At 39.3% G+C, this 71,764-nt stretch overlaps 3 protein-coding genes across 11 annotated transcripts in view; all 3 read left to right on the top strand.

Moving 5' to 3' along the window:
• tln1 (talin 1) overlaps positions 1 to 26,090 on the top strand; it is a 107,238-nt gene extending 81,148 nt beyond the window's left edge. For both annotated transcript variants that reach the window (XM_063014782.1, XM_063014781.1), the window contains 23 exons: positions 2,654 to 2,797; positions 3,646 to 3,807; positions 4,075 to 4,215; positions 4,349 to 4,530; positions 5,650 to 5,782; positions 6,710 to 6,811; positions 6,897 to 7,067; positions 7,227 to 7,472; positions 7,574 to 7,693; positions 7,898 to 8,044; positions 10,880 to 11,046; positions 11,238 to 11,421; positions 12,293 to 12,418; positions 13,134 to 13,250; positions 13,434 to 13,619; positions 14,134 to 14,241; positions 16,693 to 16,798; positions 17,517 to 17,641; positions 18,157 to 18,282; positions 18,408 to 18,470; positions 19,771 to 19,953; positions 23,892 to 24,017; positions 24,710 to 26,090. In XM_063014782.1, the coding sequence (XP_062870852.1) occupies positions 2,654 to 2,797; positions 3,646 to 3,807; positions 4,075 to 4,215; positions 4,349 to 4,530; positions 5,650 to 5,782; positions 6,710 to 6,811; positions 6,897 to 7,067; positions 7,227 to 7,472; positions 7,574 to 7,693; positions 7,898 to 8,044; positions 10,880 to 11,046; positions 11,238 to 11,421; positions 12,293 to 12,418; positions 13,134 to 13,250; positions 13,434 to 13,619; positions 14,134 to 14,241; positions 16,693 to 16,798; positions 17,517 to 17,641; positions 18,157 to 18,282; positions 18,408 to 18,470; positions 19,771 to 19,953; positions 23,892 to 24,017; positions 24,710 to 24,844 (3,300 nt within the window). In that variant the 3' untranslated portion in view covers positions 24,845 to 26,090. The remainder of the gene's footprint in view (positions 1 to 2,653; positions 2,798 to 3,645; positions 3,808 to 4,074; positions 4,216 to 4,348; positions 4,531 to 5,649; positions 5,783 to 6,709; positions 6,812 to 6,896; positions 7,068 to 7,226; positions 7,473 to 7,573; positions 7,694 to 7,897; positions 8,045 to 10,879; positions 11,047 to 11,237; positions 11,422 to 12,292; positions 12,419 to 13,133; positions 13,251 to 13,433; positions 13,620 to 14,133; positions 14,242 to 16,692; positions 16,799 to 17,516; positions 17,642 to 18,156; positions 18,283 to 18,407; positions 18,471 to 19,770; positions 19,954 to 23,891; positions 24,018 to 24,709) is intronic.
• A 2,177-nt stretch (positions 26,091 to 28,267) lies between these two features.
• On the top strand, positions 28,268 to 57,053 carry tpm2 (tropomyosin 2 (beta)). Of its 8 annotated transcripts, none has more exons than XM_063014535.1 (9): positions 28,268 to 28,513; positions 31,677 to 31,802; positions 43,392 to 43,525; positions 44,315 to 44,432; positions 45,610 to 45,680; positions 49,556 to 49,631; positions 50,464 to 50,526; positions 50,612 to 50,681; positions 55,856 to 57,053. In XM_063014535.1, exons 1-9 carry the CDS (start codon positions 28,400 to 28,402, stop codon positions 55,936 to 55,938), a joined length of 855 nt encoding a protein of 284 aa, XP_062870605.1. In that variant the 5' UTR covers positions 28,268 to 28,399; the 3' UTR covers positions 55,939 to 57,053. The 8 variants fall into 8 exon arrangements, with proteins under 8 accessions (XP_062870605.1, XP_062870606.1, XP_062870604.1 ...); XM_063014536.1 differs by lacking the exon at positions 49,556 to 49,631 and adding an exon at positions 47,114 to 47,189; XM_063014534.1 differs by lacking the exon at positions 55,856 to 57,053 and adding an exon at positions 53,052 to 53,597.
• Positions 57,054 to 59,209: 2,156 nt separating this feature from the next.
• Positions 59,210 to 71,272, top strand: zgc:114200 (Gamma-secretase subunit Aph-1b-like). Its single transcript, XM_063013918.1, has 7 exons — positions 59,210 to 59,643; positions 61,347 to 61,517; positions 63,140 to 63,213; positions 63,907 to 64,029; positions 66,260 to 66,387; positions 69,550 to 69,673; positions 70,625 to 71,272. The coding sequence occupies exons 1-7, from the start codon at positions 59,531 to 59,533 to the stop codon at positions 70,651 to 70,653; spliced, it is 762 nt and encodes a 253-aa protein (XP_062869988.1). The 5' UTR covers positions 59,210 to 59,530; the 3' UTR covers positions 70,654 to 71,272.
• Positions 71,273 to 71,764: the final 492 nt, after the last annotated feature.

Below are 71,764 nucleotides of genomic sequence, written 5' to 3'. Positions count from 1 at the left end.
ATCTGGAGTTGAAGAAGCAGAGCTAATGTGCTCTCGCTTTTAAGGATTCTGCTTTTTTATTTTATTTTATTTTAATATAGTGTTTGTGGAAGGCTTGTACAGTTTGTGTCTGCATCAGTAAACAAATTATGGATTTAGAAAGGAACTATATAAATCATGCTGTCATGCTGCTCATACAATATCCTGTTTCTTCTTTTGTTTATTTGTTTAAAGCCTCCACTGTTCTCACCGTCGCATTTTGTAACAGCTCACAAACTTCTGGCTGTATTAGTTTTTGTCATTATTTATTTTTGTAAAGACAGTTTAGAGAACTCACAGAATGCAGTAGAATTATATGAGCTATTTAAACTACTCATATCCTCACTATGATAATATAGGCATTAAGACAGCAGATGAGATGATGATATGAAAATATTTAATACCCGGCTGGTTAGAAATTGAGGACACATTTTTACACTTGGTGTACTAAAGACCTGAGTTTATGCCCTGGCTCAAATCTAGATCGTTTGCCATCATCGTATCGAAACCTCGACTCTGCCATACGTTTGGGCTGGTCGGCTGCATTAACAACGATTGGCTGTTGTTAAAAAAACAAAAACAAACTTAGAACGTAGTGGCACTCGATTGGCGCAGCTGTAAAATATGCTAGCCCACCAGTTCTGAGATCTCGAGCTCTCAAGTTTGAATTTCAGCTCTGCTATCAGTCGGCCGGGTGCTGCATTTGTGGCCTATGCTGGCTGATCGACGGCGCCTGCACAAGAGACGGGGGATGATGGGGATCGGTGCATGACTCTCTGTGCGCGAAACGCATAGGAACTTCTATCGTGCAGGAGAGAAGAAATGGTCGGTACTGCACACGTGACATGACCCCTCAGTCTGGAGTGGTGGTCTGCAGAAGTAGAAACGTATTACCATTGGGTAGTTTGATACAACTTGAGTGGGTAAAAAAATGCATAAATAGGGGAAGAAAAACCCTGAATAGGCCTGTACATAGAGCTGGCGCATGCACACTGAGGGTGGGTGGCAGTGTGCTTCAAATTGGCAGTCTTACTCTGTACAGACTGTAGCTGTGCTCTCAACTGAAATCAAGCTTCAGCTGTTGGAAATGAATTAAAATGTCATTTTAATCACCAGCATTAATGGAACCGTGACTTTAGTCTGTTAATGATTAATCATCAACTTCCCTAAAACTGATAAATAAGCTGTTTTTGTATTGCTGTTTTCTGCTGTTTGTCTTGATTTGCACCCCCTCCCACCACCACCACCACCACTAACTCTCACAGTGAACATTCATAATGGGTTTGATGTCAGATGGTGAGTCATGATGAGATGCTCTCACGTTGTGCTTTGCAAAAGCTTTAGTTCTGTGACTCAGCTTCTCTTTCTCCTTAGAATGTGGATGGCTAGTGGAATAAAAAGAAAAAAGGTGGTTTTTAATGTGTGTTCTCGTTTGCTTTGCTTGTGTATTGAAGTTGTTGATAGGACAGATGGTGAGAGGAGTTAAAGAGGCTAACAGGACCCTTCTGGTGAGATCAGGTTAACAGTCTAACAGGTTTCTGTGCAAAGCCACCAACTTTGGCCATCTAAAAAATAGAACCTAGGCTAGATGTTCCATAACTTTCACTAGTAAGTGAGGAGTTAAGACTTTCAAGTACGTCAGTTGCAAGGCATGGATTTGCTCAGAAAGGTGTGAGGATAATTGAAATTAAGAGCAAAACATCATAGGAATACTGCAGAGGATAAAGATAGAACCTAGGAGCAAAAACACTGAGAAAGATCATTGGTACAAGATGGATGGATGGATGGATGGATGGATAAAATAATTGATCAATAGATGAATGCATGGATCAATAAATAGATGGATGGACAGATAGATGGATAGATAGATACATTGATGAAAGGATAGATGGATGACTACATAAATAAATGGATAGATGGATGGATGAATGGACAGATGGATGGACAGATGAATGGATAAGTGTAGAGATACTGTAGATTGATAGATTGGTATAGACAGATTAATAGATAGCTTAAAGAATGATCTAGTTAGGACATTTAACATTCTCTTACAATTTGTAATAGAGCAAATATGAAGGTTTCCTGCATTTAAATAGGTAGCCAAGTTTGACATGTTTGGCTAGCAATCTGAAGGTTGCTGGTTCAAGCCCCACCAACGGCAAGTTGCCAGTGTTGGGCCCCTGAGCATGGCTCTTAACTTTTGACGGCTTGCATTGTTGTTATGTCACAGTTGTTCGGGAAGCAGCAAAAATAGTAGTCTTGTCCTCCGTCCATGCTGAGGCTTTCTTTAGGTCTTTGGGAATCCAATACTGGCCCCTTTATCATCACTGTACAAATCATGAACATATATTTACATATTTTTCAGCAGGTGGGGCCATGCATTTAAAAAATCTATTGGTTAGTTATAGAGTGGATGTGTGCATGTCCATGTCTACACAAAGCTACATGGGTTTACCTTGATTAATGATTAAAAAAAAAAAAAACAGATGTGCATGTTGTACTGAAACAGAAACAGTTGAAACAATATCTGAACTTTCTGTGTCCATCATTTTAAGTTCTAGTTCTTGGTGACTGTACTTAATGCTACTGTTGTGACATGACTTAACTTCACTGAACCATTTTCCCTCATTTGCAGGGGGCGTATCTGGTGGGTGTCTCCGATCCAAACAGCCATGCAGGACAGAAGGGCCTGGTGGATCCAGCTCAGTTTGCCAAAGCCAAACAGTCCATCCAGATGGCCTGTCAGAACCTGGTGGACCCAGCCTGCACCCAGTCCCAGGTATTTACTGAATTTACCACTAGGATAGTTCACCTAGATCTTGTTCATGTTCATGCGGGACACCAGCAATGGCCGGGAAGGGCCACAGTCTAGCACAAGCCACAAGCCAACTGGTCCTCTTTTTACCAGACATGCCAGATCATTACAGTCACTGAAGTTCCACCAGTCTGGCTGGGCTCTTAATGCACAATTGGCCTGGCCTGAAATGATGAGGCCGGATTGAAATTTGCCTCCTTTCTGCTTCAATGAGTTCCACCAGTTTAGCTATTCGATTGGCTCCTGTTCAGGGATGGGAAAGCCGGACCAGGTTTCCTCATAACTGATGCAATTACGACCTCTGCTGGCTGATTGATGGCGCCTGCATAGAGTTGGGGAATAATGCTGATCAGGGTGTGTCTCTCCGTGCACAAAGCTGATCCACATATGAACTCGCCTCGTGCAGGTGAAAAGAGACAGTCGGTACTGCTCACGTGTCGGAGCTCCTCAGTCAGTGGTGGAGGGTTGTGTCGGTAGAGGTGAAGTGTAAGGCAACCAGGGTAATTGGATACGACTAGATTAGGGGAGAAAATTGGAGGGGAAATCTGAGAAAAACAGGGATAAAAATCATAAACTTCAGGTTTTAACTTAATGGTGATTTTTCTGAACTGTAGAACAGTTCTAGACTAAGCTTAAATACAGGGTGGTTAAGGTACTGAACTAGTGATAAAAAGGTTGCCATTTTTGGGCTCCTGAGCAAGGCCCTTAACTCTTAACTCTCTTCTAAATGCTGTAAACGCAAAGTTGTCATGTGTCATTGTATAACTCTTCAGACCTTTCAGATGTGTGGTGACTTTTCTGTCCTTCCCTAGGTCCTCTCTGCTGCCACAATCGTTGCCAAGCACACCTCCGCCCTATGCAACGCCTGCCGACTCGCCTCCTCCAAAACATCCAACCCTGTTGCTAAGCGACAGTTTGTCCAGAGTGCCAAGGAAGTTGCGAACAGCACAGCCAACCTTGTCAAGTCCATCAAAGTAAGTGCTTTCTCGCACAGTTTATCAATTAAAATTTCAAGCAGTAAAAATATCATGCTTGTACATGCTTTGGCAATGTCCAGTTAAACTGTGACAAATTAAATATGCAGACGAATGATCTAGCCGAAAGGAATCATCATCATCATCATCATTATATGTTTATTTAAAAAGACTTGTTCTTGATTTGTAGTTTGAATATGTATAAGAAGCGACTGCATTCACTGTGTGTGACTCAGAGTGTGGACTTTGCTGTCTTTGTGTGCTTAGGCTTTGGATGGAGCCTTCAACCCTGAGAACAGACAGAAGTGCAAAGCTGCCACAGGGCCGCTGATCGAGGCTGTGGATAATCTTACTGCCTTCGCCTCGAACCCAGAGTTTGCCAGCGTGCCTGCACAGATCAGCCCAGAGGTACAGTCAGTCCGTAGGCTTCAAACATTATCTACACTCTATATATGGCTGAAAAGTGTACGAAAAAAAGACTTTACTTTAGACAACAGGTATCGTAAAGTCATAATGCTGAATATTTTGTGTGCACGTACAGGGTCATGCTGCAATGGAGCCCATCGTGATTGCAGCTAAAACCATGCTGGAGAGCTCCACAGGTCTCATCCAGACTGCCCGCTCACTGGCTGTCAACCCCAAAGACCCGCCCAAGTGGTCAGTCCTAGCCGGCCACTCCAGGACCGTTTCCGACTCGATCAAGAAACTCATCACCAACATGAGGTGCTTATACAAGTTTGACTTGGTTTGGAGGACATTTAGGACCACTACAAGAACTAAACTAGACCATGCTAACGTATACTACCAGGGTAACACAAGCTGCTCTGGTTGTTTTAACACTAACTGACTCCAATTTCCCATACCCCATGAGATGTAGATGTATTGTAGTTGATTATCCATGTTTTTGTGTTTGTGTTTTTTGGTTTTCCCCTTGTTTAATGACTGTTCATGTAATGTTTAATATGTGAGATCATGTGGCGCAATGATAAGAACCATGCTTCTGGAAACAACTGGGGTCTTGAATCCCAAGCTGGGCTCACAAATACAAAAGGCGCGTGGCATAACATGAACCTAGCCGTGGGGTAGGGGGAACACATCTCTGTGCAGTTTCATCCTTAGTGCCGGTCCCAAGCCTCCCAATTAGGAGGGTTACATTAGGAAGGACATCTGGCGTAAAAACTGCCGAATCAAATATGCCGTCAAATGATCTGTTGTGAGGACCCCAAAGTGAAAAGTTAAAGCTCATAGTGGAGTTGTTTAACTTCAGTCTTTAGCCTCTTGAGACCCTGCGGTCAAATATGAGGCCATTACATTTTGGCTTTATGTTTTATACCTCGTTCTGCTTAACTTAGATAGTTAATAGATAAAGTAAAAACAGAATGAAAATTGCAATAATAAATCAGAGCTCAGGTCTTAAGAGATTAAGGTTTACTGACTTGCAAAACTTCCAAAACACCTGATACAGTTTATAAAGGGCTTGATTTCTAAATTAGCTCACAATTTAAATGAGGTATCCTGGGAGCACCAAAATGTTCTTTTTGCAGGTAAGTGGCCCTCCAGGACTGGAGCTAAGAAATTCTGTCTTAAACTATAAGCAGGTCTGCATGACATTACTTGACTAAATACAGCTTGAGGCCAATTAAAAAAAGTTATTACTTTTACTTTGTTAATTAGCCTTAGTCCAAAACTAAAGAAACAAGTGTCATTAACCAGCCATGTCTTGACTGATCGACCTGTAAATGAGATGTTTTGCTGAAGCGTTCCTTTAAAAATGAGGCATGTTTAGCTTCTTCCCTTAGTCAGTCTGGTACTGATACTTTAGTCTTTGTCAAATGTTCACAGAGATAAGGCTCCAGGCCAGAGGGAGTGTGACGAGGCCATCGAGGTTCTCAACAACTGCATCCGTGAAGTGGACCAGGCTTCTCTCGCTGCCATCAGCCAACAACTCGCACCCAGAGACGACATCTCCCATGAGGTAACCGTCAGCCCTCCAGCATATGTACAGACAAGCTAAAATACACAATACTGACTCGTGACCTTGAGGAATCCAGCCTGTTCTGAGGGCAAGTGTTAGTATGATGTTTCTGTTATATAAGCAGACAGTAACGTAGTAGCTATTATGCCATAAAATGACACATGTGTTAAGCATGGCATTAAAATCCAAACAAATAAACACATTTGGCAAGTAAATACAGAGTTTTTGGTAATACAGTATATAGATCATGAAGATTAGGATTCTGTGTAGGGTTTTACTAATTTTTCGGATGGCACAGCGGTCTAGTACGTTTTTTAATGAAAATAAAGTTCGACCATGGGTGTCCAAACATTTACATAATACTGTTATGGGTTGTGGCGGCACGGTGGCTCGCTAGGTAGCAAGAAGTTCCTGGGTTCGATCCCCAGGCGGGGCGGTCCGGGTGCTTTCTGTGTGGAGTTTGCATGTTCTCTCCGTGTCTGCGTGGGTTTCCTCCCACAGTCCAAAAACATGCAGTCAGGTTAATTAGAGACACTGAATTGCCCTATAGGTGAATGGGTGTGTGTGTGTGTGTGTATATGTGTCTGCCCTGTGATGGACTGGCGCCTCATCCAGGGTGTTACTGTGTGCCTTGCGCCCTTTGAAAAGCTCGGCTAGGCGCACACCACACCCGGCGACCCTAATTGGATAAGCGGTTGAGTGAGTGAGTGAGTGAGTGAGTGTTATGGGTTGGCACCCTGCCCCAAAATGAAATTAAATGTAACTCATAACATTAATGATGAAGCTGGATTTTCAATTAATCAGGATGGTTTCAATGGTTAAAATAACTGACACGTAACAATACCCATTGTATACCCATTATATAATGTGTGAAATCAACATTCATATTGTCTGTCCTTATTCACGTTCTTGTACTATGTGTTTTAGGCTCTACATGAGCAGATGGCAGCCTCAGTACAGGAGATCAGCAACCTGATTGATCCAGTGGCCATCGCAGCTCGTTCTGATGCCTCTCAGCTAGGACACAAGGTACCCCTGGGCTGCTGGTCTTTATTAGCCTTCCTGATAGTCTTTGTAGTACTATTAAACATGATCTGTATTGTCTGTCTTGCAGGTGTCTCAGATGGCAAGCTACTTCGAGCCACTTATTTTTGCAGCTATCGGCACTGCTTCGAAGATCCTGAATAGTCAACAGCAAATGAGTGTGCTGGACCAGACCAAGACTCTGGCGGAGTCTGCGTTACAGATGCTCTACACCGCTAAAGAAGCTGGCGGGAACCCCAAGGTTTTTTTCCCCACTGTTTTTAAAACACCTGAATATTATGCATCAGTCATAAAACTCTTGTTTTATTTTAACTGTTTTCTACATAAAGTGTTTAGTATTATTTTTTGCTAACATCAGTGTTGGCGTATAAGCTTCAACCCTTGACTCATTGTTCTTTAGGCTGCCCACACTCAGGAGGCCCTGGAGGAGTCTGTGCAGATGATGAAGGAGGCCGTGGATGACCTGGGTGGTACGATGGCCGAAGCAGCCAGTGCAGCAGGAGCTGTGGGCGGCATGGTGGACTCCATCAGCCAAGCTATTAACAAGATGGAAGATTCCGGTGTGGAGGCTGACGGAACCTTCGTGGACTACCAGACCACCATGGTGAAGACGGCCAAGGCCATCGCAGTCACCGTGCAGGAAATGGTACGTCCTGGTCTACCAGCTTGTTAGCTCACTAACCGCACATTGTTATGGTTGTATTCGTGCGAATGTCTAAACCCTGATATTCCTCGTCATGTCACCAGGTTACCAAATCAAACACCAACCCTGATGAGCTGGGAGGCCTGGCCAATCAGCTGACCAATGAGTTCGGTGACCTGGCTTCAGAAGCCAGAGGTGCTGCCATCACTGCAGAGAATGATGAGGTAACAAGCGTTGTCATTTTGTTCTTTGGTCTTTTGTTCAGCTGAAAAAGCCGTGGCATTTCTCTGCATTCGATTCTCACATGCGCACACGTTTTATTTGGGTTTCTTACAACATTTAGCTGATTTCAACTAGTTTAAAGCTATTGTATAAATGGTTCATATGTAATCTGTAAGGTCACTATTCTTTTTTCTGTCTTTTCGTAGATTGGCTCTCACATTAAGAAGCAGGTAACAGAGCTGGGCTATGGCTGCACCTCATTGGTCACCAAGGCCGGAGCCCTGCAGTGCAGTCCCAACGATTCCATCACCAAGAAGGAGCTGATAGATGCGGCCCGGAAAGTCTCTGAGAAGGTGTGTCTATCTGTCTGTCTGTCTATCTGTCTGTCTGTCTGTCTGTCTGTCTATCTATCTATCTGTCTATCTATCTGTCTGTCTGTCTGTCTGTCTATCTGTCTGTCTATCTATCTGTCTATCTATCTATCTATCTATCATCTCTCATCTCTCTAATCTATCTATCTATCTGTCTGTCTGTCTGTCTGTCTGTCTGTCTGTCTGTCTGTCTGTCTATCTATCTATCTATCTATCTATCTATCTATCTATCTATCTATCATCTCTCATCTCTCTAATCTATCTATCTATCTATCTATCTATCTGTCTGTCTGTCTGTCTGTCTGTCTATCTATCTATCTATCTATCTATCTATCTATCTACAGTGTATCACAAAAGTGAGTACACCCCTCACATTTCTGCAAATATTTCATTATATCTTTTCATGGGACAACACTATAGACATGAAACTTGGATATAACTTAGAGTAGTCAGTGTACAGCTTGTATAGCAGTGTAGATTTACTGTCTTCTGAAAATAACTCAACACACAGCCATTAATGTCTAAATAGCTGGCAACATAAGTGAGTACACCCCACAGTGAACATGTCCAAATCGTGCCCAAATGTGTCGTTGTCCCTCCCTGGTGTCATGTGTCAAGGTCCCAGGTGTAAATGGGGAGCAGGGCTGTTAAATTTGGTGTTTTGGGTACAATTCTCTCATACTGGCCACTGGATATTCAACATGGCACCTCATGGCAAAGAACTCTCTGAGGATGTGAGAAATAGAATTGTTGCTCTCCACAAAGATGGCCTGGGCTATAAGAAGATTGCTAACACCCTGAAACTGAGCTACAGCATGGTGGCCAAGGTCATACAACGGTTTTCCAGGACAGGTTCCACTCGGAACAGGCTTCGCCAGGGTCGACCAAAGAAGTCGAGTCCACGTGTTCGGCGTCATATCCAGAGGTTGGCTTTAAAAAATAGACACATGAGTGCTGCCAGCATTGCTGCAGAGGTTGAAGACGTGGGAGGTCAGCCTGTCAGTGCTCAGACCATACGCCGCACACTGCATCAACTCGGTCTGCATGGTCGTCATCCCAGAAGGAAGCTGACGCACAAGAAAGCCCGCAAACAGTTTGCTGAAGACAAGCAGTCCAAGAACATGGATTACTGGAATGCCCTGTGGTCTGACGAGACCAAGATAAACTTGTTTGGCTCAGATGGTGTCCAGCATGTGTGGCGGCGCCCTGGTGAGAAGTACCAAGACAACTGTATCTTGCCTACAGTCAAGCATGGTGGTGGTATTGGGCTGCATGAGTGTTGCTGGCACTGGGGAGCTGCAGTTCATTGAGGGAAACATGAATTCCAACATGTACTGTGACATTCTGAAACAGAGCATGATCCCCTCCCTTCGAAAACTGGGCCTCATGGCAGTTTTCCAACAGGATAACGACCCCAAACACAACCTCCAAGATGACAACTGCCTTGCTGAGGAAGCTGAAGGTAAAGGTGATGGACTAAACCCAATTGAGCACCTGTGGCGCATCCTCAAGTGGAAGGTGGAGGAGTTCAAGGTGTCTAACATCCACCAGCTCCGTGATGTCATCATGGAGGAGTGGAAGAGGATTCCAGTAGCAACCTGTGCAGCTCTGGTGAATTCCATGCCCAGGAGGGTTAAGGCAGTGCTGGATAATAATGGTGGTCACACAAAATATTGACACTTTGGGCACAATTTGGACATGTTCACTGTGGGGTGTACTCACTTATGTTGCAGCCATTTAGACATTAATGGCTGTGTGTTGTGTTATTTTCAGAAGACAGTAAATCTACACTGCTATACAAGTTGTACACTGACTACTCTAAGTTATATCCAAGTTTCATGTCTATAGTGTTGTCCCATGAAAAGATATAATGAAATATTTGCAGAAATGTGAGGGGTGTACTCACTTTTGTGATACACTGTATCTATCTATCTATCTATCTATCTATCTATCTATCTATCTATCTATCATCTCTCATATCTATCTATCTATCTATCTATCTATCTATCTATCTATCTATCTATCTATCTATCATCTCTCATCTCTCTAATCTATCTATCTATCTGTCTGTCTGTCTGTCTGTCTGTCTGTCTATCTGTCTGTCTCTATCTGTCTGTCTGTATCTATCTGTGTCTGTCTGTCTGTCTGTCTGTCTATCTCTGTCTGTGTCTGTCTGTCTGTCTGTCTATCTATCTATCTATCTGTCTGTCTATCTATCTCTGTCTGTGTCTGTCTGTCTATCTATCTATCTATCTATCTATCTGTCTGTCTGTCTGTCTATCTATCTATCTCTGTCTGTGTCTGTCTGTCTGTCTGTCTGTCTATCTGTCTATCTATCTATCTATCTATCTATCTATCTATCTATCTATCTATCTATCTATCTATCTATCTATCTATCTATCTATCATCTCTCTAATCTATCTATCATATGCTATCTTAAGTAATTGCCCGCTAGCCAGCGCACATCTCTCTGTTGAGAGAGTGTTAGGTTTAGTTTTGCCGGGGGGCTCGCTTTGTTCTCGCCTTTTTCTCTGTGTTTTATGCTTAATTTTTCCAAGTTCTAGTGCTTAGTTATGGCTTTCGAAATACAAGAGAAGTGGAAAGCGAAAGGAGGGTGTATCTAGGTATTGCTGTGGACCTCTAGGTAGTGCTGTAGCACTTCTGTGGACCTTAGTCCACCCCCTGGGAACCCCACTGTTTCGGACAATCGCATTTTACGGACCACCCCCCATAGCGTTCGTGTCATTATGTCAGAATTGTGTCATTTGAAACCAAACTTTAACTTTTATTATTTGCCTTTCTTGCTTGGTGTTTCAGGTGTCTCACGTGTTGGCAGCACTGCAGGCTGGGAACCGCGGCACTCAGGCTTGCATTACAGCTGCCAGTGCCGTGTCTGGAATCATCGCTGACCTCGACACAACGATCATGTTTGCTACAGCCGGTACACTGAATCGGGAGAATGCGGAGACCTTCGCCGATCACAGGTTTTTAACTGATTATGCTTTTCTGTGCTGAATGATGTCACTTAAAACGCATTTAGAGTGCTTCTTTACTTTACGCATCAACCATTTGGCCTTTTAGTCAAATCACAGGCTCACAAATGGAATTGGGTGTTTTTCGTGTTGTGATCAAAACCTCTTCCGGACTTCAAATGTACCATTCCCTGTCCTGTCAGAGAACACATCCTGAAGACTGCTAAAGTTCTGGTGGAGGACACCAAGCTGTTGGTGTCTGGTGCTGGAGCCAGTCAGGAGAAGCTGGCACAGGCTGCTCAGTCCTCCGTCAACACCATCACCAAACTGGCCGACGTGGTCAAGCTGGGGGCTGCCAGCCTGGGCTCAGAGGACCCAGAGACGCAGGTATGGCTGTTTCTAACATCCCTGTGTGATATTTTCATTTTTCTTCCCTGCATAAAGCATCATTTGTGTTTATTTAATATGGACACTGATGTTTTAATGCTTTTGTTAAATCAAGTTTGACTGTCACTAATATAAATCACTGTAGTTAAACTGTTGTTGCACTCAGTTCTCTTTTCTTTTCTTCTTTACATTCCTCTCCTCTTGACAAACATGACTCTGTTCCTCTTGTGGCTTTCTTCCTGGTCAGGATGTGGGTACTGTTTGTGTGTTTTCACTGTGTGTTGATCACTAGCGTGTGTTTATTGTCTGTCTCATGGGAAAGACACATTTTGACCAGGATGGTCCTCTCTACAGCCTTTTATAGAACATGGGCTCCACATTGCATATCTGCTTCATGTTCTGCCTGTAGCAACACATTTGATGTTACGTGTTACCTTAATTGGGCTGTAATGGAAGTGTAAACTCCATACAATCTAATATTAAGCTTTAATGTAATGAGAGTACCTTGGATGGCAAAGGAGCCAAACAAATGGATCCTTGACCAAATTAAACATAACCTCTTTATTTAACCATCACACTGACTCTGTGCTGTGATGTTCATGTTTTTACAGAGGTTATTTGCATGTATGAACAGAGGTTGAGCTGTTCTTCGCATGTGTTCACAGAAGCTACACCAACACCACCACTAATTAAGTCCTTTATTTATGTGTTTACTCATCATTTATCTTAAATCCTGCCTCTTTGATTGACTGACTGTGTGTTTTTGTGCATATCGGAATGGGTGTGGATAAATTTTTATGAAGTTACCAGATGTCAGTGTTGGACTGTGGTGATGCTTCTCTCAGTAACAGGGCTGTACTCTCTGTTCCAGGTGGTCCTGATCAATGCAGTCAAAGACGTGGCTAAAGCTCTGGGTGACCTCATTCGAACTACCAAGGCAGCAGCTGGCAAGCCTCACGATGACCCTGCCATGCTGCAGCTTAAGAGCTCTGCCAAGGTAGGCACTTGGGCTTTAGCAGGCTCATTAAAATTCTCACTGACCAGTATGGTCAGTACGTAGTGCCAGCCAGTGTTATTAGTGTAGATTGGTTGGTTGGCCGGCCAGGTTGGTTGATAGCACCACCCATCCTGAGCTCAGCATTGATTGGCTAGTGTAATAGACCGCTGCACCACCCAAGTTCTGTCTTATACTGTAATTATTACTAATATTTGTAATGTTTTTTTACTACATTAGTTAACTTGATCAATATGCTGGAATTATATTATCAGTGTTTTATATTATACTATAAATGTTTTTGAAAAATCATATTCAGCAATTTAAATACATTAAAAGATCTAAAACTGGCATTAACTCCAGGTTTATATTTAAAGTTTTTAAGTTTGTCCTGTAGGCAGTTGTAGCTCAGTAGTTAAGGTACAAGACTAGTAATCTGAAGGTTGTGGTTCAAGCCCTGTTGGGCCCATAACCCTTAATTGAAAGAATTGTTTTTGGTCACAATTGCAAGTTGCTTTGAATAAAACCCTTTGCCAAATGCCCTAAATGTAAATCTACTCAGCACACCTGGCCCCATCGTTTTGTCCAAACTAGGTTTAACATGACGTAAAAATATATGTGCACATTGTTTTTTCTCCATGCTACACCATAATCTGTAAAGCTTGTGTGATGCATTTTTCAAATCGTACTAACCTGCAGTGTTGGTTGCCATTGGTAGGTAATGGTTACGAATGTGACGTCCCTGCTGAAGACGGTTAAGGCTGTGGAGGATGAAGCCACCAAAGGCACACGTGCATTGGAGGCGACCATCGAGCACATCAAACAAGAACTGACTGTGAGGACGTCCTTCAGCTCTTATTCTTATTTAGGATTAAGCTAAATGCTTAAATGTTAATTTTAATAAGAAGTTTTAGCTCACTATGCAACAAAATAGTAAATGTTTCATAGAGTTAACTGGCATGTCATTTCTTAAAGCTTTTTTTGGCTGGTAGTAACCAAATGTGGTGTTGTCCCTTAGGTGTTCAGAAGTCCAGATCCTCCACCGAAGACAGCTACGCCCGAGGAGTTTATTCGCATGACCAAGGGCATCACGATGGCCACGGCCAAGGCGGTGGCTGCTGGAAACTCTTGTCGTCAAGAGGACATTATCGCCACAGCCAACCTGAGCAGGAGAGCCATTGCTGAAATGCTTCACTCTTGCAAGGTGACGCTCACACCCAGGCTTTCACTACAGTGGCAGCGAGGCTCCTAAAATATAATTAAGGGCTTATTTACTTACAAATAAGATTGTGTTTAACGATTTAACATTGTTCATTTGCATAGATTTAGTGCTTTACGTTTATTGGTTAATTTGCACTATGAGGCGGTCCTAGCAATCCTACGGCAGTTCAGTTAGCAGTCGGTTAAAGTCTGTGAGGTCTGTAAAGTTAGGCACATTTCCTGTGAATTTAGTATAATTATTGTCAGCAAGAGGTTTTAGTTCGAAATCAATGTGTCAGAAATGTCAGTGTCCCTTAAATAGATCAGCATTGAAGTTTTTATAATTTAACACATTAATAATGCAAGTTACTTCTTTGATCTTTTAAAGATGGGATATACTTCTTTAAGTGGTTATCAAGATACTGCCCGGCTTAACACTGTATTTTGCAGCACTTGTAAACTAAATCCAGTGTTATCTAAGCAAGACTACTAACATTCTCTTATTAATTTTCCTACAGCAAGCAGCCTACCATCCGGAGGTAAGCACAGAAGTGCGTGGACGTGCCCTGCGCTTCGGAACGGAGTGTGCCAGCGGCTACCTGGGTCTCCTGGAACACGTGCTTGTGGTAAGTTCACAGCTGCTACAGTTAGGGTGCTTCCTTTCCATAAAAACATACGCCCAGACAAATCCACAGAGAGTCTCCTTAGGAACGCTGGGGGGTGTCACAGGTCCAAACTGTGTATGGAAGGCTAGAAATGTCATTTGACCTTAGGCTATTTATCTCATCCAGGCGCTCAGGTAGCAGTGGGCAACCGGCTCAGCCTTCAGGGTGTCCCTACACTGCAGGCTGCGTATAATGAGTGGATTAACACTTGACTTAATGTAGCTTTAATATTACACATCTCGACCAATTAGAGAGATAGAGATAAGCAATGCTGACGCCATTAGAACATATAAACGCTGGCTGCATTTCACAAGCGTCATACAGGACAGTCATTAACTATACATTTGTAGTTATAATATTCTGAGTTTTAGAGCTGTGTCACCTTTATTTACTGATTAGGGTATAATGCTAATAGAAGTTTACTGCTATGCCTAGTGACTGGTACAACTTATACAAACTTTGTCATTATGGCCAAGTTAGGGCTAATAAATTTGATCCAAATAGTTCCCCATTAGTGGGGTCCTAGAGAGCATAACTGGCCCTGCTTTGGGTAGATCTGACTCCTTACACACATACACATATACACACAACCCTTTACAAAATCATCCACCTCTCTGGTTAATTTTGTTAATTCTAAACTCTGTGTAATTTTATTTTACCCACACAACACTGGGGTCATTGGGATACCTAGAGCAATGCAGTAAAGTCGATGTGAAGAGAACACAAGGGTTAATAGCATATTACCCAGCTTCAACTACAAATAATGTATAAAATTGAAATATAAAGCCTATGTGTTGTTTAGTCTCTGGGTTATGGGTTTATATTAATCTTACATTATATGTTTTTAAGGTTTATTATTTTCACCACTGACATGCTACAAATGCCCAGAACAGACCCCCTTCTTTATGTGGCAGCTATAAACATATATTGATTATTATTCTGACCCTTTTACTTTCCTTTTTCTTCGTTTCACCTCGTGTGTGTGTTCTGTTCACTGTGGTAGCCGGTGAGTAGGAGCTGATTGACCTGCATGTGTGTGTCCTCTGCATTGTGTGTGAGTTTTGAAAGATGAACAGCCTTTGACCAGAGTTATTATTATCTACTCTCTCATAGCTTAACAGAAGCTCTGGAGCTTTGCTATTTTAAAACAATGGGTGGAATTGTTATTGCTGAAGTTTGGATTTTTAACTTTTTAAAGATATGATATACATGTACAAGTAGGGAGTAGTGAGTGATTAAAATACTCTTTATAAATAAAATAAATCAGTAAGATAGAGAAAATTAGATACATGATGCTGAGTCTATCAGTCAGGAAATGCAGATTCAGTAGACTAATAAACATGACATTAATTGTTTGAAGTAACTGTTTTGGGTTGAGAATTTAATATGAATAAATAACAGGAAAAAGCAAATTGGTGTTAATAAAATTAGGTTCTCTTTTAAGCTTTTCAGCAGCCCATTTTCAGTGTAGTGCTTTAAACAATACGTTAAGCATGTTATTACTTAATTCTTTAATTAGTTCTAGGTCATTTTACATATGCGGTTGCACCCCAGTCCATATTTCAGTGTGCTTACCATTGTGTTTCTAGCGAAATAACAGTTTATCTAAACCCTGTGATCTCTGTATGTTAATGGTGTGTCTTGATACAACATTAGAAACTGCTGTCAAGCTTAAACAGCTGAACATGCATCATATTTGCACCCAAAATACATTGTTTATTTAAATGTATGGAGCTGGGAATTGAGTGTATTGTGTATGTACGTATATGCATGTGATAATACTTACATTTTATATTACAGAGAAGGACTCTGTATTCATTACATAACACTTAATTATGTTCTTAGTTAATTGTATATGTATAACAGTGTGTGTTCTCAAAGCTGTTATTCTTTGCATTGTGTGTGTTGCTGAGGCTTTTCTTAGCCTTTTATTTAAATGAGCCAAGAGAGGCATGTCAGACAACAGAGTGGCCACACAGATGACCAACACCTGTTATAGTCTTAACAGTGCGACTCAGAAGGACACTCTGAGGACATACGAACTAAGAATGGTCACTTCAGACTATTAATAAGTCCTTGTTTAGTGCCATCTGTTTGTTTTACTGTCTACAGTCGACACCTTCACCTTCATTCTTTCAGTTCTTAACTCAATTCCAGCCATTCCAGTTAAATGCAGGCCAATAAAGTAATCCTTTTGAAACTACTACTCACTGCATCAGTCAAAGTTAAAGGAATTGATGCTAGCTGAAACATAGTAATTAATAAACATTAATTTGCTTATGTAAATCCAGTCTGTGACTTTTTAGGCCAGTTTGTAATTCCCTGTAATCCCCTTTTTATTAACCATTATTCCTCACTCATGAAAGGCTCCAGTTGATGTCCTGTACTCACTGCATCTCTTTTCCTCACCAGATAATCCAAAAACCCAGTTCTGATCTGAAGCAGCAGCTGGCAAACTACTCCAAACGGGTGGCCGGATCTGTCACTGAGCTCATCCAGGCAGCCGAGGCCATGAAAGGTACATGAACGGTTCCACTGCAAACACAGAGTGACACTTTCCTTTATGTCCAGTATTATGAGATATACAGGGAAGCATACAGTAATTTAAGTGCCATACTTATGAACATAAAGCCACAAATACAATCAGATGCTCCTGGCAGAGCTAGAAGGAAGAATCTGCATGCCCACATCTACAAGTTTCATTCCATGCATTTATTTTAGCTTCAACCGGGTCAGAGTCACAGCGGGCCCTAGAAAACACTGGGTAGAAGGCAGGGCACCAATCCATCACAAGGCTTCAGCCAACCCCTTAGACATTGCAAATCATGTCTATGTATTTCTTTCCGAAACATGCTCAGGTGGCGCAGCACTTTATTATGCTAGCCTACCAACACTGGGATCAAGGTTTGATTTTTAGTGGTGCCATTGGCCTGCCGGGCTTCTACAAAGACATGATCGGCTATGGCTCAGGTACAGATGGTCGAGTCCCTGTGATAGATTGGCTCCCCAAATTTTCCTGATGAAACCGAAACTGCCGCAACACAGGCCAGGTTTATAGTGGTTAATAAAATTAAAAATTAAATTTTTTAAGAGAAGCCCAACAAATGGATCATTTATTCAGCGATCTACAACAAATACAACTTCTGTGTAAACACAATTGATTGGTATTTAAATCACCAGGCTACAATGCAACAAGCTTCACCTTTTTTTCCTCCAACTTGTTCTTTTCCTCACAGGCACTGAATGGGTGGACCCAGAAGACCCCACCGTTATCGCAGAAAACGAGCTGCTTGGTGCAGCGGCCGCTATCGAAGCCGCCGCCAAGAAGCTGGAGCAGCTGAAACCACGAGCCAAGCCCAAGGTGCGAAGAAGTTTCTTCACCATCTCAAGCTCTGTCACACCCTAGCCAACTATGTGCTAATGGCTTAGCTGTTTTGTTAGTTGTGTGTAATAATGGTCATACTGAAATAGTGATGATATCGTGATGATCAGAGTGAATGTGTGAACTACAGTCGGCTGTTATACAGTGTGACCTGTTAGCATTGTATGAAAGATGGCATGCTATGCAAAAAGCATTTATATTTTATTGTTGTTGATAGTTTAGGCTAAATAGATTATTCCAAGTTATTAAGAATCAAAATGTTCTCGCATTCTCTGCTTTAAACAGTTTGCACGTGGACGAAAGGTAAACCAGAAATCATATCTTCAGTCTTCTGGTTGTCATGACATTTCATCAGTTAGCAAGAATCACTGTCATAGCCAATGCCATTACATACCCACATGCCATTGTTCTGTTTTTGTCCAGTGTGAAAAAAATGAACACAATTCCTGCTATACAGCTGATAATAATTGTGATCTTGGTTTATGTTTGTACAGGAGGCTGATGAGAGCCTGAACTTCGAAGAGCAGATTTTGGAGGCAGCCAAGTCAATTGCCGCAGCCACTAGTGCACTGGTGAAGGCTGCATCTGCTGCACAAAGAGAACTGGTAGCCCAGGGCAAGGTGGGTGCCATTGTATCGGCTAGAAAAACGATTAATACGCTTTTTTACTGTAAACTGCTACATTTAAAGCCCAGTCTTGTGTAAAAAATTTCATATTTAAGGTCTGTTTATTTTCTTTTGCGCAGGTCGGCGCCATCCCAGCCAACGCAGTGGACGATGGACAGTGGTCTCAGGGTCTCATTTCAGCTGTAAGTTTTCTTTACACCAAGCTAATGTTCCCCACAAGCACTTAAATTGCTGTGAGAAGCAGATCTCTGAGCTGGTGTATAGTTAGTGTAAGAAAAACAGCTGGTACACTAAAATAGAAGCTTGAAACATAAAATTGAAAATAATGAGAGAATCTATGCTGCACTCACTATTAGTGTGCTGGCCTGTTTATTGATTTTCATGTTTTACCAATGCTTTATCCTGGTTGGAGTTGCGATTGGTCTGGCTTCTCCGGAATCACTAGGCACAATGCAGTAACACACACCAGACACAGGGCCTCCATTACAGTGTCTCTTGTGTATAAATTAGAATCATCTCTTATTCAGACCCTTTGTTGCGGTATCCAGATTGAGTAATGTTTGCTTTGATTATCCTTGAGATGTTTCCATCTGTCCACAATCGGCACACATGGGTTCTAGAAGGGTCTACAATTTACACTGCATTGTCAGGACAAAAACCAAAGCTTGGCCACAGGTTGATTGGCCAAGTAGAGAATCTGGCCAAGAAAGACCTTGCTGATGGTTATAAGAAAGAACCCAGTGGTCACTCTGAATGAGCTCCAAAAGTCCTGTGCCACAATGGCAAAACTTGTTGGGCGGACAACCATCTTTGCATCAAACCAAAGCATAGATGTTGTTGCACACATGGCATCTACAACGACCCCATAATTTACACTGCATTGTCAGAACAAAAAACAAAGTATAGCTTGACCAGTCAAACTGAGCATCTAGCCAAGAAAGACCTTGCTGATGGTTATAAGAAAGAACCCAATTGTCACTCTAAAAGAGCTCCAAATATCCTGTGCGGAAATGGCAAAACCTGTTTGATGAACAACCATCTCTGCAGCAAAGCTTGTAGCCAAGAAGACCGGCTACTGTATTTGGTCTGAATATTTTATGAATGGACTTCCTAAACCTAACAGATTAGGTTTGTATTGATCTTGATTGTTTTACTTAAATTTAGGGACAGTGGTAGCCTAGTGGGTAGAGCTTTGGGCTATCAGCCGGAATACTGGCATTTCAAATCCAGGCTCTGCTATGCAGCCACTGTTGGGTCCTTGAGCAAGGCCCTTAACCCTGTCTGCTCCAGGGCGCCGTACGATGGCTGACCCTGCGCTCTGACCCCAGCTTCCAAACAAGCTGGGATATGTGAAGAAAGAATTTCATTGTACTGTACACCTGTATATGTGACAAATAAAGTATACCTTCTCTCAGTCATATAAAACCAATTGAAATCTCTGCTTATATGTTTTGGTAAATATATGCTCGTTTTGTGTTGCAGGCTCGTATGGTCGCTGCAGCCACCAACAACCTGTGCGAGGCGGCTAACTCGGCAGTGCAGGGCCACGCTAGCGAGGAGAAGCTGATCTCCTCAGCTAAGCAGGTGGCTGCTTCCACTGCTCAGCTGCTTGTGGCCTGCAAGGTCAAGGCTGACCAGGACTCACAAACCATGAAGAGACTCCAGGTCAGTTGGGGGATCAATGGTGTGTGCTGTATGTGTTCTCTGGGAGATGTGAAAGCATTTAGATACTAGAAAACCATCCACTAGGAGGAGCACAACTTGGCTAGCTAGCTTGTTATATAGGAATTTTAGAACATGATTTCCTTTCTGAATTTCATGCTGTCATTTCCTTCCATGTGTGTCACAAATTTAAGCTAGAACTCATTGACGTCGACATCTGTTGTGCCGGGGAGGGAATGCTTATTGGTTGACTCCCGGCTTTTGTACCTCCATCAACACAACAATAACTTGTGTCGAGCTGGAGAAGTGGCTCTGTAGCCAGGGATAGACCTAGGTGTCATGCTCTAGGATTACATGGTATTCTCTCCCAGTCCAGCTGTCCTATTGAGCTTAGGTCATTCTATGTTTAGCTTTTATTATACTCATCCTGCTAGTATTGTTCAGTTGTTTTATAGAGTGCACATTATTAGGTTGATCCCATGTTTGTGTAGGAAAAGCAATAAGTAATCAATAAGTAATCTGGTTCCATTCCCACTTTTACTGATCTCAGTTTCATAATGTGTCTAGAAATAGCCTCGACCATGTAGGATTCAGGCCTTTCCATGGCATCTTTTGTTCTCCTGTTAAAGCAGCAGTGTCTAAGTTATTGTGGATCTGTGGCAGCAGCTGCACCATGGCTAAGGGTTTCCTATTTTATTTCTTATTTATTATTACTGTAGAGCTGGAAAACCATGAATGTGTGTCCTTTACTGAAATAATTTTATCTCAGGCATTTAGCGCTGTCTAAGCTATTTGTTTGAAGCATTTTTATGCTTAAAGGTGTGGTGATATAATATATATGCAGATAATGGTGGGTGTTTTATGTCACAGTACACAGTACACAGGACAAATGATCTGCTGTGGCAACCCCTAACAGGGATCATTTTTGCCATAGAGAGCCTGAGAAGACATACCATTAACTACAGAATTGCTACATTAGCTACAGGATGATGTTTAACACAAATTTTGACACATTCTTAATAGACAAGCAATGAAGTAGCATCAGTTTAATAATGGAATGTTCCAAAAAGCTCCTTTAAATGTACAGATCAGGAAAAGTCATTAAAATGCTGGAAAAGTATTCAAATTATATTACATTTAGTGAATATAATTGGTGAGTGCAGGTGCATGAGAACACAAGTTTTGTACAATTGTTCCAAGATGTAAGACTCCCCAAGTGCTCTGTCTGGCTAAAGATATGTGAACCCTTGACCATAAGCCTGTTGGGCAGCCTATTCCACAATCATGGGCATTATTACGAAGTTTATTCCCCCACCCCCCTTAATTTGCTGATTATTTCATCAAGTCAATGCATGCAGCTATTTCTTTCATTTTAAAAGATAATAGAGCTACAGTGTATCACAAAAGTGAGTACACCCCTCACATTTCTGCAGATATTTAAGTATATCTTTTCATGGGACAACACTGACAAAATCACACTTTGACACAATGAAAAGTAGTCTGTGTGCAGCTTATATAACAGTTTAAATGTATTCTTCCCTCAAAATAACTCAATATACAGCCATTAATGTCTAAACCACCGGCAACAAAAGTCAGTACACCCTAAGAGACTACACCCCTAAATGTCCAAATTGAGCACTGCTTGTCATTTTCCCTCCAAAATGTCATGTGATTTGTTAGTGTTACTAGGTCTCAGGTGTGCATAGGGAGCAGGTGTGTTCAATTTAGTAGTACAGCTCTCACACTCTCTCATGCTGGTCACTGAAAGTTCCAACATGGCACCTCATGGCAAAGAACTCTCTGAGGATCTTAAAAGACGAATTGTTGCGCTACATGAAGATGGCCAAGGCTACAAGAAGATTGCCAACACCCTGAAACTGAGCTGCAGCACAGTGGCCAAGATCATCCAGCGTTTTAAAAGAGCAGGGTCCACTCAGAACAGACCTCGCATTGGTCGTCCAAAGAAGCTGAGTGCACGTGCTCAGCGTCACATCCAACTGCTGTCTTTGAAAGATAGGCGCAGGAGTGCTGTCAGCATTGCTGCAGAGATTGAAAAGGTGGGGGGTCAGCCTGTCAGTGCTCAGACCATACGCCGCACACTACATCAAATTGGTCTGCATGGCTGTCACCCCAGAAGGAAGCCTCTTCTGAAGTCTCTACACAAGAAAGCCCGCAAGCAGTTTGCTGAAGACATGTCAACAAAGGACATGGATTACTGGAACCATGTCCTATGGTCTGATGAGACCAAGATTAATTTGTTTGGTTCAGATGTTCTCAAGCATGTGTGGCGGCAATCAGGTGAGGAGTACAAAGATAAGTGTGTCATGCCTACAGTCAAGCATGGTGGTGGGAATGCCATGGTCTGGGGCTGCATGAGTGCAGCAGGTGTTGGGGAGTTACATTTCATTGAGGGACGCATGAACTCCAATATGTACTGTGAAATACTGAAGCAGAGCATGATCCCCTCCCTCCGGAAACTGGGTCGCAGGGGAGTGTTCCAGCATGATAATGACCCCAAACACACCTCTAAGATGACCACTGCTTTATTGAAGAGGCTGAGCGTAAAGGTGATGGACTGGCCAAGCATGTCTCCAGACCTAAACCCAATAGAACATCTTTGGGGCATCCTCAAGCGGAAGGTGGAGGAGCGCAAAGTCTCGAATATCCGCCAGCTCCGTGATGTCGTCATGGAGGAGTTGAAAAGCTTTCCAGTGGCAACCTGTGAAGCTCTGGTAAACTCCATGCCCAGGAGAGTTAAGGCAGTTCTGGGAAATAATGGTGGCCACACAAAATATTGACACTTCAGGAACTTTCACTAAGGGGTGTACTCACTTTTGTTGCCGGTGGTTTAGACATTAATGGCTGTATATTGAGTTATTTTGAGGGAAGAATAAATTTACACTGTTATATAAGCTGCACACAGACTACTTTTCATTGTGTCAAAGTGTCATTTTGTCAGTTGTCCCATGAAAAGATATACTGAAATATCTGCAGAAATGTGAGGGGTGTACTCACTTTTGTGATACACTGTATGTATACCCTTGCTTTTTCCATTTTTGTAATGATTAAACATACTCACAGCTGGCTGGTTTGGTTGAAAGTTTTAAACTAAAATGTACTTTAATTTTATGCCTTTAGTCAGTACTCTGCTCTCTTGTGTCATAAGACTTGGGGAGGCCTTAAAAAAACTAAAGAAACTCAAGTCTATTAAACTGTTTTCTCTATCAGAGCTCATTTAGATGCTCAGATCATATGGTTCCATCTGAAGTGATACATATCTGTCCAAATGTAAACGTCCATGACTTGTTTCCCAACAGCACTGTGTGTTATGGCTCATATCTGGGCCAGTCCTTTACCTAACCTCTGTCTTGATGGAAATGCAAACTGAGCTTTAAATCACTCTCAGCAGTAAGCTCTCCTCTGTTATCACTACCTCAAAAGGCAAAACAAGAAAAAAATGTTTAAGATACGACTGCCAGAGGAGTCAGTTAGATGTGCGTTTTGTTTTGGATGAATCATGGCTCTGCTTCTCTCACATTTTCCTCTCTCAGATTGCATTGCCTTTTAAAGTAATCACCGGAGTCCACACAGAAGCAGTGTTATGGTTTAGCGTGGACTTTTTAGAAGGACCGTCATCCTCTCTTGTACTGCGTTGTGGCGTAAAGTGTCTGGATTGTGTTTCGTTTAAACAACAGATGTATGGTTTCAAAATGGTTTTGATTCCAAACCACTCAATGTTGATAGGTCTTTGTTATTTATATCTATCTGCGATACTGTCATCAGCATTGTAACATTATGTGACAGCAGTTCTGTTTAAATCTTTCATAAAGATGGAATAGATTTATAAATGACCTGACAGTATTCAGCCAGATCCAAAAAAAAAAAAAAAAAACATTCTGGAAGGTTTGTGTCTCAACAGTCTCACTGTGTTTCTCCTTCAGGCTGCTGGTAATGCAGTAAAGAAAGCTTCAGACAATCTAGTAAAGGCAGCACAAAAGGCTGCTTTCGATGCCCCAGATGATCCCGGTGTAACGGTGAACAAAAGGATGGTGGGCGGCATCGCTCAGGTGAGAAAACGTACACCACAGTCTGTTTTTTTAAGAACTGTCCCGTTACGTCTTTATCTGACATTTTAATAAACCCTAAAACCCCGTGTATGATAACATTTTTGTACAGTTCCTGATTATATGATTGTTTGTAATGTTTGGGGTTAATTATTTTAATGGGTTTAATCACCTTTCAGTGTAAAAACTGCTATAGAAATAAAACATATGGAATATCTTGACGTTAGGGCACCCTTGGCCAAATAACATAACAAGAATAAACACAACTTTGTTGCAAACTATTCCAAAAAGTCAAAGGGGCGCCCATGTGGCGCAGCGGGATATTCCACTAGCACACCAGTGGCAAGATTCTGAACTCCTCGGTTCGAAACTCGATGTTGCCACCGGACGGCTGGGCACCATCTAGTGGGCATTATTGGCAGTGCCTGCAGCAGACACTTATTGGCCACCGTGTCTGCTAGGGCGGGATAATGGTGCCATATACCACAGCACACCTTCAGGGGTCTAGTGGAGTCCATGCCTCAACAGGTCAGGGCTACACAATATTAGGAAGGTGGTCATAATGATATGCCTATATCCACCAAAAAAAACAAACAAGAAGTGCTTGAAATTGTAAACATTGGTACATTCAGTTCGAACCCTGTTACACAGTCTGTCCCAGACTGACTCTGATGTCTGTGTGTGTTCATGTACAGATCATCGCTGCTCAGGAGGAGATGTTAAGGAAGGAGAGGGAGCTGGATGAAGCCAGGAGGAAGCTGGCACAGATCCGACAGCAGCAGTATAAGTTCTTGCCCTCCGAGCTGAGGGAGGACGGTCCTGAGCAGTGAGGAGCATCCTGGGGCCACAAACCTGCTGCATAGAGCCGCCAGCCCTGAGCGCTTCATCTATTCAAGCATTTCTTGCAGGAACAACATTCAGGCTAAATAATTAACGCGATGCAATGGGTGAAAAGTAAACAAATGTATCAGGATGTCTATTTGTTATGAGTTGTCCATTTTCTTTATCGTTCCTGTAATGAGCATCACGGTTCACCACAAGATTATTCGGTTTTTTTGCTTTTTTCTTTGTTTTTTGCACATTGTATGCAAGTAACTGCGCTTTTAATAGAACAAAATGATTAAGTTAGCGGTAGATTATTTAGAATTAGTTTGACTTCTCTAGAAAAAGCATGGGTCCTGTTTGCAGCTAGTTGTTTTAATGTCCTGTATTCATTTCACACACTTTTGACGGTGTTAAACAAAAGTATTTCGCTGGCGCCGAGTGATCATGTGAACAGTTGTAGAGTGTATTGGTCACTGGTTGCTAGCTGGAGGGTTTGTGGATATGTATTGACGTCTGCCAGACTAACCAAAGTGAGGGTAAGAGATACTCTACAGTAAATAATGGGGTGTTTGTATTTTTATCTATCTTTGCTTGTTATCGGCTTCCAAAGAAAGTGCGGTTTGTTGGCAGGCCACGTTCAGGTTGTTAAAACCACACACAGTTGAATTTATATTTGTGGCAGTCGGACCAGCAGTGCAATGATGAACTTTGCGTAAAACAATTCAGAGAGAAAACATATCATTTAAAAAAAACTTCAGAATAATAAAGCTATAAAAATGTTACAAATGCTATCTTCTATTAAATGTATGTTTATACACATTTGTCAGTGTTTGTTGTGTATGTAAACATTTAGGCCTCATGGCAGTCCTTTCAAATGTCTGTCTCACAATGTCTTGAGTATAAAAGCCATATTTTTTGTTATTTTTGTTTCAAACCATGAATTATTATGCAATACGGTGCTACATAACGGATTCCCTTTTTTACAGTGACATTAAAAAGGTGAACAAATATGAGTTAACACAGATAACCATGTCACCCACGTGATTGAAAACGATTTCAAAGTATTAAGTGCTTGTATTAAGAATGTCACTGAATTAGCCAGGTTTGATCCTGTTATGTTGCATTTACTGCATTTCAAAGTGCCTGTATGTTTTTATAAGCGTGTACTGTTAACATTTCTCCCATTTTATGTGCACTTCATTCTTCGTCTAACTTAACAAAATCATATAAAATCACTCTTTTTCAAAGACACCTTGTTGCCTTTGCTGTTTTTTTTTTTTTTTCTTAAATTAAATGCCTTATTATTAACGAGAAATCCTGTGTGAATGGTGGGTACAAGCTGGTAGTGTTTAATATCTGCTACTGCACTATAAATGAATCAGCACCAGCGTTATTATTACATTATTTATTCAGGTGGTGCAGTGGGATATTCCGCTAGCACACCAGCGCCGAGTTTCTGAACTCCACGGTTTGAAACTCTGCTATGCCACCGTTCGGCTGGGCGCCATCTAGCAGGCAGAATTGGCAGTTCCTGCAGCAGACACGGATCTGCTAGGGCGGGATGACCGGACTATGTGGGTGGGGTCTTCAAACGCTGTGTAAGGACCCTGATTAGCAGATAGAGAGGCGCCTGTGCAGAGCGCGTAGGTAAAAAGGGTTCTGCAAAGGGCTGCACGCGGCTCGGAGGAGGCGTGAGCAGCCGTATATCCAACTCGACTGCAATCAGGGATCCCCCAGCAGAGGAACACAAATTGATTATGCTAAATTGGGAGAAAATGCATAAATAAAATAGAAAAAATTATGAATAAAGGAAGTTCAGATGTATTGCTAACAAGTACATGAAATCAATTATATTGAACTGCAACAATTAGTAGCTTTACTTTTCAAACGATTCAAAAGTATAAATAAAAAGATTGTTTTTTGTAATTTAGTCTATTAAATAAAGGTTCAAGTAAATCGCATTTTTAGAGAGTGCCCCAGCTTTTCTGAAAATGGGATGTGTATTTAATCACTCTCTCTGCAATAATGTCGCCTTAGCAAGAAGGTCTTGGGTTTGATTCCCAGGTGGAGTGGTTTGGGTCTTTTCTGTGTGGAGTTTGCATGTCCATGTAGGTTTTCTCTGGGAGCTCTGGTTTCCTACCACAGTCTAAAGACTGCATGCAGTCAGGTTAATAGGAGCAACTAAAAAATTATCCTCTGTGTGTATGTGTGTGTGTGCCTTGTGATGGACCTGTCTGGGGTCTTTCCTACTACATAAATAGCACCCACTGTGACCCTGAATAGGATAAACGGTGGAAAAACAGACAATTAATGAATTAAATCCATATCCAAAACCATGTCCCAGTCACTGGCACTTTTGCGTTTAGTATTCTTTTACCATAAACATACCGTTTGTGCCAGTTGGCAAAGGTGTTATTTTGTTTTTTTTGGCTAATGTAAAAAAAATACAAAGTGTAATTAGTATCTAGCATATATCAGGTGCGTAGGTTTGTAAGTAGATAACACTGTCTAGATTTGGAGAATCTGTAATACTACTTATCTGCAAATGTACAACCATAATCATTGGGGAAAATTAGTAAAATGATATTTTATGGTGCAAATATAACAAGATACACCAGCACGTCACACTATCCCTTCTGTAAATGAAGTCGGCTGGATCAGATTATAAAATACCTTGCACCAACAGGACCTGGCAATCTACTCAGGATTTATGGGAGCTTTATAGTGCACAGTATATCAAAAAAAAAGAGAAAATACTGACCTGCTCTGCTTTAATGGACACCCTAAACTGGAAAGGGCATTTACGAATGTTGAGGCAAATCACACTGACAAAGCAACACTGTATTTTACAATGAAAAAAAATTAATCCAAACCCCACTAAACATCTGTAGTAGGACCTAAAACATTTGTACATTTGTGTTCTGCAACTTGGCAAAGCTAAGAAGAATTTTGTAAAGATGTATGTGCCCCAGTTGCCCCATGTTGTGTATAACTTTACTATATAGACCACTGCCCATAAGAACTGCCAAATACTCAACCAGTGTCAGTAAAAACAACTCAAATGAACAAAATCACAAAATAGATGCAAATCCCAGGATGTGGAAATATATATTTGTGTTTATATAAAGACAAGAAAACTGCTTTTTGAAAACCATCTGTTACAAAATGTGATAAATACAGCAGCAGAAGTTTCCACATGAATTTTGAACAGTACAGCCCAGTTCATTCCTCACTGAGCCTGGTGCATTAAAAGCCTCCCAAAGAAGGACAAAAGCTCTCAGTCAATCTAAACCAATTCCTGAGCGGAGCTGGATCAGATCGTGCTCCCTCACTTCTCCTCCCCCTTCCTCTCCTCCCAGTTACTTCAACAAGCTTTCCAAAAAAAGTGCTGCTCTCATTTTGGAGAGGATTCCTGCCTTCCCACCTACACCGTCCAATTGGGCTCAGCTGCTTCAGCTTTACTCTGCTGGCTTAGTCAAAGCTGGTCACTTCTCATCTGCCCTCGGCGCCTGCTCCCAGCTCTCTCAGCCCTCAGGAGAAACTACTCACCAGCTGCCACCATGGAGGCCATCAAGAAGAAAATGCAGATGCTTAAATTGGACAAGGAAAATGCCATTGACCGCGCAGAGCAAGCTGAAATAGACAAGAAGGGAGCTGAGGATAAGTGCAAACTGGTAATGGAGTTAAATGAGCTGGATGAGTGGGGGTATATGTGAGAGATAGTGGGATTCACCTGTACTAAACCTAAAGGACAATATGTCTTGTGTACACCTGTAATTAATTGTTTGTTGTTTTTGAAATATTAGTGTTGGGATATAGGGTACATAAAACCTAATTGATGAGCACAGCATCAAACTAAAAAATATTTAATTAGAAATAGGTACAAATGGAAGTCAGAAGGGGGTAAGTAAAAGCCTGAGCGAAGAAGGGCCAAGGAATACTCTGGGAACTAGAAGTGTCTAAGAGAACAAAGATCTACTTGGCAGGCCAAATGGATGCTAATGGATGGGCGACATGTAAAAAAACACCAAATAATTTTGTATGATAATGTTTTAATGATATACGTGATACATTTTACAATATTCCTTAAACTTTTTGCTTTTAATTTGGTGGCACCATATTAATACCAATAGTTTTCTTAAATATTTAATGGAAAAACAAAGCGACTTGTGAGTCAAGAAATGACTGGCATCCAATGATACCCATCATTCCTAATAAAAGAGTATTACAATCATTTTACTGGCACCTGAGTCATAAATATATAGTCATATCTCATATCCCTAATATAATGGTTTTTAAATGGAAACAAAGTGAAAAATTATATTTTAATCTTTGATGTTTTTATTTAAAAGCCTAATTAAATAAATAATAATTTTGTAGTTGTACAAAAATTCTTCAAATAAGTGAAGCTGTACTTATTCAGTAAAGAGCTTATTATAACAAGATCCTAAATCTTGTAAGATTTACATTTTAGACTATATAACTGTTTGCTAACAGTATCTCTATATTATCATGTTTATTATAGCAAATACTGTATTTATTTACTATAATTTAGCTATATAATAATTATATAATTAAAATTTGTATTCATAACTACTGTGATTTAGCATACTAGCACATGCTAGCTGACATTTTTTTTATGTAGTTCTGTTTCCATCATAAAATTGCAGTTATTTGCGGTTGGTATATATTCACTATTATTAAACTGCTGGAAATGAGAAAACACATTAAACAAATTAAGACGCTAGAAATACGGTGCCACCATGACCTACATATTTTAGTAAAGGCTTAATAGCATTAGCTAAACGGCCTGCTAACACTAATATTTGTATTTAAAAGTATTAGTATAGAGTTGTTCATTTTAAGCCTTGGCAGAAAAATATATTAAACAGTGTATTATTGTAACTGTATTATCTGGTTGCTGTCTCAGAGAACTGATTCATACTCAGGTCATTTCTAAAGACAACCTTGTGATCATGTTCTATTTGGTGTTATTTTACCTTGACATTGTTTCTGTCCACAAAGGGATCAAGGCTGTATGGTGGGTCAGAGGTTGCCCAACCACAGCAGACTTAGGCTACACATGACATCCAAATTGCAATGCTTCACATAACTGAAGCTCAGACACAGGCAGAGTTTGGTTTTAATCATGATTAACATCAATCATGACCACATTGTGCTCACACCAGCAGCTCTGTCACTCACAACTGCTTTTTATAGTCCCTTTATTTTAGGCTTATGTTCCTTTGTGTCTCTCTTTACTGTGGAGAGAGGAGCAGCTGTGCCTATCACTTAAAAAAGCCATTGTAATGACACAGATCGAACTCAGACCTGTACTAGTTTGTACCAGTTTTACAGTCAGTCAGCCCGAGAATCTGCCCACAGACATTTTCTTGTTCTTATAATATGAACACCACAGACAGACAATGTCCTTGGTTTTGGCACATTTTTGAAACTGAACTTAGCCTACAAGCTTTAATTATGGTTGCCCATTGACTGGGTCTATTTTCATAGCAGAACTTGTGGTTTCCACTGATATATACAGTAGCAGGCTGTTTCTAAGGAACAAAAGAAAACAATATACAAAAGCCAGGTTTAAGGGAGCTAGATATGGGACATATTGGCTCACCTGGCTTCTGGCTAGTTTTAGTGTCTGTTTCATGCAGGTGTAATTTCATGCATGTTAAATGAGCATTAATTATTGTTCCCAAGTCCAGTAAAAAATCATGGAGCTGATGTTGCTTTCAAAGGCAATTTAGAATTTGGATGTTACAAACATGTACAGATCATTTTTACATGTTACATCTCTCAGCAGTCCTTCTCTGAGCTTGTGTTAACTGCTCAGTGGTTGAACATTTGTTCCACTTTAGTTGAGCAAGGATATTTATCCCACTAATTAGAATGGGTGTAGGGCCACTCAGGTGGCATAGCGGTAAAACACGCTAGCACACCAGAGCTGAAATTTGGAACTCATCGGTTCGAAACTCAGCTCTGCCATCCACGATTGGCTTGTTGTTCATACAGGGATGGGAAGCCGGAGAGGGGCCGCAAAACTGATGCAATTACAACCTCTGCTGGCTGATTGATGGCGCCTGCACAGAGTCAAGGAATAATGTGGACAGGGTGTGGCTCTTCATGCACAACGCTGATCCACATATAAACTCGCCTCATGCAGGTGAAAAGATGCAGTCGGCTATTGCACAAGTGTTGGAGTGGGCGTGTGTCAGTCTCGCTCACCTCAATCAGCAGTGGGGATCAGCATCAGTAGATAGAAAGCGAAATGCAATCGAGTAATTGGATACGACTAAAAGGAAGGAAAATTGGGAAAAATTAAAAAAATAAAAGAAGGGGTGTAGAAATGTTTTTATTTTATAAAAGATATATACAGTGTATATACATTTTAAAGCTATACATAATTATGTAGCTGCCCAGCCCTATATATATATAGATAAATATATATATATATATATATATACAGTATGTATATATATATATATATATATATATATATATATATATATATATGTAGATAGGGATATACGTATATGCTGGATTATATAAGGATTTATATATTATATACTTTTTTATATAATATATATGTTCATGAAGTCTCAGTGTATCATGTGTATCAACTTATTTGTGGTGTTTGTGTATGTGGGGGGTGTGTTATATATTATATTTCTTTGGGATTATATAAGGATTTATATATTATATACTTGTTATATAGTATTATATATCATAAAGCCTCAGTGTATCATGATATCTAATACCACCATATTGTTCAGTCCTACCAACAAACTTATTGTGTGTGTGTGTGTGTGTGTGTGTGTGTTTCAGCTGGAAGAGGAGCTGCTGGGGCTGCAAAAGAAGCTGAAGGGTGTGGAGGATGAGTTGGATAAGTACTCAGAGTCACTGAAGGATGCACAGGAGAAGCTGGAACAGGCCGAGAAAAAAGCTACAGACGTGAGTGACACAAATTCACTGACATTTTTCATTTTTACACTGTGAGTGTCCATAACCTTTAAAATTCATTGGAAACGAGATGCATTACAGAAGATGATCACTACAAAAATTGTGTTAATGGTATTTAAAGTAGTTTTGACCAGTAGGTGGCACTGTAGACCCATGTAAAATAAACTGAGTTCCAATAGTCAGACATGATCTCTCAAGGACGCCCCACTTAACAAGCCTGTAAAGAGAAAGGGGCATAATATTCGTGCAGTGTTCAATTCCACCACATAGTGGAGCTATTTATTAAAATACAGCTTATAAATAGCTCTGACATTAAAATGCTAAGCAGTGTTCAGCCTGGTTAATATTCTGTTGGGACACTGCCTGGCAATACCAGGTGTTGTTAACTCTGGAGTGCAGCAGTAGCTCAGTGGTTGATGTACTGGTCTTGTAATCAAATATCACAATTTCACAAATTACAATGGTGCATTGTAATTGGCTACAACTGAGTGTTGCTTTGGATGAATAAATGTGGTACAATAGGTGTATAATTAACCATCAGGTATATTCAACCATACTAGGTTGTTGCAGGTTATTTTACAGTTAAATATCACCACTTTGTTCCTGTCAGTCATTCTGTCATGACTCTTTTCTCTATTCATTTCCATGCCATTAATCCTTGGCATGAACAACTGAGCAATAATCTCTGTGTTGACAGCCACACTTGAGAAATTGCCAACCACTTCTCACTTCAGCAGTTACTGCAAATACTCATTCAGTCGGCACAAGGCATGGATTTTAATATTTCAGATAGCAAAAGTATTACCCATACAGAATATCTCTTCTTAACTATCCTATAGTGAAGTTCTAATAGCTATACATGGGCCAGATGTGTGTAATTAAGTCTGTTTAGCAGCATTTAGCACTAATTTGAATCAACCTACAGTCAGTGTAACACATAGACATGTGGCCCTGACTTCTATATGCTATACTTGTTGTTTTTAAACATTAATGTATGTGTGTGCGGCCCGTGAGACCAATGTTGCAGCCTGGTGTGACCCAAAGACCACTGATTTAAACATTGTCATGTTACAAAAAAGAGATTACTATTTAGAGTGTATCTATGTTAACAGTGTAAACAATGCATTACATAAACCTACAAACACTTGTCTTCATTATCAGTTACAAATACAATTACCATACATTTATTTCACTTCAATATCCACTTTACTTGAATTGGTGTTGTGAAGAATCCAGAGTCAATCCTTGAAACACTGGGTACAAGGTGGTAAAACACCATGGCCTGGGTGCCAATCCATCACAGCACATTCACAACACTCAAGTTTCAGCCATTACCTTGGTATGTCTGGCAGATATCTCTTGGGTGTCAATTTAAGCTTAAGCCTAATCCAAGCAAGACAAAGCTGATATATACTGTATATTCCTGGAGATACGATGCTATGCCAAAGTCTTGTCATCCCCCGTAATGACACTTAGATTAATGGACATAGCCATGAATTGAACCTTGGGGAAGGGTGGGGGACAATTCTATTGGGATTGAAGGGCATTCTATGTAAGACATTCCTACCATTTTAACAACTGGTGGAAACACTAAGAGATCCTAACGATACACAAAGCTGTAATAGTGGAATATGGAATATGCTGATATATAATTTATAATTACATCAGTATATTGGGGGGGCATTTTGAGTATATTGGGGGGCCATTTTGAGTATATCTGAGTATTGGGGGGGCATACCCATTATATGTATATTGTGATTACAGCCTTGCTTAGATTACACCATCCATTACCATATGAAATGCTGGTGTTGTTCTCAATAGACAGCTATCCTTTCACTACAACATCTAGAGAATTTGGCTTTTTTCTCTCTGTTTAAGGCACTCAGATTTTTATCCTGTCTATTGTTATTTTAAGGCTGGATTCCCAAAACTCCCTCCCTGGCAGGTCTCACCATGTTAACTATCAGACCTTTGCAGCTGATTCAAAAGGCCACATTATGCCACTGCTGCACTCTTTGTTGCTGCTCGCATAGAATTTAAAACAATGATACTTGCTTCCAAAGCTAAAAGTGGACCAGCCAACTTTAGAACACTTTTCAAACAATGTCCTGTACCACGTACTTTTTGAGTAACAATGTCCTTAACCTTGAAGGAAGACAGATGTCGAGGCTTTTCTCTGTACAGATGGTGGAACGAACTTTTACTTCTGGGGCAATTCAGAGTATTAAGTCCACAAATGTCTTTGGAAAGTAAAAAGAAAACTGCAGAACATAAAAAAACCCGAAAAACATGTGGATACTTCTGTATAACTACATGACACTGTTATTAAAATGTAAATACTGGTAGACTGCATATGTATATGATATAATTAGTGATATGGCTTTAAAGTAGACTAATCTGTGTTTAAAAACGATTTTTATTGCAACAAGCATGATCACTTATCAATACCACTGTAATCTTCCATTATGTACTTTCAAAGAGAAGCTAGTTTTTTATTTTTAATAAGAACGATCTTGTTGAGTTTTTGGTTTCCTGCAATTGATTAGTGCTCATTCTGGGAAGAGTTTCTGCCTTTTCCATAGTGACTTTCCCGTGACAGCCCTTATAAGGGTTAAGCCATTACTAAAAATGTAGGCTAGACAAGCTTGCATCCACTAATCACTAATAATATCATATACATTACTTGTGCATTTGAGAAGTAACTTAGAATGGGTTAAGTGAAGACATAAGCAGGCTGTCAGCATTTCCTCCCTTTCCTGTTAATGTTTCATGATAACAATCTTCCCATTACACTTTTCACCCAGTTTGTAGTCCTGATTCTGTGTCCCAGCAGTTTCCTGCTGTTAATGTCAGCTGATGACATGCACCTGTAACAATAGTGCTCATCAAACTATATATTTGGACAGCCTTTCCTTTTTCACCCATGTAAAAGTACAACAGGTCAAACTTTTCTCTTAATAATCACATTAAATCTTATATACAAGCATCAATTGCAGATAACAGTACGTGAAAAGCAGTGATTTGTAAATTCATTAAAACTGTATTGAATGAGTACGTGAGTAAGTGAGTATGTGGTGCCCTGTAATAGACAGTTGTCCACATCCGCCTGCAAAAAGACATGTAATTTTATTAACCTTATTAAATACTATACCATCTCATTAAAAAAAAAAAAAGCCTAATTAGAGTAATCATTAAATAGCTATCTAAATATTTCATTGACCTCTTGAAATCATGAATGTGTTGCATTTATTAGTCTAAAAACCCTGCAAACACTCTCCTATTTTTCATTTCAGTTCTAAAATTAAGACAAAAATCACTGTTGCCTAAAAATATAACACTGATCAGATTATAAGTGTTCTAACAGATGACATCTTATAATGACAAATGAGAAGAATTTAAAGCTAGTAATAGTATACTTTGTTTCCAGGGTTTGTAAATATGATGGATCTCCTCCAATAGCCTTTGCATTCTTATGTGACCAAAAAAGAAAAAGAATGAAAGGAATATATGCATTGTTTATAGTGAACTGAGTAAAGCTTTACTCACCATATCACAACTAGTGCACCATTAAGACAGCAGAGTGATACAGCATATAAAATAAAGAAGAAATTAATTCCTGCTCACTAAATTTGTGTGAAATATTTAATAGACTGATCCGTACATTAAATGCAGAGATCATTTTTATTAGTTTTGTTCTAGTAAAGTAGTAAGCCATTTATTCTTGAGACTATTACAGCACTTACAGCACAGATTGTTTAAAACCTTCCACCAATATAGAACATTTTGCCTAAAATGCTTAAAACTGTAATATTTTAACATTTTTGCATACTAAAAAATTAAGATAACACAGTATAAGTATAAAGTGTTTTACTAAACAGCAGATATTGAGACGTTTTGAAAAACATAATAAAAAAAGAATTTGTGATTGGATTGCACCATCAGCTATAAGTGAAACCCAGAAAGTTTCTATTTAAAATTCAGGTAATATAAAAAAGAAGAATCCCTCTATTGTGCAATCTGCATACACACAGGTTAAGCAGAGGAGTTTCTTTCCTTTATGTATCCCAAATTTTTGGATATCAGAGTTGGAGTAAGCCATAGGTCTTCCCTGGAGCAGGGAGGGTTAAGGGCCTTGTTCAAGGACCCAATAGTAGCAGCTTGGCACTTAACTTTCCTATCAAAAGCCCAGAATTTTAAGCATTAAGCCACCACTATTACTTTATAGGATGTAAAGTCAATCTCAATCCTTCAGAGTTAACTCCATATAGTAAAACAGTTTTTCACATTTGCTCAGTAAGTAAAAAAAAAAGAGAAATACATTCAAATAAAGTACTAGTTTTTGAAGCCTGAGATTAAAAATGATAGATGGGTCCTGCCATGTTCTTATGGGTTTCCTTTGGGTATTTTGGTTTTCTCCCAGCTCATTAACACCCCACCTTGCATATTGTTTCCCACCGTGACCAGCAGTCCCCAACCTTTTTTTTTTTTTTTTTACCACAGACCGGTTTCATATAAGATATAATTTCATTGACCGGCGGGAAAGGGAGAATTTAAAATAGAGTAACTATAGAATGGAAAATCAGTGTGAATCCTAAGCTTTTTTTTTTGTTGCTTAAATGAGACGCTGCTCCCACCTAGTGGTGATAGGTCATAGTAACACTGATCGCTTGTAGCGATCTCTAATTATTTATTCTTTCTGTGCGGCCCGGCAATAAATGACCAACGGACCGATAGAGGAGCTACTGAAGATAAAGAAAACAAAAAATAAATGAATTAAACTGACCGATTGGCCTAAATTTGTCATAAATTTGTGATAACATAGCATGGTGTGTACCAAATTTATATTGTCTAACTTAATTTAAACGCTGAATCGACTCAATCGATTCCAGTTCTTTACACAATGGAACAGGTGGTTAGCACTGTCGCCTCACAGCAAGAGGGTCCTGGGTTCGATCCCCAGGTGGGGCGGTCCGGGTCCTTTCTGTGCGGAGTTTGCATGTTCTCCCCGTGTCCGCGTGGGTTTCCTCTGGGTGCTCCGGTTTCCTCCCACAGTCCAAAGACATGCAAGTGAGGTGCAGTGTGTAATGAGTAACTACCGTTCCTGTCATGAATGTAACCAAAGTGTAAAACATGACGTTACAATCGTAATAAACAAACAAACAAACAAACAAACAAACACAATGACACATGGACAGAGGAATCGACTCTGACTCTGAATCGACTCTTTGATGTACGGTATCGAACAGAACGGCTCCACCGTGAGCTGATCAGCCGTTGTTTAAAGGCAGGCGACGTGGTGACGTCATGTAGATAAGAGAGGGCGGGGTGAGAGTGACGCAGCGGAGTTTGTAAGTTTTGTACAGAGCTGCTTCAGTCTGAGCCGAATACAGACTAATGTCACTACACTAAACACTAAACCCCTTATTATTCCCAGTTTAATTCCAGTTAGGGCTTTCCCAGGGTGCCAGAGTGGCCAAGTGCTACCTTCTAATCCAGTTTACAAGTGTGTGGCTGTAGCTAGAGGCGATAAGGTAAGGGACAAAGAGCGAGCCGGACCTGGGATAAGACTGGGACTTTAATGGCCGGAATGTCATCTATAGAAGCAGTAAAGAGAAAGATCCAGAGTCTGCAGCAGCAGGCAGACGATGCTGAGGAGCGAGCAGAAATCCTCCAGAGAGAGGTGGATTCAGAGAGACATGCTAGAGAGAGGGTAAGACTTTATACTGTAGTGAAACCTGGATGAAACCTGATACGAGTTTGTTTTAGCAGCAGAAAATGAACCTGTTGCTCATTTGCTGGACAGTGTAATGCTGAGTAAGTGCAGAACAGACACAGTGATACTATAGTACTTTATACTTACATTATAATGATAAATAAACCTAACTCGTACTGTTATTTAGTTTTGTTTTATATGTATGCACTGATCAGCCATAACATCTACACTCACTGTCCGTTTTATCAGCATACAATTACTGACTGTAGTCCATCTGTTTCTCTACATACTTTCTTAACCTCCTTTTACTCTGTTCTTCAATGGTCAGGTTCCTCCACAGGACCAACACAGAGCAGGTATTATTTAGGTGGTGGATCATTCTCAGCACTGCAGTGACAATGACATGGTGGTGGTGTGAGTTTTTAAATACCGTGTCCACTCACTGTCCACTCTATTAGACACTCCTACGTGGTTGGTCCACCTTGTAGATGTAAAGTCAGAGACGCAGAGACGATCGCTCATCTATTGCTGCTGTTTGATTTGAGTTGGTCATCTTCTAGACCTTCATCAGTGGTCACAGGACGCTGCCCACGGGGCGCTGTTGGCTGGATATTTTTGGTTGGTGGGCTATTCTCAGTCCAGCAGTGACAGTGAGGTGTTTAAAAACTCCAGCAACGCTGCTGTGTCTGATCCACTCATACCAGCAGTGCTGAGAATGATCCACCACCCAAGTAATACCTACTCTGTAGTGGTCCTGTGGGGGAGTAAAATGAGGTTAAAAAAAGTATGTAGAGAAACAGATGGACTACAGTCAGTAATTGTAGAACTACAAAGTGCTTTTATATGGTAAGTGAAGCTGATAAAATTAACAGTAGTGTAAAAACAAGGAGGTGGTTTTAATGTTATGGCTGATCGGTGTATATACACTTCAAAAATCAATAATAGAATAGAAATTGGTGAACTTCTTGTAGGCAAGGACTTAATTCATAAGCTGTGAAGTCCTTTTATGAGTAGTTCGATTGACTATAAAAATATAATAAGAACATAATAGAACAAACAGAAACAATATAAATGTAATTCATAAGCCACAACGTCATAAGTCCGTTCTCTTTATGTCATATGTAACTGTAGTAACACAAAGATTACTTCAAACATCTTTTAGCATGGTATTTAACCTAATAACAGATTAACTAAACTTGTAAAATGTTTAGGCTTACTGTCTTGTGTAATATTTGTTAATATAATTTAATATATTTAATATAAATAACTTTGCTAATATATCAACTTGCATATGAAGAAAGAAAAGCAAGCTTTCATTAATGCAGTGCTCCTTTTTGGACTCCCTATTGGTCATGCAAATAGAGTTTATTTCTTTTCAGAAAAATAAATATAATAACTTGAGCATTTTACCATGTTTTAAAATATCCCAATAACTCATAGGATAGGATTTTGACTGTATTGCCCACTCATTTGGAAACAGATCAAACAGCTGACTTTAACAGCCATACTAATTTAGTGTGAGTTGTAATATAGTTGACTGGTGTCATAAAAATCTTTTATATCCTCACAGTGTATCTGAGACCATTCTTTTAACCTGCGACACCTAAAAATTAATCATACTTTTCAAGGCTGTGCAGTCTATAAACTTTGCTCTTGCTGTAAGAGTGACTGTAACGGTTTGTCCCATCTAGACTGTTTAGCGAATCTGCACCCACTTCCTGTATCTCCTCCCAGTCTTCTTTTTTACTTGCTTGAGTAAACCTGGCCTCAATCCCAGAGAGCATGAGGTTAATCATTTCCTGTGCTCTCCTTGGTGTGTGAGCCAAAAAGTCTTTGGGAATGTCCAAGCTTCTCATATATCAGATAGCTCGTATTTCCATTTGCTACAAAGAAATATCAGGCATATGTGACTGGTAGGTTAACTTGAACAAAAACAGCTTTTGTATATTGCTTAGTTAAGGATTTAACTCTTTAAAGGCAGATTTGTCTCAAAACGTTCTGTAAGTGTACAGGTTTGAAGGAAGACCTAATTCAAAAGGTTAAATAAAAAATACAAACCAGTCTTTTTGCCATTACAGCCTATTTTTCCTCCATATGAAACGTTCCCAGTACTTTCAACAAAAAACCTTTCATACAGAAGGGGACATACGTAACTGTACAACTTCAGAGTTACATCACAATTAAAGCTTTGCATATACCAGTTAGTTATATACCTTTCCATCTGCCATTCTGTTAGCTATGTCTAAATGTTGCTTGTTGATATGCTGTTTCGTACAGTAAAATGCACAGCAAAAATCATGTAGGTTATGGTTTATTTCAAGCACTTACACTTTGATTACGTTCATGACCGGACAGATAGTATCTCCAATCTTAGTATCTCCAAGATTTTAGTATCTCCAATCCATCCGACCCACATAACATGTCTTTGGGCTATGGGAGGAAACCAGACCACCTGGAGGAAACCCATGCATTTATGGGGGGAACATGCAAACTCCACACAGTAAAGGCCCGAACCAGTCCAACGTAGAATCAAACCCAGGACCTTCCTGCTATGAGGTGACAGCACTACCCACAGAGCTACCTTGATGCTCAAGACTAATATATGAATATCCCTGTCCTGTCTACTGATGGCAAATGCAAGCTAACATAGCTAGTAACAGTTGGCTATGCGAGCTGCTTTATGCCATGGCTGGAGGACTTTACCAGATATGTTAGCAAGTATTAATAGATAGTGGTTCCGGCGCCCAGGTGGCGCAGTGGGATATTCCGCTTACACACTAGCAGGTGTTGCCTCCGGTCGGCTGGGCGCCATCTAGCGGGCATAATTGGCAGTGCCTGCAGCAGAAACTAATTTGCCACCGTATCTGCAGGGTGGGGGCCGGACTATGTGTGGGTGGGTGGGTGGGTAGGTGTTCATACGCTGTGTAAGCACCCTGATTGGCGGAAGAGACGCCTGTGCAGAAAGCAGGGGCGAGAAAAGGAGGGCAGTGCACGTGTTGGAAGAGGCGTGTACAGCGACGTGCTCTCCTCGGATGCAATCTGGTATCTCTGGTAGCAGCGGAAGACAAAATTGAGTGTGCTAAATCGGGAGGAAAATGGGGAGAAAATGCATTAAAACAAATAGATAGTGGTTCCTTTTTTCTTTGCAGTATGTGAACTTCAAGAAATGTAAGGTTTTGGCATCATTATTTTCTTGCAAACAACTTCTGTGCAGTGTAGGTCATTTTGATAGCTGCAAGCGTTTTCTGAACTCTCTTTTACTAAAACAGTTAAGTAGCACCTAGGGGTGCTACGACCCATGATGTTTAAGTCCAAACTCCTATGTCAAATTCTACCCAACAGACTATGAATGAATCTTCTTGTTTCTGAGGCAAGACAGTGCATGCTGTATTTTTTGTACAAAAATTGCATACTGTAAGTGTTATGAGAGTAAAGATATATAAGTATAGATGTTCTTAGGCCTATTAAACAGGTTCTGATTTTACAAAGAATGATTTAACCATTTAAAAAGACATAAAAGTGCTTTTACAAATACAAATACAATTAGACAAATACAAGCAGAGCAGAGCCAGTCCAGGCAGTTTGCCAAACCAGGCTAATTTTTCTTTGTGGCCTTAGGGGCTGGTTTAATTTGTATTTTCTCTACTTAGTTAGCTTTTACTAGTGAAAAGGTTTACATTTAATATGAAGAATTAATTATACCCATAGGGATTATATAGGAAAGTAATTTGTGACATTACACAGCTGCCCTGCCGAAGCTCACTGGAATCGAATCAGACTGCAAGGGTTTGATTAAATGTCTCCTGCTGTGTACTAGGAGAGGAACACTAGCTCTTTTGTACTACTCTGTCTTCAGTGTGAAATGTGGAATGGTGGAATGTGAATGCCACAGTCTAATCATCTCAGTCAACTTCATCTTATTCTGGATCTGCGGCTTGATCATGTCATCAATAGAAAGGAATGAGGGGTTTTATCTATAGCAAATGTTTACACAGATGCACTAGGTTTTGCCAGTACGGGGCTTAAAGATCAATACAATGATTAGGGGAACTAAAACAGACTGGACATTTAACTCTTCATCTAGCCTCCTGATCACGAGTCACATTGTACGGTTATTTGAAATGAAAATGAATTTCACAGAGCACACAAAAGAATGTATTTTTCTAAGTATTATGTTTTAGTATTATGCTAGACACACAGTGTTTGTCTTTGTGGAACATGCAGTCTAAAGGTAAACAGAAAGAAGTGGACACAACTGAACAATAAAACTGGGGCTTGGTTTTGAAGACAAAAGAATACTTTGCTTTTTCCATTCCTGAGAAACCAGCAATCATTTTTCATGTGGCTCACTAGGCTGAATTGCATAAAGTTTCTCTTTCTCTCTCTCTCTCTTTCTCTCTTTGTGTGTGTGTGTTTACTCCTAAGCTGTAAGTGTGACCCTATCACAGGCTTTATGAACTGGATTTAGCTTTAGTCGGTTGACTGGTGGGTGGCACTGTGGCTCGGTGGGTAGCACTGTCGCCTCACAGCAGAAAGGTCCTGGGTTTGGATCCTTTCTGTTTGGAGTTTGCATGTTCTCCCCGTGTCTGCGTGGGTTTCCTCCGGAAGCTCCGGTTTCCTCCCACAGACCAAAGACATGCAGTCAGGTTAATTGGAGACACTGAATGTGTGTGTGTGTGCCCTGCGATGGACTGGCGTCCCGTTCAGGGTGTTACTGTGTGTTATGTGTTCTGAGATGCTTTTCTGCTCCAGTATGGTTGTATCAACAAGGTGGTTTTACCAAAAAACTGCACCTTACTGGATGTTTTTAGCATACTGGAACCAGCTCGACCTGCACCAACAACCATGGCTGAATGTTTTAAACTTTGGTTACATTTATGACAGGACAGGTAGTTACAGGTAACACATGATTCATCAGTTCAGATTCAGTGTCTCAGTTCAAACACCATCATTGGCAATTTAGTATCTTCAGTTCACCTAACTTGCATGTCTTTGGACAGTTGGAGGAAACTGAAGCTTCCGAAGGAAACCCACACAGATATGGGGAGAGCATGCAAATTCCACACAGAAATGACCCAAATCATTCCACCTGGGACCTTCCTGGTATACCCACAGAGCCACTGTGTTGTCCGTGAGGCTCTTGATTCGTCTCTTTGTAATTCTGTGTACCATGATGCTGCCACATGTCTGACTGTTCAGAAAATTACATGAATAAGCACTATACAGGTGTTTCTAAAAAAAAAGTTCTGAATGGCTGGTAAATGTGTTTAAAGAAGCACCATGCATTTTTATGCTGTGACATTATAGCAAAAGCCAGCTTTGGAATCGTGGAACCCCCCCCACAGACACAAGTCTCCCATAGTATTATCATCCACATTACTTTCAGCTTCAAACTAATAGTTTGGCTAATAGTGTAAATTAGATTTCTCCGCTCCTGTAGACTGTGGAATCTAAGCAAAACGGCATTTATTGATTTAGTGTGATCATTTTATTCTTCCTGGGGTAAATAAACTTACCATTTCAGTGCTAATCTGAAAAGCAAATAGAAGCCGCAAAGATAATCCTCACTGTCTCGTAAAAGAAAGTCTACATGTATACAAGCGCTGATTCCCATGACCATGTCTATTATTGATTGCTTTAGTAACATGGCCAGGGGTCACAGTGCTCTGGGTGAAACAGCTTTAAAAAAAAACTGTTACATACTTTGATTTATAACAGTAGACTAGCTAGAAAGCGAGTGCTTGCTGCATAGCTTAAACATGCTTATGTTCCAGGCTATAGATGGATGTGTTCTACAAACATCACCACTGTTTAAGCTCGGTTGTGATTTGTGCGTGTGTTTTTAATTGTAGTATTTGTTCTTGTAGGCAGAGGCTGAGGTGGCCTCCCTGAACAGACGTATCCAGCTGGTTGAGGAAGAGTTGGACAGGGCCCAGGAAAGACTGGCCACAGCACTGCAGAAACTCGAGGAAGCAGAAAAGGCTGCAGATGAGAGCGAGAGGTGACTTCAAAATCAGCATTCTAGGACTAATATATTATCCTAATACAGAATATCATAACTGCTTATATGTATTTTAATAAGCTTACACAAGCAGAGCACATGAGCCTCCAAGCAGGAATGGCCTGGGTTCAATTCCCTGAGTGAACGGCCAGTTGCTAACAGGTGTAATAAATTAATTATATGCTTCCAACATTAAGGAAAGTGTTCCTGTTCCTGTTTCAGCATGACTGTGCCCCTCAGCCCCACTGGACAGCTTTGGAATGAACTGAAACATCTAAATAGGCACAAATTCCCACAGACATAGTTCACATAGAGCTGACTCTATTTAAATACCATTTGTTTTTTAAATGGGATGTCCAACAAGCTCATGGTCAGCTGTCCAAATACATTTGGCCATATAGTGTGTATAGTATAATTTTGTATGCATACTGTTAAGAAAATATGTTACCATTGAGGACATGATGATGATCTAAGGTTGTTGGAAAGGGCTATGCTAGAGAGGTTTAACTGGCTTGCCATGATTATGCCCACTTATCTAAATAAAAATCTAAATAATCTCCCTATTGTCATTTGAGCTTTAAACTGTTCTCTCATCAGTGTCTGTTTTTGAGTTACAAAGCTTACAGTGCTGTAGAAATTCGTGTTGAAACATAACATAACATAACATAACATAACATAACATAACATAACATAACATAACATAACATAACATAATAACGAGTGTTCATTATAGATCTAAATTGCACATGATTGCAAGTTTGCTGTATTTCTTTTCTTTTTGGCCCACAGAGGAATGAAGGTCATTGAGAACAGAGCAACAAAGGATGAGGAGAAGATGGAACTTCAGGAGATGCAGCTGAAGGAGGCCAAACACATTGCTGAGGAGGCTGACCGCAAATATGAGGAGGTGTGGAATTCAGGGCTAAAAAGAAGCTTTAATTGAAGAAAGTCATACACTGAATGGGGCAGTGGTAGCCTAGTGGGTAGAGGTTTGGGTTACCAACTAAAAGGCTGTGGGTTCTAATCCAGGCTGTGCCATACAGCCGCTGTTGGGCCTTGAGCCAGAGGGGCTACGCAATGGCTGCCCCTGTGCTCAGACCTTCCAATAAAGCTGGGATGTGCAAATAAAGAATATATATATGATGAATAAAGGCATTCCATCAGCCCTAGATTATCTTTATCCTTATAAAACCCCTACCCATGTCTAGAGATGCCAAATTAGTACAGCATGGAGCCTAGTTTGAGTCATGTAAGTGTCACTTAGGGGTCGTCATAGCGGATCATTTGACCGCATGTTGGATTTGGCAGTTTTCACGCCCAAGGCCCTCCTTGACGCAACACTCTTATTTATCTGGGCTTGTGATTGGCACTAAGGGTCCACTGATATGTTTCCCCCCATTGGCTAGGTTCACTTAATGCTTTGCACATTCTGTATTTGTTAGCCCAGCCCCAGATTCTAACCCCTAAGACTACAACCCTAAGATGAACCCCCCTAAGATTACAAGCACTGGGTAACTTATATATTCTTATGGATAGTTACACTTACACTTACGGCTTTTGTAGCATGCTCTTGGATTGTATTAATATGGGCCCTCTTAAGAGAAACCATACACTACAACCAGATTATGCTGACATTATAAGAACATAACTACTGTCATTGAGTGTGTGTAGACTTTAACCACTTTACCATCTGCAGTGTCTATACCTGCAAAGAGTTTAATATGTGACTTAACTCCTGATCTCTCTAAACTCATTGTAGACTTATCACAGCAACCTTTGGAATAGAAAACTTTACATTCAGCAGTTTAGATGTATTGCTTTTAAAGCTATTTTACTCACTATCCAATACTGTAAGGTTTATAGCATTTAGGAGTAAAACTAGATAAGTGGTAGAATATGGTCATTCATCTTATTAAATAAGAACGACAGCTCTATTCGAATTCTTCTTTATCAAGCCATATAAGTTGTAGTATCAGTGTATTAGTGTTGTTATACATATATTCTCTTAGGCGATCCAGAAACTTGCTGTAAATAATGTTGTTGTGCCGTGTGTACATAACAGGCTGTTTGTTGTTTATCTGCAGGTGGCCCGTAAGCTGGTCATTCTTGAAGGTGATCTTGAGCGTTCTGAAGAGCGTGCTGAGGTGGCTGAGGCGTAAGTACTAATTACTCTTTATGCACCAATGTATGCGCTTTGTTGTTATTAGTTATTGTGTTATTATTAGTATTCCTGTGACTTTATACTTTTCTGTATGAGTACAATCCAAAAGAGGATTTTCAAATCTGGACTTTTGTTAATTGCTTAAATGTTACCAGCCTATAACAAGCATCAACCCTAGACATTGTAATAGTTGTGTGAATGTCAATAGGAATGCACTGATCCTTGTTTTTTATTCATACAATACGATGAGATGGGGTGGGTAGCACTGAAGGTCCTGGGTTTGATGTGATGTATATATATTTATGGTTATTTTTATATTCAGTGTTGGTTTTACTTTGCATGAACATTTGCTTATTATGATGCATGTCTCTGGTGACTAAAAGATTTTCCAAAGCAACAGACAGTTCAAAAGATCTTATTACGTTATAATCTATTTAAGATTCCATTACTTAAAATACAACCCCAAATCAGAAAAAGTTGGGACAGCATGAAAAATGCAAACAGAGTTTCTTACATTTACTTAGACTTTTATTTCATTGCAGACAGGATGAACCTGAGTATGAACCAACTTCATTTTTTTTTATTAATAAACATCCATTCCTGCATTTCAGGCCTGATACACATTCCAAAAAAAGTTGGGACAGTAAAGCATTTACCACTTTGTAATGTTGCCATCTCTTTTCACCACACTTAAAAGATGTTTTGGCATCGAGGATACCAAGTGATTTAGTGTTTCAGCTTTTATTTTGTCCCATTCTTCCTGCAAACACGTCTTAAGATGTACAACAGTACGGGGTCGTCGTTGTCGCATTTTTCGTTTAGAAATTCTCCACACATTCTCTATTGGGGACAGGTCAGGACTGCAGGCAGGCCAGTCCAGTACCCGTACCCTCTTCTTCATTAATGTTGCAATCACAGAAGTGTAAATGACCTTTGCCAAGGGCACTGACACATCCCCATACCATGACAGACTCTGGCTTTTGGACTTGTTGCTGATAACAGTCTGGATGGTACTTTTCAGCTTTTGGTTTCCAAAAAAAAAAAAGACCTGGAATACTGATTCATCTGGCCTGGTACACCAAGTGAAGCAGACAAAACATGAAGTATCTCGGGTTCAAACTGTCCGCAATCAAATAAAAGTCAAAGCAGATGTAAGGAACACTGCATTTTTATTTTATTCGCATTTTCCTTACGGTCCCAACTTGCTTTACTTGCTGTCTGGGGTCTTTTAGTCACTACTCTGTGTTAATAAAGTAAAGTGTTTAACAAGCAATGCTTTTGGGGTGCACTAAACACAGTGAGGGTCCTGATCCCCTTTCTCCCTTTGTTTCCCAAATGCATGCACCAATGCTCCTCACCCTGGGACACACCACATTTGTGGCTCCTCCCTCTCTCTCCCATTCCCTGTCCATGCTGGACTAACCCAGTCGAGTCAGGCAGCTGGAGGAGGAACTTAGACTCATGGATCAGAATTTGAAGTCCATGATGTGCGGGGAGGAAGAGGTACAGCAGAGTTAATGTTGCTTGAGAACTCTTAACGCTGGCTCTTTCTCTCCTGATTTCCTGCTGGAACTTGCTAACCAACTTTGTGCTTGCGCTTTTAAACGCTTTCAGTTTCTCAGCTTTGACAAACCATCTCCTCTTTGGAAAGGTGGCCCCTGCTGCAGCCTTAGGAAAAAGACTTCCTCTTGTAACTTGTATCAAGTCTAGTAAAAATCACTATTACTAATTGGATTGTTTAATTTGTATTATAACCTGTCATGCAATAGATGCACCAAGTAAATAGCACTCTATATGACATTATTTCACAGAAGGCGTCTTATACTCACACTTTTATAACATTGTTTCAGCAATTCTCTTTTATTGCGTCCTTCAGATAAATACCTTTTTTACTATAGTAAATACAACTTAATGCTGAACGTTGCACCTTTAATTACTGAAATAATTATTTACGTTGGATTTACTACTTGTATAACCTCAGCAGCCTTGTGTACCAGAATTGCTGCATTAAGTCTTTGGCACTGAACTTATTTCACAAAACATAATCAGTGTTTTAATCAATTAGTATCAGAATCACAAATTGTAAGCTTGAGTGGCATATTGGTAAGTTCCCAGGTTTACAAATATAGAAGGTGCATGGCGTTTCGTGAACCTAGCCATTAGAGGGACATGTCAAGACACCCTTAGTGCTGGTCCCAGGTCCAGATAATTGGAAGGTTTGCGTCAGGAATGGCATTTGGTGTAAAAACTGTGCCAATTCAAATATGCAGACAAACGATCCGCATTGGCAGTCCCTAATGGGAGCAGCCAGGAGGAATTGTTCATTAACTGTTAGAAAGACAAATAGACGCCGCTCAGGTGGCGCAGCGGTAAAAAGAGACGCGCTGCAACCAGGGCTGGATTCTGAGAACGTGGTATCGAATCCAGCCTTGCTTTACCGGTTCGAAGCTGAGTGGCTATATGAGCAACGATTGGCCGGTTGCTCATATGGGGGGTGGGACAAAGAACCGGATGTGGGTCTCTCTCTGTCAGAATGCGATTGCGTTCTCTGCCGGCTGATTGGAGGCGCTTACACAGAGATGAGAGAGGGTGCCCTTAGGGTGTGTCTCTGCGCATGCAACGCTGGGTGGCGCCAAACTCGTCAATGTGTGGGTGGCAAAGATGCATCTGGCTGCTGCTCGTGTTTCGGAGGGGATACGGGTTAGCTTCAATCACCTCCGTCAGGGCAGGGTTCGGCATAGACAGAGAGGAAGCACAATGCTAATTGAACAATTGGATGCACTAAAAAAGGGGAGAAAAAGGTGTAAAATTTAAATAAAAAAAAAAATAAAAAAAAAAGGAAAGAGAAATAGACCATGAGCGCTGGCTTTTGTCCAATAAATAACCAAAATGCAGACTTATCTCTACAAAACGTAAAAAATAATATTAGATGTTTTCAGATACATGTAGCTGCAACATTACATTCTAATCTATTGATTACAAATAAGCTTTTTCAAAATAATTGCCTGTTTTTATTAATGATACATTCTGATCCAGTATTATAGAACTGCCACAAAAAACATCTTTCGCTGACTTAAAACCACAGAGTGAAACTGGCAAAACAGCTCATCCGGCTCTTTTCACAGTGATCCTGACCTGGATAGAGCAGTCATTAAATGTGAATGAATGAAAAACTAGGTCTGGCAAATCTTCATCGCTATTAAAACTCAGTAATTCGAAAACAGAAAGCAAGGTGGTGTACTAGGTATAGCTGTACTGTGTAAACACGGGTTCATTTCTCTTTGTCTTTGTAAAGTTTAGTATTTTTTCCCCCTTATCTGTGTGAGTAGGGGAAAAATTCTAGTTTCCTCTGAACCCTATAACATGTCAGTTGTGAGTAAGTCAGAGTGGATTAGGAGCAGAGCCCTATTCAGGGTGTATTCCCTAAAGGTGTAGAAATGTGAAATGTATTTATATTTAATTTAGGAAAGTAGTGTTTATCAGTATGATTCGTGTTCATGATATCGTTTCATTACTTCCCTACTTCTACAAGTTACCTATTTTAAAAAAGGAACCACGCTACCACCTCACTACTGGACAATGAAAGTTATTTAACAGTACTTTTATTTGTATTTACATTTAGCACATGAAGTCTTTTTCCTAATGCGTTTAAGTTTTACACTTTGCCACACAGGTATTAATTTATGCCACATTTTGTTCACACTCTGTGTTGGTTTTACTTGAAAATACTCAAACATCATTCTTCAGGTCGGGGTCTCCTTAGCTTTTACTGCTACTCTCTTTGTCGTCTTAAAGTGCTCTTTCTTTCTCTCCTTTTTCTTTTCTTGTTTTCCTGTCTGTTTTCTCCCACCTCTTCTGCTATGGCACAGCAAATCTGGTGACCTTGAGGAAGAGTTGAAAAATGTCACCAACAACTTGAAGTCATTGGAAGCACAGGCAGAGAAGGTAGGAGTTTCTGTAAAAAGTGCTGCTGAAGTACTGCTAAGCTCAGACAAACTCTCGGGTGTTCGGTAACTATAGGGATGGTTACTAAAGCAGCAAGAGGGACAGGGCAAACATAGTAATATACCTTATAAATAAGTAAAGCCTATTGTTTATTCCAAAAATAAATAGTTTGGAATGCAGTACTAGCTTTTAACACATCCCTGCATAGCATATTGTACTTATGGTTGAGTTGTACTTATATATGACTGAATATAATGAATTAGAGTTAAATCAAGGCCATAATCACAACATATATAAAGTGGAAACCCCCTTATTTTGATATATTTTTGAAATGTCCCCTCTAATTTACTGATGTAAAATCATAAATACCCATAATTTACTTAATAACTTTGTGTGAAGTTAGAATCCATGAATTTAACCACAATCCCCCAACCCCATTACATTTGCCCCCTCCTTATCCAAGCTCATGCAAAAGATTGTTTTGTTGATTTTCAAACTTAAATAATAATAATAGGTTTACTTCTGTCATTTTATTATTTTCCTGGGCATTAAACATTTAAAAATAAAATTAAATATTATATCATAAATATTGGAAAATAATATATAACATTATTTTACACAGCTTACTTCACTAGCTTTACATTACCAACAAATTTTGCTTTAATAAATTATAATTTATTTACTGTATTTTATTATAATGCATTCCACCTTCTGTGCTAAAAACGGCTCTGCAATCTTTCTGTATTTTTACTTTTTTTCATATGCAAGTTAATTATTTTGTGATTTTTTTTATGACTTATGGTTGATGTTGTGACGATTGTTAATTCTTTAGTACTCCACAAAAGAAGACAAATATGAAGAGGAAATCAAAGTGCTTACTGAAAAACTAAAGGAGGTGAGTGGTCAATGTTATTGTTATTATTTTCTAATAATGTTAAATAAGGTGGTGGAATATTAGTTTAAAAATAATTGTTTTCTAGGCTGAGACTCGTGCTGAGTTTGCAGAGAGGTCTGTGGCTAAACTTGAGAAGACCATTGATGATCTGGAAGGTATGTTTATGATTTACCCAACACAACGACTGAGTATGATGAATGTTTTAATAAAACTTCCTGTTAGCTTCTACTATTTAACATTCCCTATTGATTTCATTTTTTATTTTTAATCTCTAACTGAATGTAATAGCATGTTTGTTTTTACTTACACTTCTAGAAATGTTTTGGTGTGTTTAACAGTATTGTAGCATGCACAGTAGGATAATTTAACTGTATGTGTCCTGTGGAACAGATTATTGTGAGATTCCTTGCATTGAATTGGCACCCTGTTAGGATGATCTAATCTATCTATCTATCTATCTATCTATCTATCTATCTATCTATCTATCTATCTATCTATCTATCCATCCATCCATCCATCCATCCATCCATCCATCCATCCATCCATCCATCCATCCATCCATCCATCCATCCATCCATCCATCCATCCATCCATCTATCCATCCATCTATCCAGCCATCCAGTAGTGCCCCGTAACTCAGTTAATGACCCAATTTGATTTAATGCTGTTTGTATTAATCATTATCCAACTGCCTTTAAACTTTCCCCTTGTTGCTGTTGAGCATGTATAGTAACCTAAGTAAAATGGAGTAGGCAATCTGAGGTTTTGTGTGGAAATGGTGTCAGTTGGCATGTTCTTTGGTTGTCCATGTGGATTTATTCTAAAAGCTTGGCGTTGACTAAATGTGAATGAACAGGTGTATTTTTGAATTACTGTGATGTATCATTGTCAGTGTTTCTGGCTCTGCACCCACTATGGAAATGTTCTTCAAGTTAACAATATTGCATGTTTAGTGACAGTGAACTTGACAATGTTAGTTTGAATGTTTGCGTTGAATTGACAGGCTTGAGGTTGCATGAACTTGGAAATGTTAATTAACTGGGCTGATTATTAAATCTTTTAAGTTTTGGACACACAAACTGTGAATACAGTTCAAGTCAAAAGTTTATATGCAATTGTGCATCAAATTGTGTGATGAAATGATTGGAAAACAAGCTAAACTACAAAGTTATTTCATAAGATTATGAGGCATGTTTTTACTTTTTGGCTTTAAAATGTGACTTGTGCCTCTTTAAATAGGGCCAGTTTAATTGCACGCATTAAAAGTACCTAAAGCAGTGGTCTCATGCCAAGGTTGAGCTGCAAAACCAAACTATGCTCTTATACTAAGAAGAAATTCTAAACACTGAGATATAAAATTTGAAAGTTTACTTCTGAGACATGTAACAGAACTGAAAAAGAACAATTGTGTAAATAATTGAGGCCCTGCGAGGAATTGGTGTCTTCTCCAGGGTGTGTTACTGCATTGTGCCCTGACCGGGATAAAGCGGTGGCAAAACATAAAAATGAAATGACTGTGCACAAAGAGAGGTCGCATTTAAGTTCAACTCTTATTGAAAATTTGAGCCAGGACTTCTTACCCAATGTCACTGCCTGACACTGGGGCATCAATTCCCATAGACACACTTAAAAAAGCCTTTTCAAAACACTGGAGGCTATTATAGTCACAATAGAGGAGTGCTCATGGTTTTGGAATGGGATGTCCAACAAACATATGACTAGGTGTCCATGTAATAAGGTGTTTCACCTACTCATAGCTAATAAGTGTTTGTAAACTTTTGACTTTCACTGTACATGTGAGGTTTATAGTAGAACCATGGAGTTTGATGATATTTAAGGTTCATACATTTCTATCAGATGTACTGCTTAATAGGTACTAAAATCGGGTGCCTAGGTGGCACAGTGGGATATTCCACACACCAGCACTGGAATTCTGAACTTTCTGAGCTCGAATCTCAGCTCTGCTACCGGTCGGCTGGACGCCCCCTAGCAGACACATTTGGCAGTCCTTGCAACAGACAAAATTGACCACTAGTTCGCTGGGTGGGGAAGACAGGACTAAAAAGGGGGTACAGTCTTCGTTGCTGTGTAAGGACCCAGGTTAGTAGCCTGAAGTACCTGTACAGTGGAGAAATGCGAAGATCAGCGCATGACTCTCCAGTCAGGTGCGAATCCACAGAAGTATGGGCGAATAAGAAGGGGTTGTGGACTGTACACGCATATACAGTATACCCTCTTTGGACACGATTGGGGTCCCCAGCAGTGGAAGACTAATTGGCTTTGTTAAATTGGGAGAAAAAGGGAGAAAATGCTTCAATAAAAATCAAGTTATATTTAATGCTGGTTTAGTTCATTTGTAGTCATTTATTAATTAAGTTGTAAATTGTTAAGTTGATGAATGACAGCTTCAAAAACACCATTCCACCATTCCACTGACCTGTCCTTGTTTCCACTCTCTGTTTCGTTCTGTCTCTCTGTCTGGTCCTTTCCTGTTGTCCTGTTCTGTATATGTGGATGAAATGCAGATGAGGTGTACGCTCAGAAGCTTAAGGGTAAAGCCCTCAGTGAGGAGCTGGATCTGGCTCTCAACGACATGACCACCCTTTAAATGCACTGGCGCGCTGTGTCTCTGTCCATTTCCTCTTTCTTCATCGCCGGTCTCCTCAGTTCTTCCCTGTTGCTTCCTACATCTGGCTCATCTGGGGTTTACTTTTCATCATTTTCACTTGTGTTTTTTTCTTCCCTTCATTCCACCGTTGAATAAGATCTCAAATGATTAAGCATAGAATACAGTTTCAGGAAAAAATAAAAGTTATGCATGTATAGTCACCTTAAGATTAATGCTGCATACCCCAGGGAGCTGGTCTGGGTCCTATGCTTTTTCCTGTAATTGGAGGGATCAGCTCTTGTTTTCTGGTTTCCCTTTTGTCTGTTTCTGTTTAAAAGTTGTTGTTTTTTTCTTTTCTGCGCTCTTTGTGTGTCAGTGTTTACACCTCTGTTTGGTAATTGTTCTCTGTGTCCCTTTGATGCTTTATTTTCTCCCAATGTAATAAAATGCAACAACAACTGTACTCTTTATTTTTATGCTTCCATTCACACACTGGTAATATTATTTCTGCTTGTTTATTGCCACATTTTGTTACAGCTTTGGTGGAATTTAGAATTTTACTGCCAGAAATATTCCACTGATTCTTTTTTTTACCTACAGTCAGTCAGTTCTTGATAGTTTTGACACTCTTTTCATAACGGAAGGGGAATTTCATTAAAATAAAACATTACTATGACCAAAGATCATCTTTTAATCAATATCTGGTATGAACAACTCATGCATTTTGAGCAAGTGGAGTTTTTAATGGATTGTGTGGTCAAACAGGTATTAAACCACTTGGAGAGAAAACATAGTCCTAGTAACGAGCTGAGAGGGATTCTTTATGAGCTCAGAAGTTAAGCCTCTCCAGATTAAAACCAGTTCTTGTCATGTTCTTATCTATGCATAATTATTCACTGTAACCACTGTGAATAAGTAACCGTTTAAACTGTCCATTTTTATTATTTATTATGAACTTCGTTGATGATGAGTAAGTTGCTGAATGCATTTCATATGACAGTCATCCTGGTGCTAATCAGAAAATAACTTTATTTTTGTATATTTATGACATTGCTTCAGCTCTTCTCACTAAATTTAAGACTAAGACAGAATTTGGTATACAATTACTGACTCTAGTCTATCTGTAGGACTGTACACTAAGCCCCCCCCTCCCCCCAGTCTCATCCATTAATGTATAATTGCAGTTCCTATATGAATTTACAAACAAGTGAATGTCTTCTTATATATATTACTGTTTAAGTGATATACAGTTGAAAAGTTATAAATATGTTTATGCATATATAAATATATTTATAAACCATCAAACAAGTACAATTTAAATAGTTCAACACAACTAATATAACAAGTGGTTTTACCAAATGCAACACCAAATGCTACATTTAATTACTGTTTACTGTCTCAGAATTGTTCAACCCTCTTCATGACAAGCGTCTTTAGTACTCAGTAGAATGAACATATGTTTGCTCCTATGACCTGCTGCAAATATAATGCATCACCCGACACCAACTTCTAGCCCATTCTTTATGGCCTCCAGTTCACTAATATTCTTGCGTTTGCGTGCTGCAACTGCCGCCTTCATTTCCCACCAGAGATTTTTAACAGGGTTCAAGTCAGGCGACTGTGACTTCCACAGTCTTCCACAATCTTTCAGGACCTCCAGGACACACAGACAATGGGACTGGATGAAACACCATACGTCCATAGATACACGTCCATATAGTGTATCTAAAAGATACACTATAAGTATACACTGATCAGCCATAACATTAAAACCACCTCCTTGTTTCTACACTCACTGTCCATGTTATCAGCTTCACTTCCCATATAGAAGCACTTTGTAGTTTTACAATTACTGACTGTAGTCCATCTGTTTCTCTACATACATTTTTAACCTGCTTTTACCCTGTTCTTTAATGGTCAGGACCCCCACAGGACCACTACAGAGCAGGTATTATTTGGGTGGTGGGTCATTCTCAGCACATAAGACACGGTCTTAAGACACAGCAGTGCTGCTGGAGTTTTTAAACACCTCACTGTCACTGCTGGACTGAGTGGTTCACCAACCAAAAATATATCCAGCCAACAGCACCCCGTGGGCAGCATCCAGTGACCACGAATGAAGGTCTAGAAGATGACCAACTCAAACAGCAGCAATCGATAAGCGATTGTCTTGATGACAACCAACTAGGTAGGAGTGTCTAATAGAGTGGACAGTGAGTGGACACGGTATTTAAAAACTCCAGCAGCGCTGCTGTGTCTGATCCACTCATACCAGCACAACACACACTAACACACCACCACCATGTCATTGTCACTGCAGTGCTGAGTATGATCCACCACCCAAATAATACCTGCTCTGTAGAGCTAACAAAGCATGCAGAGAAACAGATGGACTACAGTCAGTAATTGTAGAACTACAAAGTGCTTCTATATGGTAATTGGAGCTGATAAAATGGACAGTGAGTGTAGAAACAAGGAGGTGGTTTTAATGAATGATCAGTGTATGTATAATGTGAGTTGTTCCTAAACCGAAAAACTCCTGCATTAGTTTGCCATTGTGTTATTTATGATTATTACCAGCCTATTACTGTTTATTACTGTTTTATACAAATATTAAGTTGTGTAAAGAACGTTTCTTTTCATTTGTTTACATTTTGTTTCATAGGTAGTGTACCATAAGCCTTGTTTTCTTACTTTGTCCTTTTTCTTCCCTTTCACCAGAGAAACTAGCCCAGGCTAAAGAGGAGAACCTAGGCATGCACCAAGTGCTGGACCAAACCCTTATGGAGCTAAACAATTTATAAAGTGCAAACCCTGTGCCACCTTCAAGAGTCTTACATGGCATAGAGCTTTCCAGTTGGTTTGAATGCAACAAACTTGTGTGCACCGATCCTTTAGAGGGGTATGGTCTTTATAGCTACAGTCAAATAGATTTCAGTGTCCTGATATTACAATCTGCCATTTTATACACGTGGATGGATACCCAATGTCTTTTCTTAAGAAACAAGCCCAAAGTTTTAATTAGTCATATAATTAGTAGTATATGTGTTAGCATTGCTAAACTGACAGTGTTCAGTTATTTCACTCAGCAGCTTAATGACCAAAAACATGTATTCATCTTTTATTAGCAGTCTTTGTTATATCCAGCAAACTGTTTTTCTTTTTATTCTCTATTGTTTACATCACAGTACTTTTAATTATTCTAGCATTTTACCAGTCCAATAATACCAATATAAATACCAATATGAATTAATTACAAACACAATGCAAAAGTACCATTAAATGTAATAAGTACTTTTAACTGGTCTTTTCTCTGTACATTTTAGCACTTTAGTTGTAATTGTACGATCAGTGAGTAATAATTCTGCATGGATTCATGACACTGTGCACTTCACACCTTCACCTGATTCAATCCTGACAAGTCCACTGTGCTCTATTAGTGATCTTTAGTCAAATCTTTGGTACGTTTTATAATTTAATACTTAAAAATAGTCAGTGTGTACAGTATGTAACCACTCATAGCTGAGCATAACTTTTCAGTCATGATTACTGATTGGCACCGTTGACCAAACAAAGCGGGCAGAAGTGAATGTTTACAAATGTGAAATACGTCCATTCTGTAATGGCTGAAGTATCACTGTGCATTCATTTTTTACCTGAATTGATGTTATATTATAAATGATTTATTGACAGTTTGATGTATTCATACATTTTCTTTTTCCCTGCTATTTTTACCTTGTTATACCGGTGCATACTTTATAAAATGAAGTTTTAAATGAAGTAAAAGACATTTGTTATTTGATAAGGTAATTTGATGTCTTATTAAAATATCAACTATAAATAACAACTTTTTAATACATCATATTTCTATGCAGTTGTGTAAGCTCTTTGTTAAAGATCATTAAAATGTTGAATACAAGTGGTTCTTTGGTGTCTTTTTTGATAATGACTGCATAATTTTGTCCCTTTCATCTGTGCATATTAATAAGTTCCAGTTTAAACCTACACAAATTACATTTACGTTCAAGAGATTGTTTACTACAGTGCCTTAATAATATTTCAACATTAGCAAATAACCAGTATGGTAATGTAATCAGGGCACTACAGGCTTTTTGGGATTGGGGGGTCTGACCCTCCTAATTAATGTTGGACCTGTAATTAATATATATATATATAAGTCAGGGAATTTGTAGGATTCAGTTCAATTGTATGATTAACCAATTATATCATCATCATTTTCATATACACAGTTATTTACTGAAATAGATACAGCTGTGTAGGAGGCCTAAAACTGGGTTAGAAACAGCCGAACTCTGCTACAAAGGTAAGGTTGTGGAAGACAGTTTCATGTCACAGGACATACTACATTCAAGACTTAAGATAGTTATACTGCATCAGCAAGGTCTCTCCTGGCAAAGATTTTAAAGCAGACTGGAGTTTCAAGATGTGACCGTAGATGCAGTAGTTGGCCAAGGAAACTTAGTGAAATCGGAAGATGTCCAGCAGTGCCATCAGCTCAGAACTGGCACAAACCAGTGGGACCCAGGTACAACCCTTTATTGTTTGGAGAAGTCTGGCCAGATGTGGCAGCTAAACTGTCTACAATCCACTTCTGATGTGAACAAAGTAGATGCCCTAATTGACTTGCCAAAATAAACCTATGATGACATGAAATGTGTGGAGCGGTTAATAATTACATTTAAAAGTCTTTAGCTTCAGCAGATCTAGGCAGCCACAAACACCTAAGTGACTTTTGATTGCAAATAATTATTACAACCAGACAACTGAATTAAAGTATCTGTAACACAGCAGGGACTGCACACTGGCAGCTGTGGTGAGTACCTACAGTGGTTCGAGGAGGCACCAGCCATTAACCACTGACAGGTTGTTGGTTGGTCAAGACTGAGGCAAGAGGACATAAAGACTATGGCATCAGGTATGGACCGACAAAAGAGCTGATGTGGCTCAAATCGCAGATTATTTTAATACTGTTTGTAGTGTTGTTGTTATTATTATTATTATTCATACTATATATTACTAAATTATAATTATTTAATTGCCAGTTTATTATTACTGTTACTGTTGTAATATTTATGATTTTTGTTCGTAGTATTATTTTATTGTTTTTTATCATTAGTACTAAAGTTTAGATTATTATTATTATTATTATTACTGTTGTAATATTTATGCTTTTTGTTTGTATTGTTATTTTGTTTATTATCATATTGTTAATTTATTATTACTGTTCATTGTTGTTATTGTGTGTACTCTTTATTGATATTTATTGTTTATTATTATTAGTAGTATTGCAGTTATTTTATTGTCAGTTTTATATTATTATTATATTGTATTATATTTCTGTTGTTGTTATTTATTATGTGTTTGTACTGTTATTTCATTATTATAATTAGTATTAAAACTTATTTATTATTACTGTTCATTATTATTATTAGTAGTAGTAGTAGTAGTAGTAGTAGTATAGTAGAATTAGTACTATTAGTATTAAACTCTGTGTATAAACATCATTGTCCGGTTTTAGTATTTGTGGTGCCAGCAAGTAAATGATTTACTCAAGGTGACTTGTGTGAATTTGGGCGGCACGGTGGCTAGGTGGGTAGCACTGTCGCCTCACAGCAAGAACGTCCTGGGTTCGATCCCCAGGTGGGGCGGTCCGGGTCCTTTCTGTGTGGAGTTTGCACGTTCTCCCCGTGTCTGCGTGGGTTTCCTCCTGGTGCTCCGGTTTCCTCCCACAGTCTAAATACATGCAAATGAGTTAAAATGGAGACACTGAGTTGTCCGGGACTGTGTCTGATATAATCTTGTGAACTGATGAATCTTGTGTAATGAGTAACTACCGTTTCTGTCATGAATGTAACCAAAGTGTAAAACATGACGTTAAATCCTAATAAACAAAACTTGTGCGAATGTAAGCGACCATTGGCTGAAGTTCCTCCAGTGTCTCACTGCAGAAGTTTTGCTCTGGATGGAAGTGCACTAGATGTTCGATTGGGACACGGCCCGTTCTTGCTAACTCAGTAAACCCGGAAGTACACAGCAAATAATCCGAGGCAAACAAAAGCCCCAGCAATCGGGCATGCTTTGTTTCCACAGTGGAATGTAACGGTTTGACATGTTAGATTAGAGATCGCGGACTGAACACGGTTTACCAGTGTAAATTCATTTGAAGGTGGTAGAGATTGATGATAGATATGCGGTTGTGTTAGTGTGTGTGAGGATTAGCAGGTTGTAATTTTAAGTGTTATAAAGTGTAATTGTATTTAGCTGTTAGAGAGGGTCGGATTTAATAATAATAGTGTGTAGTGTAGTAGCTCAGTTTAGTGGGGAAGGGTTTATAAATAATACTGCTTTACAAATAGAGGAAGTGTAGTCATTAGGATGAGTGCTGCTGTGTTTTTCGGCTGTGCTTTTATAGCATTCGGTCCTGCTTTCTCTTTATTTATCTTCACTATTGCTAAAGACCCACTGAGAGTCATTATTCTGATCGCAGGGTGAGTATCTGTCTGTTTGTCTGTCTATCTGTCTGTCCGTCCGTCCGTCCGTCTGTCAATCCATCTATCTATCTATCCGTCCGTCCGTCAGTCTATCCATCCATCCATCAATCTGTCTATCTATCCATACATCTATCTATCTATCCATCTATTCGTCCGTCTGTCTGTCCGTCCGTCCGTCCGTCCGTCCGTCTGTCTATCTATCTATCTATCTATCTATCTATCTATCTATCTATCTATCTATCCATCCATCCATCCGTCTATCTATCCATCTATCCATCTATCTATCCGTCCGTCCATCTATCCATCCATCCATCCATTCATTCATCTGTCTATCTGTCCATCCATCCATCCATCCATCCATCCATCCATCCATTCATCTGTCTATCTGTCTATCCATCCATCCATCCATCCATCCATCCATTTATCCATCCATCCATCCATCTGTCTATCTATCCATCCATCCATTCATCCAAATATCTATCTATTTATCTATCTATCCATCCAGCCATACATCTATCCAGCCATCTATCCATCTATTTATCTATCCATCTATCTATATGTCTGTCTATCTATCTATTTAATGTTAAATCTGACTGTAAAGTCCACAAGTTTCACTCATATTTCACCCTTATTAGTACTGAAAGTGCTGTAATACTGAATAAGCCAAGTTAGAACTCTTCTAATCACAGGATGTGTCTGGTTCCATTCTCTTACTTTAAAATAACATCAGAAAAAACATTAGACACACATTGCCCACATCTAGAATGCAGTGGACCCAGTTCAACACCCATTTACTTACTCATATCTGGCAACAATGAGTAACCAACCCACATTATGAATGTTTTTGGAAGTTGGGAAAAGCCCATATTGACTCAGGCAGTATGTGCATTATTTCTTACAGACAGTGACCAGGAGTCAGAACTGAACCCAGTTCTCCAAGACCCATGTGCAGCACCACCTGTGCCACCCTAGTGCCCTGTTTTTAATAAGCTTATACAAGCATTCCAAAATGTATATCTTTATATTTATCACCTGCTTAATTTTTTATGACCTGCGTGGGTTCAGTACCACGCGGAAACACAGGGAGCAAGTTCGCTCATTCTCTTACTTGTTCATTCACACTTGGTAAAAATAAGAAAAGTAACAAATTTATTTTTGAATTTTTTGGGTGGTGAGAGGACCACACTGGCTCTGGAAATCCATGCAAAACTTCTACACAGAGAAAATACCTATGTTGCAGTGTTGCACTAGCTGTGCCAGCATGGTGCCCTATTTAAAATATATTGTTCAAACCTATAAGCATTTTCCATTCCACAGTTAATTCATTTATTTTTACTTAATGTTTTATACTGGTGGGAACTGCTGGTCCGGTGTGTGTAAAAACACAGGCTGCAGGGCAGGAATACACTGTGGACAGGGCAACTACCAACTGTTAAGTATTGAGTGGATCTGTTATGCTTTGGGGTTTTGGCTTCTCCAACAAAACAAAATATACCTTTGTTTTCACAATAAACTGCAAAAAAAGAAACTTCTAACTGGCTACAAAATGTTTTCCCATGATTATATCTCAAGTCTTTGTGAACGCAATGATAAAATTATTACCCCAACCTGGTACTTTTCAGTTATTGGATTGTTTATGCATGTAAACGTATTCACCTTTATAGTATTATAAATGTAAATAATGTGTTTTGTGTTTTTAGAGCTTTTTTCTGGCTCTTGTCACTTCTGCTGTCCTCTCTGATATGGTTCATTGCTGTGAAGGCCAGCAACACAGATGATGGTAAGGTACAGAAGGGCCTGCTCATATTCGGAGTCATTTTTTCTGTTCTTCTTCAGGAAGTGTTCCGATTTGCTTACTACAGGCTGCTAAGGTAAGAAGTTTTTTAGCCACTTGTCACACTTTCTGTACTTGATATAGTAACACATTAATTTATAGTAGTAATAGGATTGATTATGGCATGAAATAATGTATTGGTATTGCTTAGATCACTTTCTATATGCCATTACTATGGTAACTTCATGGATCCACTGTAGCTAAGGAAGCACAGTGACCACAGAGAGATTTTATTAATGAACAACTACGGACTGAGATGATAAGTAGACTAGTCATCAGAGATTTACGATATCAAACTATTTTCATGTAGAGCTGGCACTCTTGTTTTCTTGTATCAGATGTGCTATCAGACATCTGATTTAATTGTGGCTAATTGTGTATAATTAACTGGTAAAAAATTGGTGGTCCACATCATGTAGCTGGCTGGTTACTACTACTGTTGGTAGGAACGAATAAAATTCATTATCATGCAGAGAATAATCAGATAACTGCACAAGATTAGATTATAGCAATAATCCATTTACCATGTCTACATACATTATAGTAAATCGATTATAAATTTACATGAATCAGTTAGTAATTTGATTTCTTAGTAAAAATGACCTATATGAAAGCTGCTTTACAGTGGATGTGTTTAGAGGCACATAATCGGATTAACATCAAATTTTGGTAGTTATCCGACTATTGAAGTGGTCTTGTACATATAATTTAATTATCTTAATCTGATTAATGTCTTATTTTGATTATTAATCCAGTAATCAGGTTGTTTGACTCTATATTTCTTAATGTATACAGATAATCTGAATGCTTTCATTTTTTAAGGCAGTAGAAAGTAAAAATGGTGTATGAAAAGTAAACTGGTGTTGTAACTTTACTGATACACTACATAGTGCACTATGTTGTGATTTAGGACATTGCCACAGCCAAACATCTTGAGGCAGGATTCCACCATAAAGATTGTGGACAGTTATTTGTAAATCCCTTTTCACCTTTATTTAATTGAAAGTAGTACAATGTTTAATTTATGTTTTTTTTTTTGTATATATACACACTAATTTAAAAAAATATATAATGGCTTCAAAAAAGATGGTTTACCGCTGTTACATCACCTCTCTTTAAAGCAAGGTTCTGTCATCGTTTTGGATGTGGTGTAAAGCACCATTAGGAATGGATCTGGCAAACTGGTGTCAGCAGCACTGTAGTAATTGCTCCTTTTATTTCCACCTGTTTTTGATAATTTCACAAACTTCCAAGTTTTGTATTGGCCCTGTACCAATTTTTTGGGAGTGTGTTGCAAGCATCCAAGTAGGAAAATTAAATCAAATACTTGTAAAAGACATGTACAGGTTTACAAATCACTCTGTTTTGTTTGTTATTTGCATTTTACCTTACATTTGGTTTGTACAATGATAAATACTTATATTGTACATTTTATGGAAATATTTTAGTGTTAGGAGTCAGTTCTATTGTGTATCTAAACATAGAGAGCTGAAAGGATTCTGTCATCTATCCCTCCAACAAAAACTAAACTAGGCTTCCCACCCAACAGGACTGTACACATGCAGGGTTTTCCTAAAGGTAAAAAAAAGAATGAGGACAAGAGTTAATAAATGGAAATAAAATCTGTACATATGTTTGTATCATTTGTTTCTACTGTAGGAAAGCTAATGAGGGCTTAGCAGCCATCAGTGATGATGATGCCTCTCCTGTATCAGTTCGGCAAATGGCTTATGGTAAGACATGAATTCTTGCACTTCTAAATGTATTTACATAATTCATCATTAAAATGTATTTACAATTAGGTCACTGTGCCATCAGATTAATTCCAGTGCACAGGATATTGAAACATTTGGGAACAGGAAAATGGGACTGTGGTTATGCATACTGATTGGTTACGCATACATGTATAAATGACATATGGCCAGGTATAAATGGACTTTGATTATGACCAGACGAATGGGTTGAAGTATCACCAAAACCGGGAAAAAAACACTCAAGCAAGAGACAAACCTACAAACCGCGACAGGCTGTTGGGTGGCCAAGACTCCTTGAAGTATCACCAAAGACTCCTTGATACATCACCAAAACACGAGGGGCTCACAGGCAAGGGACAACCCACAAACCGTAGACAGGCTGTTTGGTGGCCAAGACTTTCTGATGCCACATAAAGGCGATACCTTCTGGTACAGACCGAAGAGCTACTGAGGTTCTAAGTACAGATGATTTTAATACTAGTGATGAGGCGAATGTGTCACAACACATTGTGCATTGAATCGTTCAGTACAAGGGGCTGTGTAGTTGCAGGCCGAAGTGCCTTTGCTAACTGTCCATCATTAAAAGCACCTACAGTGCAAGTTATGTTTTTTAATAGTCAGATTGTAAGCGAAAGGTGATTTGTAATGTTTGTGATTGTGTTTTTTGTGCAGTGGCAGGGCTTGGCTTCGGGATAATAAGTGGTGCTTTCTCCATGATCAACATCCTGTCTGACTCTTTGGGACCAGGCACTGTGGGGCTCAACGGAGGCTCACAGTACTATTTTATCACCTCAGGTTAGCATGCACATGCATTCTGCAAGCTTTAACTTAATGTAGGCTTTATTTATAGTCAGATTATTGCATAAAAATCGAAGTATGACAATAATCTGGTTATAGGGTTTAAATCTATGTCAGCAGACTTCCAAGTTTATGTGAGCTGCTTAGTAATCGGTTTATCACATAATAAATTAACTTGGGCAACAAGGCAACCAACCGCTTTATAACCGAAAAATTACATTAAAAAAAACAACTACTGACTGTGTTTGTAGCACCATGTATGTGAAAAATTCAGGTTAGACTTATTAGACTTATTGTATTTATATAACAAAACTTTGTTTGGTAGCTCTCAGTGAGACCAGCAAAGATCATATATATATATCACTAGTTACAACACAAATAAGATAAAATATAAAAAATATAAAAAAATTTAAAACATTTTCACTGGTTTGATTAATACAAAACAGAACAGCGTAACTGGACACATATGGTCATATTGTACAATTGTAGTAATTTGATTTACAGAATGTAAATGATCTGTGCACTAGCAGCAGCTTGGGGAGGGTGGGAGATAGAAGACAGGTTGGCTGGCTGGCTTGCTGTCTTCAGCTGCTATAGATGTGTGAGTGTGTGTGGAGGAGGTATACTGGAGGCTACAGCTCTGGGGAAGAAGCTGTTTAACTGGAGTTATTTATTTTGGAGTTTTGTGTTTGCCTACTGCCCAAAATGCTTCTCTTCTTTGATTGGTTTTTGTTTTAAGCCTTAGTACAGTGGACTGTTACTCCCAGACCAACCTGGGAACTTTTTTCAAAACTTTTTGCTGTCTTTTGTTGCATGTATTATTTGTACAAGTGTAGATTAAAATGTGTGAATATTTATTACTCTGGACTAAATATTCGAAATATTATCAACACACAGAATGTCTACATGTAAAGACAGCCAAAGGGTGCTTTCAACCTACACTGACGGGCCAACTAAACTTAAATCACAACACTTGTTAAGAAATGCTTGTTTTAAAATTACATAGCCATTTCTTAAAGCTGTATGACGTCTACATTAGATTTTTTAAAAATTTTATTTGTATTTTTACAGCATGTAGTTAAAATGTGAAATGTACTTGGTTCTGTAATTTTTGAATCCATAAGCCACAAACATTTTTTGAGTGAGTTGTTGGGGCTGCATGATAATTTGCTTGTGCAAATATTATAATCAGGATTGGATTTTACTACAATTGCTTAGCAAATTATATATAAAAAGCTATAAATCACTGTAACACATGCATTGTCTAAACAGCTTACAGCACATTAACAGTAGGCAGATCAGATTGGTGGCAGATCTCTGCTCTTGCAGGACTCCGTGGGCAGGAGTTGGCTAAGACTTTATAGTGCAGGTGGGGCGTGGGATGAATAAACCAGGTATCTTATGGCAGTGCCTTGGCAGGCCACTGCTATGAGGTGCATGGCATATCCGTGGAAATGCAGGTTGTAATCGTGTCAAAACAGGCTAGACAACATGCATACAAAATGTATTTTTTTCTATTAAATATTCGTTTAGTGAAATGGAATTTTGCTGAACAAATGCTCAGGTAAAATGGAACAAATGTATGCATTTGTATGATTGTTCTCGGGCAGCAGGTGGCGCAGTAGGTAGCATGTTTTTGCATGTTTTTTTTCTGTGTGCTGTGGTTCCCTCCGGCCAAGTCCAACTGAGCTACTAAAATTGCCGTGTGTGTGTGTGTGTGTGTGTGTGTGTGTGTGTGTGTGTGTGTGTGTGTGTGTGTGTGTGTCCTGTGTGTGTCCTGTGTGTGTCCTGTGTGTGTCCTGTGATAGGGCTGGTGAATGAGGCTCCGAGGTGTTACCTGCCTTATGCCCAGTGAATCAGACCCACCGTGACCCTGACCAGGATCTAGTTGTGGTGAAAAAAAGGAGTTGTGCAGTTGTCCTGAGCAGTTCATTGAAAAACATGTCAACTAATATGTAGAATTAAAGAAAACTTCATAAGTGTGTATTTCATAAATACTGAAAGACTTCATCACAATATTAATAAACTAAACTAAAGCTGATTATTATTATTATTATATGAAATTGCTTTATGTCATCATATTTTGGGCAGATGCATATTATGTTGCATACAACATGTTTCTTATTGTTGGTATAATAGTGGTAAAACAGTAAATGGTAACATGGTAAATGGTAATGGTAAAACAGAGCTGTTAATAGTAATAAACAGATTTGGACTTTGTTTTCAGCTTTCATGACTCTTGCCCTGACGTTGCTGCACACGTTTTGGGGTGTGGTGTTCTTTGATGGCTGTGAGAAGAGTCGCTGGTGGGTGATCGTGGTGGTGGTGTGTCTCCATCTGCTGGTGTCTGGCCTGGTAAGCTGCTGCTCTGTATATGATATGTATACATTAAATTTTTCTGTCCTGTGTCCTTACAGCTATCCAGCATTTTGGCACTGATTTAAAGGTGCATGTTTTGAGATCTTCTTTAGTGAAATATTTTATCAGGTGCAGTGCAGTGTAATTCCACTCTATACACTTGCTTTGTCACATCCCTTGTTGAAAGTATTAGCAGATCATTTATACTTCCTTAAAAAAAAAACTTTACCAATAAAGAAAAAAAAGGTAAGAATTATTTATTAACTCAGCAATGTGTTATCATTAATATTTACTAAAATACTCACTAAAATATATTAAAATTATAATACAAAATTTATTTTCAGCATTTCAGGTTTTAGCTCGACCTCAACCAAGCACTATCTTAGCATTTTTTTCTATTTATTTATTTATGCATTTTTTCCCCATTATTATCCCAATTTAGCGTAATCAATTTGTCCTCCGCTGCAATCCCTGATAGCAGTTAAGGTGGGTATATTGCTGCCCATGCCTCCTCCGATCCGCACGCAGCACTTAGCGGAACCCTTTTTCACCTACGCACTCTGCACAGGCGCCTCTCTATCTGCCAATCGGGGTCCTTACACAGCGTTTGAAGACCCCACCCACCCACATAGTCCGATTATCCCGCCCTAGCAGAACCGTGTCTGCTGCAGCCACTGCCAGTTATGTTGGACAACCTTTAACAAAATCAGCGGCATTTATATAGTGTGCATTTTTCAGCTATGACAGCTGATCTTATGATAGTTTTGCTCTTTTGACTGATTGGATACACATTCCCGTTGAAACACTTCTGGTTTGTAGGTATTTGTGCCCAGTCAGCTCAAAGATATTGTCACTGTCACCAACTTAATATCAGATCAGTTGTGGTTCCCTTCAACAGATGGCCAAGTAAAATTGAGCTGACTAATTGTGCACAGCAACAAATGATCTGCAGTGAGTAACTGATGGAGTAATGCTAGGAGGTGCAAAAATTAATGTCCATGTTGTTAGACACAGCTGTTGTGTTGATACAGCTTGCAGGATTACGGTTAGGCTACATCTCATTGCATACTGTTTCATTTAGTACTGTTCTCAACTCATTGGCATCCTTGAGATGTTTAAAATTCCACCAGCGGTGCAGTCTGTACCAAGTCTCCGACTGGATCACTGTCACTGATAAGATTGATAATCTTTCACAAACATGGAACATATGGGCTACAGACAGGAGTCATCATGACCATCATAAATAATTCTGGTGTATAAAGTCCCAATTCGTAATCAGTGATATGAAGATAAAATGTATTTTTTGTGGTCTAAACACATATTATTACGCATGCACATCACAGCATAGCACTAGTTTGAGAATAAATCTGCGAAAGCTAGTAAATAGCAGAAAATAAATTAGCACGGTTAAGGATATTTTAAAAAAAAAACAGCAAAACACAGGGTTTGTACAATTTGAATGCAATTAATGGTGCAATAATTTTGCTATTATATACTGTTTACATTTTCACAGTTTATTAAAAACCCTTTAAATTAAATTGTAGTGGTTGCATTAATCATTACTCATAATACATCAAGTTGCATTATCAGTTCTTACATTATATATTTAAGTAAATAAAGGATTAGAATTCTTTATCTATCACACATTGTTTTATTCATCAGTCATACACAGAACAGCAACCATCAGGTTCCACTAGTTTTCTCTAAGATGATTTTCAAAGTTCATATGTTCATATGACCTATGACCTATGTTCATATTTGCAATAGTGCTGATTTACATATTAGTCCTTACTTTCCCCTACATGGTGCTTAATAAAAAAAAATTATGATTAGTTATGTGCATTATTATTATACTTATGTGTTGATACAAAAGGTGCCATAGAATAATGTATAATAATAATTAATAATAATTTTAATTGTATACCCCGTTACGAATCTTTGGTGTGTTGAACATAAAAATGTGAGGCTGTAAATACATCTGGGACAGTGTGCTAACTGTTAGGAGATTAAGACCACTGTACTGCCCAGGAGTTCCAGTTATTACTCATCCTTACCTAATATTCCAAAAATAAAGTCTAAAGGTTTTGGTTAGTTTTACCTGATTTTACATCAACCAAGCTCCATATTTACTGCGGTAGCCCACACCATAATAATAGATTTAAAATTTGCAGAAGAGACCCATAAAAATAATAATAATAATATGTACTGACTTAAAGTCATGCCTTAAAGCAATTGAACCATGCAAAGCAGACCATCCAATTATTAACATCACTGTATACAAAGATCCATCCATAGACTAACTGAAATAAATTACAATATAAAACTGTGGTGGGTATCAGGACACAGTGGAATGAGTGAAAATAAAAAGGCAGATAAATTAGCCAGAAAATAATAATGCAAAATACACCGAACACAAAAATCCCTGCTAGAGATATCAAGCTGTTAATAAATAAGTACCGTACATTAAGGAAAAATGGCTGAGTGGGACTATCCAAACATCCAAATATGAGCAATAAGCCAAGAATACACACAAGATGTAGAATAGATCATACAAAAATCACTCACCAGTACTTAATAAAAATAATGAATGTAAAATTTGGTCATTTGGGAAGCCTAAGTACCTGCGTTTATACTTAATTCATGTCTAATTTGATATATTTTTACATCTTTCTGAAGTGCTTCTGTTTGTGCTAGTGCAGTCAGTTTGATATGACCTCCATTCATTTTTATTATCATCAGATGTTTTAGAGGAAAATACAACCCAAACATTTAAGTGTCTTGTCGCTCCAGTGGCTGCTGTGGCTGTTATTGTCCTCAGCAATGTACACATGGTGTCTGTCTGGAGTATCAGTGATGTGTTGATAAGACAGGCACCATGTGTCTGTTTTGCTCAAAGATACACAGGCATGTAGGGCTAGTACAAAAAACACGACCAGCTGTTCAATCATGGAAAACGTGTAGATGTAGTTGTGTCTTATTTAGGTTGTATTAAAATACTATTCAAAACCCATTTCTTTTTAGAAACATTGAAAATGTATTATTGCACTGATTTGCCTTGTTTCTATTTTTATTAAATCATGTTCTTAAAATTGCCAGTGCTGATGATTTTACGATAAAGATGCCTTATTATTTTATTTCCCCATTCTTTTACAATCTCAGTCTCTGTTGAACCCACTGTACGAGGGCACTCTGCCTCCTGTGTATGCCGTCACTGCTCTGATGGCAATTTGGGCATTCTTCTCTTCAGGAGGGTCCCTGCACAACCTCTCCCTACTCAGCACCCGTAAGATCCTCTCTCTTTGTGAATGAATTATGCTTTAATTTAAAATGTATTTAGTTATACAGTCCAAATGACATCAAAATAGTATTAATTGACTTTATTTAGTTCAATTGTATGGCTGGGCACTAATGTAGATCAAAAAAGCCTCAATTGATGTTCCAGTTCATTCCAACACTGTTTAGTGGGGATGATGTCAGGGCTCTGTGCAGGCCACTAAAAAGTCTTTAAAGCAAGCTTTTCTTCATGTCTTTATAGACCTTGCTTTGTGCACAGTCATGCTGAAACAGGAAAGGGCATTTCCTAAATTGTTGCTGCAAAGTATCATACATTTCCTTTATATTTTCAGTCATTGTGGCTGAAATGCATGGACTAGAAGAGGTGTCCCAATATTCTTTTAATGACTTTCAGATTAAACCATCTGATAATGTACAAAATCTCACTGTTGCCCTGAATAACCAGCTGTACTTCTCAGGTCATATTTCTTGCATGACAAGATCATGCTGGTTCCTCTATTACCACATCAGGAAAAGAAATGGATGCCACTCACATTATTGTGTAGTCACTTGTCATTTCGAGGCTAGCTTACTGCAGCTTAGTCCTGGCAGGTCTTCACATGTCCACTACCAGGCTTCAGCAAAATAGAGCAGCCCACCTGCTTTTAAATCACCCCAAACACTGCCACATCACCCCACTGCTGCGCTCTCTTCACTAGCTTACTGTAGTTGTACGTATTCAGATTAAAACAATGATGCTCGCCTACAAAGTGGAAAGTTAAGCAGCTCTATTTAGAGCTCTATCATTATGTCATTATCAGATATAACCTGTGATTAAATACACCTAAATTATGGTTATTACTTTTATTTTGTAGTTATAGCAAGTGACTTTTTTGTTGATAAATACCATAAATAACCTCTCTGTTAGTTTTCAGATTAAAGCATATGACTTTGCTTGCAGGTAAGACAACCACAGTGGAGTCTTCGTGAAGCGGTCGAGTCCTGGCTTTTCAGTAAGACACTAGACAGTTGATGGGAAGGCTGTATCTGCTGCACGGAGAAACTAAAGCAGCACAAAGAAGAACAGTAGCTTCAGCCATCTCTGCTGTAGAAGACCCTGGACTTAAACTTGAACCACCAACAACAGGGTTGCCTAACAGGTTCTAGGCCTATCTGATTATGCTCAGTGTAAATAGTCTTGATGTACTTTGACGCACATAGGAATCCATTCTTTTTATGAATTTCTTAGATCGCAAGAAAAGCTAGAAAAGCTTCGAGTGCTTTGCTTCAGCTCCTAAATAATTTCAAAGTACATTTACATTTATTATTTTAAATTAGTGTTTTACATTTAGCAGTATTCTTTGTGCTGAATCACTAATCTCTTCAGTTAGTATTATTTTCTGTGGTGAATTGCTAAGCATTAGATGGGTACTTTTTAATCAGATGTGTGAGATGACATGGGGCCAGGCTGTTCTTGCTTTCTCATTTTTTTAAGGACAGACCAGTTTAAGACTTTACTGTTGTCTGTTTGCCATTTCCATTTTTTTATATATATAAAAAAAGATCCTTTTTCATTTGACTTTAAATAAACACTGATCTGAACTGTTAATTATTGTGAGAAATTGTGATACTGCTTTTATTCACCCATAATAATGTTTTATTTTCTTTGGTATTTAGCCAGAATTCACACAGTCATGCAGTTGTTTAATAAACTTTGACTGGAATCTTTGTTGTAAAGATCTTTCTAATGGCTGTATACACCGATCAGCCATAACATTAAAACCACCTCCTTGTTTCTACACTGTCCATTTTATCAGCTCCACTTACCATATAGAAGCACTTTGTAGTTCTACAATTACTGACTGTAGTCCATCTGTTTCTCTGCATGCTTTGTTAGCCCCCTTTCATGCTGTTCTTCAAGGGTCAGGGCTCTCCCAAGACCACTACAGAGTGGGTATTATTTAGGTGGTGGATCATTCTCAGCACTGCAGTGACACTGACATGGTGGTGGTGTGTTAGTGTGTGTTTTGCTGATATGAGTGGATATCACTGTCTCTGCTGGACTGAGAATAGTCCACCAACCAAAAACATCCAGCACACA

The sequence above is a fragment of the Trichomycterus rosablanca genome, chromosome 18 (genome assembly GCF_030014385.1).
Source record: "Trichomycterus rosablanca isolate fTriRos1 chromosome 18, fTriRos1.hap1, whole genome shotgun sequence".
Lineage (NCBI taxonomy): Eukaryota > Metazoa > Chordata > Actinopteri > Siluriformes > Trichomycteridae > Trichomycterus > Trichomycterus rosablanca.
The sequence above is the reverse complement of the archived record's forward strand: the minus strand, read 5'-3'. Positions and strand labels throughout refer to the sequence as shown.

Coding starts and splice junctions, on each gene's coding strand:
- tpm2 (XM_063014535.1), top strand. CDS start 28,400: ATGGAGGCCATCAAGAAGAAAATGCAGATGCTTAAATTGGACAAGGAA. Junction 43,526..44,314: donor GCTGCAGATGAGAGCGAGAG/GTGACTTCAAAA, acceptor TTTGGCCCACAG/AGGAATGAAGGTCATTGAGA. Junction 45,681..49,555: donor CGTGCTGAGGTGGCTGAGGC/GTAAGTACTAAT, acceptor GCTATGGCACAG/CAAATCTGGTGACCTTGAGG.
- zgc:114200 (XM_063013918.1), top strand. CDS start 59,531: ATGAGTGCTGCTGTGTTTTTCGGCTGTGCTTTTATAGCATTCGGTCCT. Junction 59,644..61,346: donor GTCATTATTCTGATCGCAGG/GTGAGTATCTGT, acceptor TTGTGTTTTTAG/AGCTTTTTTCTGGCTCTTGT. Junction 69,674..70,624: donor CCTCTCCCTACTCAGCACCC/GTAAGATCCTCT, acceptor CTTTGCTTGCAG/GTAAGACAACCACAGTGGAG.